Here is a 71,685-nt window from a genome sequence, read left to right on the forward strand (position 1 = left end):
CTGCCCCGATTCTGGATGGCAGATTGCAGGAGCCACTTGGTTGTGTCAAACCAGCCCGACTTGGCACTGGTGCCACCTTGGGTCTGGGAACCATCCTGCGTATCGTGGATTCTAAGCAGCCACCCGGCCACTCCCAGCCATAGACCCCCAGACACAAACCTCGGCCCGTTTCCCTGGCAAACAAAAGTAAGCTGCCCCGCTTTTGGATGGCAGATTGCAGGAGCCACGTTGCACCATCAAACCAGCCCCACTTGGCACTGGTGCCACCTTGGGTCTGGGAACAAGTTGGGCTGGTTTGATAGTACCAAGTGGCTCCTGCAATCTGCCATCCAGAAGCGGGGCAGCTAACTTTTGTTTGCCAGGGAAACGGGCCGAGGTTTGTGTCTGGGGGCCTATGGCTGGGAGTGACCGGCTGACTACTGAAAAGCTACGATAGGCAGGATGGTTACCAGACTCATGGTGCCACCAGTGCCAAGTCGGGCTGGTTTGATAATACTAAATAGCTCCTGCAATCTGCCATCCAGACGCGGGGCAGCGGATTTTTGTTTGCTGGAGAAAAGTTCCGTGGTTTTTTTTTTGGGGGTATATGACTGGACGTGGCCGGCTGGCTCCTTAAAAAGCTCTATACACAGGATTGTTCCCTGACCCAAGGTGGCATCAGTGCCAAGTCGGGCTGTTTTCGTAGTACCAAGTGCGTCCTGCAATTTGCCATCCAGAAGCGGGGCAGCCTACTTTTGTTTGCCAGGGAAACGTGCCGAGGTATTTGTCTGGGGGCCTATGGCTGGGAGTGAGCGGCTGGCTCCTGAAAAGCTACGATAGGCAGGATGGTGACCAGACCCATGGTGGCACCAGTGCCAAGTTGGGCTGGTTTGATAGTACCAAGTGGCTCCTGCAATCTGCCATCAAGAAGTTGGCAGGCGAGTTTTGTTTTCCAGGGAAAAGCGCCGTTGTTTTTGTTTAGAGGCCTGTGGCTGGGAGTGGCCGCCTGTCCTCGTAGAATCTACGTTACGCAGCATGGTTCCCAGAGCCAAGGTGGCACCAGGGCCAAGTCGGGCTGGTTTGTAAGTACCAAGTGCATCCTGCAATCTGCCATCCAAAAGCGGGGCAGCTTACTTTTGTTTGCCAGGGAAACGGGCCGAGGTTTGTGTCCGGGGGCCTATGGCAGGGAGTGACCGGCTGGCTCCTGAAAAGCTACGATAGGCAGGATGTTTACCAGACCCATGGTGGCACCAGTGCCAAGTTGGGCTGATTTGATAGTACCAAGTGGCTCCTGCAATCTGCCATCCAGAATCGGGGTAACTTACTTTTGTTTTCCAGGGAAACGGGCCGAGGTTTGTGTCTGGGTGTCTACGGCTGGGAGTGACCGGCTGGCTCCTGAAAAGCTACGATAGGCAGGATGGTTCCCAGACCAGAGGTGGCACCAGTGCCAAGTTGGGCTGGTTTGATAGTACCAAGTGGCTCCTGCAATCTGCCATCAAAAAGTTGGCAGGCGAGTTTTGTTTTCCAGGGAAAAGCGCCGTTGTTTGTGTTTGGGGGCCTGTGGCAGGGAGTGGCCGGCTGGCTCCTTAGAATCCACGATATGCAGGATTGTTCCCAGACCCAAGGTGGCACCAGTGCCACGTCGGGCTGGTTTGATGGTGCCAAGTGGTTCCTGCAATCTGCCATCCAGACGCGGGGCAGCGGATTTTTGTTTCCAAGAGTAATGGTCCGTGGTTTGTTTTTGGGGGTATATGGCTGGGCGTGGCCGGCTGGCTCCTTAAAAAGCTCGATATGCAGGATGGTTCCCTGACACAAGCTGGCACCAGTGCCACGTCGGGCGGTTTTCGTAGTACAAAGTGCGTCCTAAAATTTGCCATCCAGAAGAGGGGCAGTTGAGTTTTGTTTGCCAGAGAAAAGGGCCGTGGTTTGTTTTTGGGGCATATGGCTGAGAGTGGCCGGCTGGCCCCTGAAAATCCACGATAGGCAGGATGGTTCCCAGACCAGAGGTGTCACCAGTGCCAAGTCGGGCTGGTTTGATAGTACTAAGTAGCTCCTGCAATCTGCCATGCAGAAGCGGGGCAGCTTACTTTTGTTTGCCAGGGAAACGGGCCGAGGTTTGTGTCTGGGGGCCTATGGCTGGGAGTGACCGGCTGGCTCCTGAAAAGCTACGATAGGCAGGATGGTGACCAGACCCATGGTGGCACCAGCTCCAAGTTGGGCTGGTTTGATAGTACCAAGTGGCTCCTGCAATCTGCCATCAAAAAGTTGGCAGGCGAGTTTTGTTTTCCAGGGAAAAGCGCCGTTGTTTGTGTTTGGGTGCCTGTGGCTGGGAGTGGCCAGCTGGCTCCTTAGAACCCACGATACGCAGGATGGTGACCAGACCTGAGTTGGCACCAGTGCCAAGTTGGGCTGGTTTGATGGTACCAAGTGGCTCCTGCAATCTGCCATCCAGAAGCGGGGCAGCTTACTTTTGTTTGCCAGGGAAACGGGCCGAAATATTTGTCTGGGGGCCTCTGGCTGGGGGTGGCTGGCTGGCTCCTGAAAAGCTACGATAGGCAGGATGGTGACCAGACCCATGGTGGCACCAGTGCCAAGTTGGGCTGGTTTGATAATACCAAGTGGCTCCTGCAATCTGCCATCAAAAGTTTGGCAGGCGAGTTTTGTTTTCCAGGGAAAAGCACCGTTGTGTGTGTTTTGGGGCCTGTGGCTGGGAGTGGCCAGCTGGCTCCTTAGAATCCACGATACGCAGGATGGTTCCCAGACCCAAGGTGGCATCAGTGCCAAGTCGGGCTGGTTTGTTAGTACCAAGTGGTTCCTGCAATCTGCCATCCAGAAGCGGGGCAGCTGAATTTTGTTTGCCAGAGAAAAAGGCTGTTTTTTGTGTTTCGGGCCTGTGGCTGGCAGTGGCCGGCTGGCTCCTGAAAATCCATGATACGCAGCATGGTTCCCAGACCCAAGGTGGCATCAGTGCCAAGTAGGGCTGGTTTCATAGTACCCAGTGGCTCCTGCAATCTCCCATCCAGAAGCGGGGCAGCTGAGTTTTGTTTGCCTGTGAAACGGGCCGTTGTTTTTAATTGGGGTCTGTGGCCGAGAGTGTTCGGCTGGCTCCTGACAACCCACAATACGCAGGATGGTTCCCAGACCCAAGGTGGCACCAGTGCCAAGTTGGGCTGGTTTGATAGTACCAAGTGGCTCCTGCAATCTGCCATCCAGAAGCGGTGCAGTTGAGTTTTGTTTGCCAGAGAAAAGGGCCGTGGGTTGTGTTTGGGGGCATATGGCTGGGAGTGGCCGGCTGTCTCATTAAAATTTCGATACGCAGGATGGTTCCCAGACCCAAGAGGGCACCAGTGCCAAGTCGGGCTGTTTTTATAGTACCAAGTGTGTCCTGCAATTTGCCATCCAGAAGAGGGGCAGTTGAGTTTTGTTTGCCAGAGAATAGCGCCGTTGTTTGTGTTTGGGGGCTTGTGGCTCGTAGTGGCCGACTGGCGCCTTAGAATCTGTGTTACGCAGCATGGTTCCCAGACCCAAGGTGGCACCAGTGCCAAGTTGGGCTGGTTTGATAGTACCAAGTGGCTCCTGCAATCTGCCATCCAGAAGCGGGGTAGCTTACTTTTGTTTGCCAGGGAAACGGGCCGAGGTTTGTGACTGGGGACCTATGGCTGGGAGTGACCGGCTGGCTCCTGGAAAGCTACGATAGGCAGGATGGTTACCAGACCCATGGTGGCACCAGTGCCAAGTTGGGCTGGTTTGATAGTACCAAGTGGCTCCTGCAATCTGCCATCAAAAAGTTGGCAGGCGAGTTTTGTTTTCCAGGGAAAAGCGACATTGTTTGTATTTGGGGGCCTGTGGCTGGGAGTGACCGGCTGGCTCCTTTGAACCCACGATACGCAGGATGGTTCCCAGACCCAAGGTGGCACCAGTGCCAAGTTTTGCTGGTTTGATACTACCAAGTGCGTCCTGCAATCTGCCATCCAGAAGCGGGGCAGCTTAATTTTGTTTGCCAGGGAAACGGGCCGTGGGTTTTGTTTGGGGGCATATAGCTGAGAGTGGCCGGCTGGCTCCTGAAAATCCACGCTAGGCAGCATGGTTCCCAGATGCAATGTGGCACCAGTGCCAAGTCGGGCTGGTTTGATGGTGCAAAGTGGCTCCTGCAATCTGCCATCCAGAAGCGAGGCAGCTGATTTTTGTTTGCCAGAGGAAAATTCCGTGGATTGTTTTTGGGGGCATATTGCTGGGAGTGGCCGGCTGGCTCCTTAAAATGCTCGATACGCATGATGGTTCCCAGGCCCAAGGTGTCACCACTACCAAGTCGGCCTGCGGTTTTAGTATCAAGTTCATCCTGCAATTTGCCATCCAGAAGAGGGGCAGTTGAGTTTTGTTTGCCAGAGAAACGGGCCGAGGTTTCTGTTTGGGGACATATGGCTGAGAGTGGCCGGCTGGCCCCTGAATATCCACGATACAGAGCATGGTTCCCAGATCCAAGGTGGCACCAGTGCCAAGTCGGGCTGGTTTGATAGTACCAAGTGTCTCCTGCAATCTGCCATCCAGAAGCAGGGCAGCTTACTTTTGTTTGCCAGAGAAATAGGCCTAGGTTTTTGTTTGGGGGCCTGTGGCTAGGAGTGGCCGGCTGGCTCCTTAGAATCCACGATACGCAGGATGGTTCCCAGACCCAAGGTGGCACCAGTGCCAAGTCGGGCTGGTTTGATTACACCAAGTGCCTCCTGCAATCTCCCATCCAGAAGCGGGGCAGCTGAGTTTTGTTTGCCTGTGAAACGGGCCGTTGTTTTTAATTGGGGTCTGTGGCCGAGAGTGTTCGGCTGGCTCCTGACAACCCACAATACGCAGGATGGTTCCCAGACCCAAGGTGGCACCAGTGCCAAGTCGGGCTGGTTTGATAGTACCAAGTGGCTCCTGCAATCTGCCATCCAGAAGCGGTGCAGTTGAGTTTTGTTTGCCAGAGAAAAGGGCCGTGGGTTGTGTTTGGGGGCATATGGCTGGGAGTGGCCGGCTGTCTCATTAAAAAGATCGATACGCAGGATGGTTCCCAGACCCAAGGGGGCACCAGTGCCTAGTCGGGCTGTTTTTATAGTACCAAGTGCGTCCTGCAATTTGCCATCCAGAAGAGGGGCAGTTGAGTTTTGTTTGCCAGAGAATAGCGCCGTTGTTTGTGTTTGGGGGCTTGTGGCTCGTAGTGGCCGACTGGCGCCTTAGAATCTGTGTTACGCAGCATGGTTCCCAGACCCAAGGTGGCACCAGTGCCAAGTTGGGCTGGTTTGATAGTACCAAGTGGCTCCTGCAATCTGCCATCCAGAAGCGGGGTAGCTTACTTTTGTTTGCCAGGGAAACGGGCCGAGGTTTGTGACTGGGGACCTATGGCTGGGAGTGACCGGCTGGCTCCTGGAAAGCTACAATAGGCAGGATGGTTACCAGACCCATGGTGGCACCAGTGCCAAGTTGGGCTGGTTTGATAGTACCAAGTGGCTCCTGCAATCTGCCATCAAAAAGTTGGCAGGCGAGTTTTGTTTTCCAGGGAAAAGCGACATTGTTTGTATTTGGGGGCCTGTGGCTGGGAGTGACCGGCTGGCTCCTTTGAACCCACGATACGCAGGATGGTTCCCAGACCCAAGGTGGCACCAGTGCCAAGTTTTGCTGGTTTGATACTACCAAGTGCGTCCTGCAATCTGCCATCCAGAAGCGGGGCAGCTTAATTTTGTTTGCCAGGGAAACGGGCCGTGGGTTTTGTTTGGGGGCATATAGCTGAGAGTGGCCGGCTGGCTCCTGAAAATCCACGCTAGGCAGCATGGTTCCCAGATGCAATGTGGCACCAGTGCCAAGTCGGGCTGGTTTGATGGTGCAAAGTGGCTCCTGCAATCTGCCATCCAGAAGCGAGGCAGCTGATTTTTGTTTGCCAGAGGAAAATTCCGTGGATTGTTTTTGGGGGCATATTGCTGGGAGTGGCCGGCTGGCTCCTTAAAATGCTCGATACGCATGATGGTTCCCAGGCCCAAGGTGTCACCACTACCAAGTCGGCCTGCGGTTTTAGTATCAAGTTCATCCTGCAATTTGCCATCCAGAAGAGGGGCAGTTGAGTTTTGTTTGCCAGAGAAACGGGCCGAGGTTTCTGTTTGGGGACATATGGCTGAGAGTGGCCGGCTGGCCCCTGAATATCCACGATACAGAGCATGGTTCCCAGATCCAAGGTGGCACCAGTGCCAAGTTGGGCTGGTTTGATAGTACCAAGTGTCTCCTGCAATCTGCCATCCAGAAGCAGGGCAGCTTACTTTTGTTTGCCAGAGAAATAGGCCTAGGTTTTTGTTTGGGGGCCTGTGGCTAGGAGTGGCCGGCTGGCTCCTTAGAATCCACGATACGCAGGATGGTTCCCAGACCCAAGGTGGCACCAGTGCCAAGTTGGGCTGGTTTGATAGTACCAAGTGGCTCCTGCAAACTCCATCAAAAAGTTGGCAGGCGTGTTTTGTTTTCCAGGGAACAGCGCCGTTGATTTTGTTTGGGGGCCTGTGGCTGGGAGTGGCCGGCTGGCTCCTTAGAATCCACGATACGCAGGATGGTTCCCAGACCCAAGGTGGCACCAGTGCCAAGTCGGGCTGGTTTGATTACACCAAGTGGCTCCTGCAATCTGCCATCCAGAAGTGAGGCAGCTAAGTTTTGTTTGCGAGAAAAAAGGGCCGTGGTTTTTGTTGGGGGCCTGTGGCTGGGAGTAGCCGGCTGGCTCCTTAAAATCCACGATAGGCAGGATGGTTCCCAGACCCAAGGTGGCACCAGTGCCAAGTCGGGCTGGTTTGATAGTACCAAGTGGCTCCTGCAATCTGCCATCCAGAAGCGGGGCAGCTGAGTTTTGTTTGCCAGAGAAAAAGGCTGTGGTTTGTGTTTGGGGGCCTGTGGCTGGCAGTGGCCGGCTGGCTCCTGAAAATCCACGATACGCAGCATGGTTCCCAGACCCAAGGTGGCACCAGTGCCAAGTGGGGCTCGTTTGACAGTGTCAAGTGCCTCCTGCAATCTCCCATCCAGAAGCGGGGCAGCTGAGTTTTTTTTGCCAGGGAAACGGACCTTTGTTTTTGATTGGGCTCTGTGGCCGAGAGTGGTTGGCTGTCTCCTGACAATCCACAATACGCAGGATGGTTCCCAGACCCAAGGTGGCACCAGTGCCAAGTCGGGCTGGTTTGATAGTACCAAGTGTCTCCTGCAATCTGCCATCCAGAAGCGGGGCAGCTGAGTTTTGTTTGCCAGAGAAAAGGGCCGTGGGTTGTGTTTGGGGGCATATGGCTGGGAGTGGCCACCTGGCTCCTTAAAATGCACGATACGCCGCATGGTAACCAGACGCAAGGTGGCACCAGTGCCAAGTCAGGCTGTTTTTGTAGTACCCAGTGGCTCCTGCAATTTGCCATCCAGAAGCGGGGCAGTTGAATTTTGTTTGCTAGAGAAAAGGGCTGTGGTTTGTGTTTGGGGGCCTATGGCTGAGAGTGGCCGGCTGGCCCCTGAAAATCAACGATAGGCAGGATGGTGCCCAGATCCAAGGTGGCACCAGTGCCAAGTAAGGCTGGTTGTATGGTTCAAAGTAACTCCTGCAATCTGCCATCCAGAAGCGGGACAGCTGAGTTTTTTTTGCCAGAGAAAAGGTCCATGGTTTCTTTTTGGGGCATACGGCTGGGAATTGCCGGCTGGCTCCTTAAAATGCTCGATACGCAGGATGGTTCCCAGAGCCAAGGTGGCACCACTGCCAAGTCGGGCTCTTTTTGTAGTACCAAGTGCGTCCTGCAATTTGCCATCCAGAAGAGGGGCAGTTGAGTTTTGTTTGCCAGAGAAAAGGGCCGTTGTTTGTGTTTGGGGGCCTGTGGCTGGGAGTGTTCGGCTGGTTCCTGAATATGTACGATACGCAGGATTGTTCCCAGATCCAAGGTGGCAGCAGTGCCATGTTGTGCTGGTGTGATAGTACCAAGTGGCTCCTGCAATCTGCCATCCAGAAGTGGGGCAGCTGATTTTTGTTTGCCAGAGAAAAGGTCCGTGGTTTGTTTTTGGGGGCATATGGCTGAGAGTGGCCGGCTGGCCCCTGAATATCCACGATACAGAGCATGGTTCCCAGATCCAAGGTGGCACCAGTGCCAAGTTGGGCTGGTTTGATAGTACCAAGTGTCTCCTGCAATCTGCCATCCAGAAGCAGGGCAGCTTACTTTTGTTTGCCAGAGAAATAGGCCTAGGTTTTTGTTTGGGGGCCTGTGGCTAGGAGTGGCCGGCTGGCTCCTTAGAATCCACGATACGCAGGATGGTTCCCAGACCCAAGGTGGCACCAGTGCCAAGTCGGGCTGGTTTGATAGTACCAAGTGGCTCCTGCAAACTCCATCAAAAAGTTGGCAGGCGTGTTTTGTTTTCCAGGGAACAGCGCCGTTGATTTTGTTTGGGGGCCTGTGGCTGGGAGTGGCCGGCTGGCTCCTTAGAATCCACGATACGCAGGATGGTTCCCAGACCCAAGGTGGCACCAGTGCCAAGTCGGGCTGGTTTGATTACACCAAGTGGCTCCTGCAATCTGCCATCCAGAAGTGAGGCAGCTAAGTTTTGTTTGCGAGAAAAAAGGGCCGTGGTTTTTGTTGGGGGCCTGTGGCTGGGAGTAGCCGGCTGGCTCCTTAAAATCCACGATAGGCAGGATGGTTCCCAGACCCAAGGTGGCACCAGTGCCAAGTCGGGCTGGTTTGATAGTACCAAGTGGCTCCTGCAATCTGCCATCCAGAAGCGGGGCAGCTGAGTTTTGTTTGCCAGAGAAAAAGGCTGTGGTTTGTGTTTGGGGGCCTGTGGCTGGCAGTGGCCGGCTGGCTCCTGAAAATCCACGATACGCAGCATGGTTCCCAGACCCAAGGTGGCACCAGTGCCAAGTGGGGCTCGTTTGACAGTGTCAAGTGCCTCCTGCAATCTCCCATCCAGAAGCGGGGCAGCTGAGTTTTTTTTGCCAGGGAAACGGACCTTTGTTTTTGATTGGGCTCTGTGGCCGAGAGTGGTTGGCTGTCTCCTGACAATCCACAATACGCAGGATGGTTCCCAGACCCAAGGTGGCACCAGTGCCAAGTCGGGCTGGTTTGATAGTACCAAGTGTCTCCTGCAATCTGCCATCCAGAAGCGGGGCAGCTGAGTTTTGTTTGCCAGAGAAAAGGGCCGTGGGTTGTGTTTGGGGGCATATGGCTGGGAGTGGCCACCTGGCTCCTTAAAATGCACGATACGCCGCATGGTAACCAGACGCAAGGTGGCACCAGTGCCAAGTCAGGCTGTTTTTGTAGTACCCAGTGGCTCCTGCAATTTGCCATCCAGAAGCGGGGCAGTTGAATTTTTTTTGCTAGAGAAAAGGGCTGTGGTTTGTGTTTGGGGGCCTATGGCTGAGAGTGGCCGGCTGGCCCCTGAAAATCAACGATAGGCAGGATGGTTCCCAGATCCAAGGTGGCACCAGTGCCAAGTAAGGCTGGTTGTATGGTTCAAAGTAACTCCTGCAATCTGCCATCCAGAAGCGGGACAGCTGAGTTTTTTTTGCCAGAGAAAAGGTCCATGGTTTCTTTTTGGGGCATACGGCTGGGAATTGCCGGCTGGCTCCTTAAAATGCTCGATACGCAGGATGGTTCCCAGAGCCAAGGTGGCACCACTGCCAAGTCGGGCTCTTTTTGTAGTACCAAGTGCGTCCTGCAATTTGCCATCCAGAAGAGGGGCAGTTGAGTTTTGTTTGCCAGAGAAAAGGGCCGTTGTTTGTGTTTGGGGGCCTGTGGCTGGGAGTGTTCGGCTGGTTCCTGAATATGTACGATACGCAGGATTGTTCCCAGATCCAAGGTGGCAGCAGTGCCATGTTGTGCTGGTGTGATAGTCCCAAGTGGCTCCTGCAATCTGCCATCCAGAAGTGGGGCAGCTGATTTTTGTTTGCCAGAGAAAAGGTCCGTGGTTTGTTTTTGGGGGCATATGGCTGAGAGTGGCCGGCTGGCCCCTGAAAATCCACGATACACAGGATGGTTCCCAGATCCAAAGTGGCACCTGTGCCAAGTCGGGCTGATTTGATAGTACTAAGTAGCTCCTGCAATCTGCCATGCAGAAGCGGGGCAGCTTACTTTTGTTTGCCAGGGAAACGGGCCGAGGTTTGTGTTTGGGGGCCTATGGCTGAGAGTGACCGGCTGGCTCCTGAAAAGCTACAATAGGCAGGATGGTGACCAGACCCATGGTGGCACCAGTGCCAAGTTGGGCTGGTTTGATAGTACCAAGTGGTTCCTGCAATCTGCCATCCAGAAGAGGGGCAGTTGAGTTTTGTTTGCCAGAGAAAAGGGCCTTGGTTTGTGTTTGGGGGCATATGGCTGGGTGTGGCCAGCTGGCTCCCTAAAATGCACGATATGCAACATGGCTCCCAGACCCAAGGTGGCACAAGTGCCAAGTTGGGCTGGTTTGATAGTACCAAGTGGCTCCTGCAATCTTCCATGATCACGTGGAGAAATACTTTCTGGTTTCAGCCTCATGCTCTTTCTTCTCTCCCTCAACTTCTCTATCACCTCTCATCTGGTTCACATGCGCTGTCTTCAAGGTCCACAGGCTACTTTTCACAGAATCTTCTGGCCTGATGAAGTAAGGATGATGAATAGAACAGAGCTGGGATCTATTTTCCAGTTTGGATAAAATGCATTCTGCACACAAATCCAAGGAGAACGGGCTGCCCCGATGCCCAGAAAATCTTTCACTCCTGCTAGTGTTCTACGTCAACCGCAACTTAGTCTGAAAGAAAAGCTTTTTCTCTGAGAGCATCTGAGAGGTTTGCATGAAGCACTGATATCTGACATATGCAATTTTGAATAGGAGAGGAAAAAGAAAATGGCAAGGAGTTTTTAATTTTAGTGGTTTCAATTTTAATTTCCGTGCACTTTTTCAAAACTTGTCAGCTCAAATGCCCATCAACATCTTTTAGTCATCTGTAAGTCAGTATTCATATAAAATGTGCTTCAAATCCAAAGAATTTCAAATTTGCACTCCAAGCTTCTATGCCTAGATTTATGATTTCCTACACATATTAGATGAAAGGAAGGCCTTTTTTACTGTGGGAGTGCTGGAACACTGGAACAGGTTGCCCAGAGAAGTTGTGGGTGTCCCATCCCTGAAAGTATTCAAGGTCACCTTGGACGGGGCTTGGAGCAGCAACAAAGGAGAAGCTTGATGGTAGAGAAACAAAGTTGGACTATAGAAGAAACTCGGATTGAAGTATAGGATCAAGTTTTCTCTCAGCTCTTGGGGTAAATTCAAAGTTGTACAAAATGACATTTATCTGTGCTATTCACTACTGTAACAGAAAGTTTCATGAAAACTGTACAGAAGATAGTAAATTTTAAAAGAGATAAGAATTACAGCATAAAATCCATGGGATAGGTTACAACATGAGACACTCTCTAAGAGAAAATCTCTGTGTTTCAGCACTTCATCGGGGTAAGATTTCATGAAGTGCCAAAGAAGGCGGCAAAATATCATTCGGGACATTATTTACTGGAATTCAGCCTGGCCATTAGTAGGAACTGCCTTTGAACATATCATGTAGATATACCACACACACTTTCCCTTCACTGAAAAATTACTGTTTACAACAAATAAGCAATTGACAATCAAAATTGATTGAAAGCATCTTAAACATGTCAAGTATTTCATTGTAGATGATCTGTGATCCAAATGCTTCTTCCACCTTCGAGAGGGACAGAAGAATTCTTCCATATCATGATGGTTTAAAATTGTATCAACCAATGTTTTCTGCTGAAAAGATATCATCTATTTTTTTCTATTTTTGGAAGAAAATATTCCTAGACATACAACAGGTGAGAACTAAGTAATTTTAAAGAAACAAATGAAATGAAAATATTCTGTAAATAGAATGAAATGAAAAGCTGTGTTTTAAATAGGAGCTAAATATTAAACAGAATTTTTGTACCAGGCATTTGAATTACTGCACCAGCTCTTTTGCCCATCAAGAGAGGCATTTAGCATTTCAGTCTTTTCCAAGGTGTTCATGATCTGCTATGCTGATCTCTGTGTGTGCCTAGGTGTGTGTGGAGGGGGGGGCATATGAAGGGGAGTGTGTATGTTTGCTTTACAATTGTTGTGGCAGATTCATGCCTCAGCTCCACATTTTGTTTTAAAAAGGTCACACCGAGTGGATATGAAGTTTACTATCAACAAGAGATCGATTCCCAAATCATCCATTTGACTCTCCCTTATAAATCATGTGCTTTGTTGCATATTTTATCAAATATACTTTCAAGCCAGATGGAGGAAGGAGGATGTGGGAATCCCTCCACCATCTTGCAACTTTTATGTAAGTAGGTTTTCAAGAAAATCATCATTTCTCTTTTAAATATGTCTGGAACAGGCATGATGGTAGTGTCAACCTGTTGGAGTTTTTGTTGCTGGAAGAAGTTGTACAAAAGGATTGGTTTTTACATTGACCAGTTACTGAATCAAGCGCAGGAATACATTGGAAATTTAGCTGGGGGTTCCTTTTCCCAGCAGACTACTTCTAGAACGAGCTTGTACACTGAAGCTGACTCTTTTGCTCTCTTTTTGTTTCTTTCCTATTTTCTTGGCTTCTTTGCCACTATCTAGACAATTTTGGAACTTTGTTCCCAACTAAAATGGTTTCAATAGTCTGATTGTGATCATACATTTTTACAAGGAATTTTTAAAATCTTTCCTCGAGTCCAGAAAGTCAAGGACTTAGATCTTTTTCTTCCCTTATCAATATTGCCATGAAATTGATAAATAAAGACCAACTCTTTATTTTTGTTTTTAACCCACGTAGATAATTCCCATCCATTAATCCATTTTGTGGACCAATAGCTGCCATTCTGATGGAAGCTGTCACTTCTTAACAATAGGCATTCTGTGACTATGTTGACAGCACTTTGGGTGAAGATCCTAACTGGTCTTAGATATACATAGGGAGAAATTTGCTCAGCCAGTGTCAGTCTTAAGCATGCGTATCAGAAGATCTTTCTAGAGCTGGGAATTTTCCCATGAAAGGGATTCAGTTAGGGAAGAGACACTTGTGCCAGAGTTTTACATTCTTCTTGAACACTGCTTAAGGAACTTAGATGCCATGTCCATTTGGATCTCTGTCTGCACAGAACTTTGTCATGCCAGTGCTTTGAAATGCATCTTGAAGAGAATTCACTAGCACAGAATGAAAGAGAGTGGAAGGGGTTGGTGGGGCTAACCAGGCCCAACCCCCCTGCCTAAACCAGGATACCTAGAGCCTCTTGCCCAGGATTCTATCTGGGTGTACTTTTAATGTCTTCAAAGATCCAGGCTCCACAATCTTTCTGGGCAGTCTGTGCCGTGGTTCAGTCACCCTGACAGTAAAGAAACATTTACTGATGTTCAAAGGCAATCTCCTGTATTTCAGTGTGTGCCCACTGCCTCTTGTCTTTTCCCTCAGCATCACTGAAAAGACACTGATTCCCTCCCCTTTGCACTATTGCTTCCATATGTATGTGTGATGCCATGTAGAGGTATGTCAAAAACCTCCCTGAAGCCCAGGCAGATAATATTCCCTTCATCTACCAGTCAAGTTGATTCATCAGAGGAGTTTAAAGTGATGTTCAGCATGAAATTCCCCTGAAAAATCATGCTAACTACATTATTTGGTCATCTGTCATGTGCCTGGCAAGGATTTCCAGGAAGAGCTGCTTCATCAACTTCCTGGGGATAAAAAAGAGGCTGGCTGGTTTGTACTATGGCGAGTCCTCTTAATTGCCTTTTTTGAAGATGGGTGTCATTTGCTAACATCCACTCTTTAGCCTCTCTTGTCGTCTACATCTTAGCAAAACGCTTTTCCACTATGTCTGGCTAGGAAAAACTGTGCCAGCACAGAAAACATCTCCCATCGTGTTCTAGAAGTTGCACGGATGTCTGCCAAGTGTTTGGCAGGAAGAAAAGAAAAGTTGTCCAAAACAGCTTCCAATCGAATGTTCCTGTGATTGGAAAAGTCAGGAGAGTGCAAAGGTACTGTTTTCTATCAGTTGGCAAGGTGCGCACACAATCCCAGTGTTGTACAGCTTGCTTCTTCACCTTCCCGAAGCTGCCGCTCTCGCCGGCTGCCGGAGCCCAAGAAGCGGCTTCTTCGCGCAAAGACGATTGTGCCGCTCACAGGGCTCTCCTTAGCGCGGCTTCTGCCGAAAGACGCCCGGCAGCGGCTCTTACCTCCGGAGAGCATCCTACCTTCGTCTTTAGCTCCTCTTCTCATCTACACCTCGGCAACAAGCTTCTCCACTATGTCTGGCTAGGAAAAACTGTGCCAGCACAGAAAACATCTCCCATCGTGTTCTAGAAGTTGCACGGATGTCTGCCAAGTGTTTGGCAGGAAGAAAAGAAAAGTTGTCCAAAACAGCTTCCAATCGAATGTTCCTGTGATTGGAAAAGTCAGGAGAGTGCAAAGGTACTGTTTTCTATCAGTTGGCAAGGTGCGCACACAATCCCAGTGTTGTACAGCTTGCTTCTTCACCTTCCCGAAGCTGCCGCTCTCGCCGGCTGCCGGAGCCCAAGAAGCGGCTTCTTCGCGCAAAGACGATTGTGCCGCTCACAGTGCTCTCCTTAGCGCAGCTTCTGCCGAAAGACGCCCGGCAGCGGCTCTTACCTCCGGAGAGCATCCTACCTTCGTCTTTCGCGTCTTTTGTAGTCTACATCTTAGCAAAACGCTTTTCCACTATGTCTGGCTAGGAAAAACTGTGCCAGCACAGAAAACATCTCCCATCGTGTTCTAGAAGTTGCACGGATGTCTGCCAAGTGTTTGGCAGGAAGAAAAGAAAAGTTGTCCAAAACAGCTTCCAATCGAATGTTCCTGTGATTGGAAAAGTCAGGAGAGTGCAAAGGTACTGTTTTCTATCAGTTGGCAAGGTGCGCACACAATCCCAGTGTTGTACAGCTTGCTTCTTCACCTTCCCGAAGCTGCCGCTCTCGCCGGCTGCCGGAGCCCAAGAAGCGGCTTCTTCGCGCAAAGACGATTGTGCCGCTCACAGTGCTCTCCTTAGCGCGGCTTCTGCCGAAAGACGCCCGGCAGCGGCTCTTACCTCCGGAGAGCATCCTACCTTCGTCTTTCGCGTCTTTTGTAGTCTACATCTTAGCAAAACGCTTTTCCACTATGTCTGGCTAGGAAAAACTGTGCCAGCACAGAAAACATCTCCCATCGTGTTCTAGAAGTTGCACGGATGTCTGCCAAGTGTTTGGCAGGAAGAAAAGAAAAGTTGTCCAAAACAGCTTCCAATCGAATGTTCCTGTGATTGGAAAAGTCAGGAGAGTGCAAAGGTACTGTTTTCTATCAGTTGGCAAGGTGCGCACACAATCCCAGTGTTGTACAGCTTGCTTCTTCACCTTCCCGAAGCTGCCGCTCTCGCCGGCTGCCGGAGCCCAAGAAGCGGCTTCTTCGCGCAAAGACGATTGTGCCGCTCACAGGGCTCTCCTTAGCGCGGCTTCTGCCGAAAGACGCCCGGCAGCGGCTCTTACCTCCGGAGAGCATCCTACCTTCGTCTTTCGCGTCTTTTGTAGTCTACATCTTAGCAAAACGCTTTTCCACTATGTCTGGCTAGGAAAAACTGTGCCAGCACAGAAAACATCTCCCATCGTGTTCTAGAAGTTGCACGGATGTCTGCCAAGTGTTTGGCAGGAAGAAAAGAAAAGTTGTCCAAAACAGCTTCCAATCGAATGTTCCTGTGATTGGAAAAGTCAGGAGAGTGCAAAGGTACTGTTTTCTATCAGTTGGCAAGGTGCGCACACAATCCCAGTGTTGTACAGCTTGCTTCTTCACCTTCCCGAAGCTGCCGCTCTCGCCGGCTGCCGGAGCCCAAGAAGCGGCTTCTTCGCGCAAAGACGATTGTGCCGCTCACAGTGCTCTCCTTAGCGCGGCTTCTGCCGAAAGACGCCCGGCAGCGGCTCTTACCTCCGGAGAGCATCCTACCTTCGTCTTTCGCGTCTTTTGTAGTCTACATCTTAGCAAAACGCTTTTCCACTATGTCTGGCTAGGAAAAACTGTGCCAGCACAGAAAACATCTCCCATCGTGTTCTAGAAGTTGCACGGATGTCTGCCAAGTGTTTGGCAGGAAGAAAAGAAAAGTTGTCCAAAACAGCTTCCAATCGAATGTTCCTGTGATTGGAAAAGTCAGGAGAGTGCAAAGGTACTGTTTTCTATCAGTTGGCAAGGTGCGCACACAATCCCAGTGTTGTACAGCTTGCTTCTTCACCTTCCCGAAGCTGCCGCTCTCGCCGGCTGCCGGAGCCCAAGAAGCGGCTTCTTCGCGCAAAGACGATTGTGCCGCTCACAGTGCTCTCCTTAGCGCGGCTTCTGCCGAAAGACGCCCGGCAGCGGCTCTTACCTCCGGAGAGCATCCTACCTTCGTCTTTCGCGTCTTTTGTAGTCTACATCTTAGCAAAACGCTTTTCCACTATGTCTGGCTAGGAAAAACTGTGCCAGCACAGAAAACATCTCCCATCGTGTTCTAGAAGTTGCACGGATGTCTGCCAAGTGTTTGGCAGGAAGAAAAGAAAAGTTGTCCAAAACAGCTTCCAATCGAATGTTCCTGTGATTGGAAAAGTCAGGAGAGTGCAAAGGTACTGTTTTCTATCAGTTGGCAAGGTGCGCACACAATCCCAGTGTTGTACAGCTTGCTTCTTCACCTTCCCGAAGCTGCCGCTCTCGCCGGCTGCCGGAGCCCAAGAAGCGGCTTCTTCGCGCAAAGACGATTGTGCCGCTCACAGTGCTCTCCTTAGCGCGGCTTCTGCCGAAAGACGCCCGGCAGCGGCTCTTACCTCCGGAGAGCATCCTACCTTCGTCTTTCGCGTCTTTTGTAGTCTACATCTTAGCAAAACGCTTTTCCACTATGTCTGGCTAGGAAAAACTGTGCCAGCACAGAAAACATCTCCCATCGTGTTCTAGAAGTTGCACGGATGTCTGCCAAGTGTTTGGCAGGAAGAAAAGAAAAGTTGTCCAAAACAGCTTCCAATCGAATGTTCCTGTGATTGGAAAAGTCAGGAGAGTGCAAAGGTACTGTTTTCTATCAGTTGGCAAGGTGCGCACACAATCCCAGTGTTGTACAGCTTGCTTCTTCACCTTCCCGAAGCTGCCACTCTCAGGAGGTAAGAGCCGCTGCCGGGCGTCTTTCGGCAGAAGCCGCGCTAAGGAGAGCACTGTGAGCGGCACAATCGTCTTTGCGCGAAGAAGCCGCTTCTTGGGCTCCGGCAGCCGGCGAGAGCGGCAGCTTCGGGAAGGTGAAGAAGCAAGCTGTACAACACTGGGATTGTGTGCGCACCTTGCCAATTGATAGAAAACAGTACCTTTGCACTCTCCTGACTTTTCCAATCACAGGAACATTCGATTGGAAGCTGTTTTGGACAACTTTTCTTTTCTTCCTGCCAAACACTTGGCAGACATCCGTGCAACTTCTAGAACACGATGGGAGATGTTTTCTGTGCTGGCACAGTTTTTCCTAGCCAGACATAGTGGAAAAGCGTTTTGCCGAGGTGTAGATGAGAAGAGGAGCTAAAGACGAAGGTAGGATGCTCTCCGGAGGTAAGAGCCGCTGCCGGGCGTCTTTCGGCAGAAGCCGCGCTAAGGAGAGCACTGTGAGCGGCACAATCGTCTTTGCGCGAAGAAGCCGCTTCTTGGGCTCCGGCAGCCGGCGAGAGCGGCAGCTTCGGGAAGGTGAAGAAGCAAGCTGTACAACACTGGGATTGTGTGCGCACCTTGCCAATTGATAGAAAACAGTACCTTTGCACTCTCCTGACTTTTCCAATCACAGGAACATTCGATTGGAAGCTGTTTTGGACAACTTTTCTTTTCTTCCTGCCAAACACTTGGCAGACATCCGTGCAACTTCTAGAACACGATGGGAGATGTTTTCTGTGCTGGCACAGTTTTTCCTAGCCAGACATAGTGGAAAAGCGTTTTGCTAAGATGTAGACTACAAAAGACGAGAAAGACGAAGGTAGGATGCTCTCCGGAGGTAAGAGCCGCTGCCGGGCGTCTTTCGGCAGAAGCCGCGCTAAGGAGAGCACTGTGAGCGGCACAATCGTCTTTGCGCGAAGAAGCCGCTTCTTGGGCTCCGGCAGCCGGCGAGAGCGGCAGCTTCGGGAAGGTGAAGAAGCAAGCTGTACAACACTGGGATTGTGTGCGCACCTTGCCAATTGATAGAAAACAGTACCTTTGCACTCTCCTGACTTTTCCAATCACAGGAACATTCGATTGGAAGCTGTTTTGGACAACTTTTCTTTTCTTCCTGCCAAACACTTGGCAGACATCCGTGCAACTTCTAGAACACGATGGGAGATGTTTTCTGTGCTGGCACAGTTTTTCCTAGCCAGACATAGTGGAAAAGCGTTTTGCTAAGATGTAGACTACAAAAGACGAGAAAGACGAAGGTAGGATGCTCTCCGGAGGTAAGAGCCGCTGCCGGGCGTCTTTCGGCAGAAGCCGCGCTAAGGAGAGCACTGTGAGCGGCACAATCGTCTTTGCGCGAAGAAGCCGCTTCTTGGGCTCCGGCAGCCGGCGAGAGCGGCAGCTTCGGGAAGGTGAAGAAGCAAGCTGTACAACACTGGGATTGTGTGCGCACCTTGCCAACTGATAGAAAACAGTATCTTTGCACTCTCCTGACTTTTCCAATCACAGGAACATTCGATTGGAAGCTGTTTTGGACAACTTTTCTTTTCTTCCTGCCAAACACTTGGCAGACATCCGTGCAACTTCTAGAACACGATGGGAGATGTTTTCTGTGCTGGCACAGTTTTTCCTAGCCAGACATAGTGGAAAAGCGTTTTGCTAAGATGTAGACTACAAAAGACGCGAAAGACGAAGGTAGGATGCTCTCCGGAGGTAAGAGCCGCTGCCGGGCGTCTTTCGGCAGAAGCCGCGCTAAGGAGAGCACTGTGAGCGGCACAATCGTCTTTGCGCGAAGAAGCCGCTTCTTGGGCTCCGGCAGCCGGCGAGAGCGGCAGCTTCGGGAAGGTGAAGAAGCAAGCTGTACAACACTGGGATTGTGTGCGCACCTTGCCAACTGATAGAAAACAGTACCTTTGCACTCTCCTGACTTTTCCAATCACAGGAACATTCGATTGGAAGCTGTTTTGGACAACTTTTCTTTTCTTCCTGCCAAACACTTGGCAGACATCCGTGCAACTTCTAGAACACGATGGGAGATGTTTTCTGTGCTGGCACAGTTTTTCCTAGCCAGACATAGTGGAAAAGCGTTTTGCTAAGATGTAGACTACAAAAGACGCGAAAGACGAAGGTAGGATGCTCTCCGGAGGTAAGAGCCGCTGCCGGGCGTCTTTCGGCAGAAGCCGCGCTAAGGAGAGCACTGTGAGCGGCACAATCGTCTTTGCGCGAAGAAGCCGCTTCTTGGGCTCCGGCAGCCGGCGAGAGCGGCAGCTTCGGGAAGGTGAAGAAGCAAGCTGTACAACACTGGGATTGTGTGCGCACCTTGCCAACTGATAGAAAACAGTACCTTTGCACTCTCCTGACGTTTCCAATCACAGGAACATTCGATTGGAAGCTGTTTTGGACAACTTTTCTTTTCTTCCTGCCAAACACTTGGCAGACATCCTTGCAACTTCTAGAACACGATGGGAGATGTTTTCTGTGCTGGCACAGTTTTTCCTAGCCAGACATAGTGGAAAAGCTTTTTGCCGAGGTGTAGATGAGAAGAGGAGCTAAAGACGAAGGTAAGATGCTCTCCGGAGGTAAGAGCCGCTGCCGGGCGTCTTTCGGCAGAAGCCGCGCTAAGGAGAGCCCTGTGAGCGGCACAATCGTCTTTGCGCGAAGAAGCCGCTTCTTGGGCTCCGGCAGCCGGCGAGAGCGGCAGCTTCGGGAAGGTGAAGAAGCAAGCTGTACAACACTGGGATTGTGTGCGCACCTTGCCAACTGATAGAAAACAGTACCTTTGCACTCTCCTGACTTTTCCAATCACAGGAACATTCGATTGGAAGCTGTTTTGGACAACTTTTCTTTTCTTCCTGCCAAACACTTGGCAGACATCCGTGCAACTTCTAGAACACGATGGGAGATGTTTTCTGTGCTGGCACAGTTTTTCCTAGCCAGACATAGTGGAAAAGCGTTTTGCTAAGATGTAGACGACAAGAGAGGCTAAAGAGTGGATGTTAGCAAATGACACCCATCTTCAAAAAAGGCAATTAAGAGGACTCGCCATAGTACAAACCAGCCAGCCTCTTTTTTATCCCCAGGAAGTTGATGAAGCAGCTCTTCCTGGAAATCCTTGCCAGGCACATGACAGATGACCAAATAATGTAGTTAGCATGATTTTTCAGGGGAATTTCATGCTGAACATCACTTTAAACTCCTCTGATGAATCAACTTGACTGGTAGATGAAGGGAATATTATCTGCCTGGGCTTCAGGGAGGTTTTTGACATACCTCTACATGGCATCACACATACATATGGAAGCAATAGTGCAAAGGGGAGGGAATCAGTGTCTTTTCAGTGATGCTGAGGGAAAAGACAAGAGGCAGTGGGCACACACTGAAATACAGGAGATTGCCTTTGAACATCAGTAAATGTTTCTTTACTGTCAGGGTGACTGAACCACGGCACAGACTGCCCAGAAAGATTGTGGAGCCTGGATCTTTGAAGACATTAAAAGTACACCCAGATAGAATCCTGGGCAAGAGGCTCTAGGTATCCTGGTTTAGGCAGGGGGGTTGGGCCTGGTTAGCCCCACCAACCCCTTCCACTCTCTTTCATTCTGTGCTAGTGAATTCTCTTCAAGATGCATTTCAAAGCACTGGCATGACAAAGTTCTGTGCAGACAGAGATCCAAATGGACATGGCATCTAAGTTCCTTAAGCAGTGTTCAAGAAGAATGTAAAACTCTGGCACAAGTGTCTCTTCCCTAACTGAATCCCTTTCATGGGAAAATTCCCAGCTCTAGAAAGATCTTCTGATACGCATGCTTAAGACTGACACTGGCTGAGCAAATTTCTCCCTATGTATATCTAAGACCAGTTAGGATCTTCACCCAAAGTGCTGTCAACATAGTCACAGAATGCCTATTGTTAAGAAGTGACAGCTTCCATCAGAATGGCAGCTATTGGTCCACAAAATGGATTAATGGATGGGAATTATCTACGTGGGTTAAAAACAAAAATAAAGAGTTGGTCTTTATTTATCAATTTCATGGCAATATTGATAAGGGAAGAAAAAGATCTAAGTCCTTGACTTTCTGGACTCGAGGAAAGATTTTAAAAATTCCTTGTAAAAATGTATGATCACAATCAGACTATTGAAACCATTTTAGTTGGGAACAAAGTTCCAAAATTGTCTAGATAGTGGCAAAGAAGCCAAGAAAATAGGAAAGAAACAAAAAGAGAGCAAAAGAGTCAGCTTCAGTGTACAAGCTCGTTCTAGAAGTAGTCTGCTGGGAAAAGGAACCCCCAGCTAAATTTCCAATGTATTCCTGCGCTTGATTCAGTAACTGGTCAATGTAAAAACCAATCCTTTTGTACAACTTCTTCCAGCAACAAAAACTCCAACAGGTTGACACTACCATCATGCCTGTTCCAGACATATTTAAAAGAGAAATGATGATTTTCTTGAAAACCTACTTACATAAAAGTTGCAAGATGGTGGAGGGATTCCCACATCCTCCTTCCTCCATCTGGCTTGAAAGTATATTTGATAAAATATGCAACAAAGCACATGATTTATAAGGGAGAGTCAAATGGATGATTTGGGAATCGATCTCTTGTTGATAGTAAACTTCATATCCACTCGGTGTGACCTTTTTAAAACAAAATGTGGAGCTGAGGCATGAATCTGCCACAACAATTGTAAAGCAAACATACACACTCCCCTTCATATGCCCCCCCCTCCACACACACCTAGGCACACACAGAGATCAGCATAGCAGATCATGAACACCTTGGAAAAGACTGAAATGCTAAATGCCTCTCTTGATGGGCAAAAGAGCTGGTGCAGTAATTCAAATGCCTGGTACAAAAATTCTGTTTAATATTTAGCTCCTATTTAAAACACAGCTTTTCATTTCATTCTATTTACAGAATATTTTCATTTCATTTGTTTCTTTAAAATTACTTAGTTCTCACCTGTTGTATGTCTAGGAATATTTTCTTCCAAAAATAGAAAAAAATAGATGATATCTTTTCAGCAGAAAACATTGGTTGATACAATTTTAAACCATCATGATATGGAAGAATTCTTCTGTCCCTCTCGAAGGTGGAAGAAGCATTTGGATCACAGATCATCTACAATGAAATACTTGACATGTTTAAGATGCTTTCAATCAATTTTGATCGTCAATTGCTTATTTGTTGTAAACAGTAATTTTTCAGTGAAGGGAAAGTGTGTGTGGTATATCTACATGATATGTTCAAAGGCAGTTCCTACTAATGGCCAGGCTGAATTCCAGTAAATAATGTCCCGAATGATATTTTGCCGCCTTCTTTGGCACTTCATGAAATCTTACCCCGATGAAGTGCTGAAACACAGAGATTTTCTCTTAGAGAGTGTCTCATGTTGTAACCTATCCCATGGATTTTATGCTGTAATTCTTATCTCTTTTAAAATTTACTATCTTCTGTACAGTTTTCATGAAACTTTCTGTTACAGTAGTGAATAGCACAGATAAATGTCATTTTGTACAACTTTGAATTTACCCCAAGAGCTGAGAGAAAACTTGATCCTATACTTCAATCCGAGTTTCTTCTATAGTCCAACTTTGTTTCTCTACCATCAAGCTTCTCCTTTGTTGCTGCTCCAAGCCCCGTCCAGGGTGACCTTGAATACTTTCAGGGATGGGACACCCACAACTTCTCTGGGCAACCTGTTCCAGTGTTCCAGCACTCCCACAGTAAAAAAGGCCTTCCTTTCATCTAATATGTGTAGGAAATCATAAATCTAGGCATAGAAGCTTGGAGTGCAAATTTGAAATTCTTTGGATTTGAAGCACATTTTATATGAATACTGACTTACAGATGACTAAAAGATGTTGATGGGCATTTGAGCTGACAAGTTTTGAAAAAGTGCACGGAAATTAAAATTGAAACCACTAAAATTAAAAACTCCTTGCCATTTTCTTTTTCCTCTCCTATTCAAAATTGCATATGTCAGATATCAGTGCTTCATGCAAACCTCTCAGATGCTCTCAGAGAAAAAGCTTTTCTTTCAGACTAAGTTGCGGTTGACGTAGAACACTAGCAGGAGTGAAAGATTTTCTGGGCATCGGGGCAGCCCGTTCTCCTTGGATTTGTGTGCAGAATGCATTTTATCCAAACTGGAAAATAGATCCCAGCTCTGTTCTATTCATCATCCTTACTTCATCAGGCCAGAAGATTCTGTGAAAAGTAGCCTGTGGACCTTGAAGACAGCGCATGTGAACCAGATGAGAGGTGATAGAGAAGTTGAGGGAGAGAAGAAAGAGCATGAGGCTGAAACCAGAAAGTATTTCTCCACGTGATCATGGAAGATTGCAGGAGCCACTTGGTACTATCAAACCAGCCCAACTTGGCACTTGTGCCACCTTGGGTCTGGGAGCCATGTTGCATATCGTGCATTTTAAGGAGCCAGCTGGCCACACCCAGCCATATGCCCCCAAACACAAACCAAGGCCCTTTTCTCTGGCAAACAAAACTCAGCTGCCCTGCTTCTGGATGGCAGATTGCAGGAACCACTTGGTACTATCAAACCAGCCCAACTTGGCACTGGTGCCACCATGGGTCTGGTCACCATCCTGCCTATTGTAGCTTTTCAGGAGCCAGCCGGTCACTCTCAGCCATAGGCCCCCAAACACAAACCTCGGCCCGTTTCCCTGGCAAACAAAAGTAAGCTGCCCCGCTTCTGCATGGCAGATTGCAGGAGCTACTTAGTACTATCAAATCAGCCCGACTTGGCACAGGTGCCACTTTGGATCTGGGAACCATCCTGTGTATCGTGGATTTTCAGGGGCCAGCCGGCCACTCTCAGCCATATGCCCCCAAAAACAAACCACGGACCTTTTCTCTGGCAAACAAAAATCAGCTGCCCCACTTCTGGATGGCAGATTGCAGGAGCCACTTGGGACTATCACACCAGCACAACATGGCACTGCTGCCACCTTGGATCTGGGAACAATCCTGCGTATCGTACATATTCAGGAACCAGCCGAACACTCCCAGCCACAGGCCCCCAAACACAAACAACGGCCCTTTTCTCTGGCAAACAAAACTCAACTGCCCCTCTTCTGGATGGCAAATTGCAGGACGCACTTGGTACTACAAAAAGAGCCCGACTTGGCAGTGGTGCCACCTTGGCTCTGGGAACCATCCTGCGTATCGAGCATTTTAAGGAGCCAGCCGGCAATTCCCAGCCGTATGCCCCAAAAAGAAACCATGGACCTTTTCTCTGGCAAAAAAAACTCAGCTGTCCCGCTTCTGGATGGCAGATTGCAGGAGTTACTTTGAACCATACAACCAGCCTTACTTGGCACTGGTGCCACCTTGGATCTGGGAACCATCCTGCCTATCGTTGATTTTCAGGGGCCAGCCGGCCACTCTCAGCCATAGGCCCCCAAACACAAACCACAGCCCTTTTCTCTAGCAAACAAAATTCAACTGCCCCGCTTCTGGATGGCAAATTGCAGGAGCCACTGGGTACTACAAAAACAGCCTGACTTGGCACTGGTGCCACCTTGCGTCTGGTTACCATGCGGCGTATCGTGCATTTTAAGGAGCCAGGTGGCCACTCCCAGCCATATGCCCCCAAACACAACCCACGGCCCTTTTCTCTGGCAAACAAAACTCAGCTGCCCCGCTTCTGGATGGCAGATTGCAGGAGACACTTGGTACTATCAAACCAGCCCGACTTGGCACTGGTGCCACCTTGGGTCTGGGAACCATCCTGCGTATTGTGGATTGTCAGGAGACAGCCAACCACTCTCGGCCACAGAGCCCAATCAAAAACAAAGGTCCGTTTCCCTGGCAAAAAAAACTCAGCTGCCCCGCTTCTGGATGGGAGATTGCAGGAGGCACTTGACACTGTCAAACGAGCCCCACTTGGCACTGGTGCCACCTTGGGTCTGGGAACCATGCTGCGTATCGTGGATTTTCAGGAGCCAGCCGGCCACTGCCAGCCACAGGCCCCCAAACACAAACCACAGCCTTTTTCTCTGGCAAACAAAACTCAGCTGCCCCGCTTCTGGATGGCAGATTGCAGGAGCCACTTGGTACTATCAAACCAGCCCGACTTGGCACTGGTGCCACCTTGGGTCTGGGAACCATCCTGCCTATCGTGGATTTTAAGGAGCCAGCCGGCTACTCCCAGCCACAGGCCCCCAACAAAAACCACGGCCCTTTTTTCTCGCAAACAAAACTTAGCTGCCTCACTTCTGGATGGCAGATTGCAGGAGCCACTTGGTGTAATCAAACCAGCCCGACTTGGCACTGGTGCCACCTTGGGTCTGGGAACCATCCTGCGTATCGTGGATTCTAAGGAGCCAGCCGGCCACTCCCAGCCACAGGCCCCCAAACAAAATCAACGGCGCTGTTCCCTGGAAAACAAAACACGCCTGCCAACTTTTTGATGGAGTTTGCAGGAGCCACTTGGTACTATCAAACCAGCCCGACTTGGCACTGGTGCCACCTTGGGTCTGGGAACCATCCTGCGTATCGTGGATTCTAAGGAGCCAGCCGGCCACTCCTAGCCACAGGCCCCCAAACAAAAACCTAGGCCTATTTCTCTGGCAAACAAAAGTAAGCTGCCCTGCTTCTGGATGGCAGATTGCAGGAGACACTTGGTACTATCAAACCAGCCCAACTTGGCACTGGTGCCACCTTGGATCTGGGAACCATGCTCTGTATCGTGGATATTCAGGGGCCAGCCGGCCACTCTCAGCCATATGTCCCCAAACAGAAACCTCGGCCCGTTTCTCTGGCAAACAAAACTCAACTGCCCCTCTTCTGGATGGCAAATTGCAGGATGAACTTGATACTAAAACCGCAGGCCGACTTGGTAGTGGTGACACCTTGGGCCTGGGAACCATCATGCGTATCGAGCATTTTAAGGAGCCAGCCGGCCACTCCCAGCAATATGCCCCCAAAAACAATCCACGGAATTTTCCTCTGGCAAACAAAAATCAGCTGCCTCGCTTCTGGATGGCAGATTGCAGGAGCCACTTTGCACCATCAAACCAGCCCGACTTGGCACTGGTGCCACATTGCATCTGGGAACCATGCTGCCTAGCGTGGATTTTCAGGAGCCAGCCGGCCACTCTCAGCTATATGCCCCCAAACAAAACCCACGGCCCGTTTCCCTGGCAAACAAAATTAAGCTGCCCCGCTTCTGGATGGCAGATTGCAGGACGCACTTGGTAGTATCAAACCAGCAAAACTTGGCACTGGTGCCACCTTGGGTCTGGGAACCATCCTGCGTATCGTGGGTTCAAAGGAGCCAGCCGGTCACTCCCAGCCACAGGCCCCCAAATACAAACAATGTCGCTTTTCCCTGGAAAACAAAACTCGCCTGCCAACTTTTTGATGGCAGATTGCAGGAGCCACTTGGTACTATCAAACCAGCCCAACTTGGCACTGGTGCCACCATGGGTCTGGTAACCATCCTGCCTATTGTAGCTTTCCAGGAGCCAGCCGGACACTCCCAGCCATAGGTCCCCAGTCACAAACCTCGGCCCGTTTCCCTGGCAAACAAAAGTAAGCTACCCCGCTTCTGGATGGCAGATTGCAGGAGCCACTTGGTACTATCAAACCAGCCCAACTTGGCACTGGTGCCACCTTGGGTCTGGGAACCATGCTGCGTAACACAGATTCTAAGGCGCCAGTCGGCCACTACGAGCCACAAGCCCCCAAACACAAACAACGGCGCTATTCTCTGGCAAACAAAACTCAACTGCCCCTCTTCTGGATGGCAAATTGCAGGACGCACTTGGTACTATAAAAACAGCCCGACTTGGCACTGGTGCCCCCTTGGGTCTGGGAACCATCCTGCGTATCGATCTTTTTAATGAGACAGCCGGCCACTCCCAGCCATATGCCCCCAAACACAACCCACGGCCCTTTTCTCTGGCAAACAAAACTCAACTGCACCGCTTCTGGATGGCAGATTGCAGGAGCCACTTGGTACTATCAAACCAGCCCGACTTGGCACTGGTGCCACCTTGGGTCTGGGAACCATCCTGCGTATTGTGGGTTATCAGGAGCCAGCCGAACACTCTCGGCCACAGACCCCAATTAAAAACAACGGCCCGTTTCACAGGCAAACAAAACTCAGCTGCCCCGCTTCTGGATGGGAGATTGCAGGAGCCACTGGGTACTATGAAACCAGCCCTACTTGGCACTGATGCCACCTTGGGTCTGGGAACCATGCTGCGTATCATGGATTTTCAGGAGCCAGCCGGCCACTGCCAGCCACAGGCCCCGAAACACAAAAAACAGCCTTTTTCTCTGGCAAACAAAATTCAGCTGCCCCGCTTCTGGATGGCAGATTGCAGGAACCACTTGGTACTAACAAACCAGCCCGACTTGGCACTGATGCCACCTTGGGTCTGGGAACCATCCTGCGTATCGTGGATTCTAAGGAGCTAGCTGGCCACTCCCAGCCACAGGCCCCAAAACACACACAACGGTGCTTTTCCCTGGAAAACAAAACTCGCCTGCCAAACTTTTGATGGCAGATTGCAGGAGCCACTTGGTATTATCAAACCAGCCCAACTTGGCACTGGTGCCACCATGGGTCTGGTCACCATCCTGCCTATCGTAGCTTTTCAGGAGCCAGCCAGCCACCCCCAGCCAGAGGCCCCCAGACAAATATTTCGGCCCGTTTCCCTGGCAAACAAAAGTAAGCTGCCCTGCTTCTGGATGGCAGATTGCAGGAGCCACTTGGTACCATCAAACCAGCCCAACTTGGCACTGGTGCCAACTCAGGTCTGGGAACCATGCTGCGTATCGTGGGTTCTAAGGAGCCAGCTGGCCACTCCCAGCCACAGGCACCCAAACACAAACAACGGCGCTTTTCCCTGGAAAACAAAACTCGCCTGCCAACTTTTTGATGGCAGATTGCAGGAGCCACTTGGTACTATCAAACCAGCCCAACTTGGCACTGGTGCCACCATGGGTCTGGTCACCATCCTGCCTATCGTAGCTTTTCAGGAGCCAGCCGGTCACTCCCAGCCATAGGCCCCCAGACACAAACCTCGGCCCGTTTCCCTGGCAAACAAAAGTAAGCTGCCCCGCTTCTGCATGGCAGATTGCAGGAGCTACTTAGTACTATCAAACCAGCCCGACTTGGCACTGGTGACACCTCTGGTCTGGGAACCATCCTGCCTATCGTGGATTTTCAGGGGCCAGCCGGCCACTCTCAGCCATATGCCCCAAAAACAAACCACGGCCCTTTTCTCTGGCAAACAAAACTCAACTGCCCCTCTTCTGGATGGCAAATTTTAGGACGCACTTTGTACTACGAAAACCGCCCGACGTGGCACTGGTGCCACCTTGTGTCAGGGAACCATCCTGCATATCGAGCTTTTTAAGGAGCCAGCCGGCCACGCCCAGCCATACACCCCCAAAAACAAACCACGGACCATATCTCTTGGAAACAAAAATCCGCTGCCCCGCGTCTGGATGGCAGATTGCAGGAGCCACTTTGCACCATCAAACTAGCCCGACTTGGCACTGGTGCCAACTCAGGTCTGGGAACAATCCTGCATATCGTGGATTCTAAGGAGCCAGCCGGCCACTCCCTGCCACAGGCCTCCAAACAAAAACAACGGCGCTTTTCCCTGGAAAACAAAATTCGCCTGCCAGCATTTTGATGGCAGATTGCAGGAGCCACTTGGTACTATCAAACCAGCCCAACTTGGCACTGGTGCCACCATGGGTCTGGTCACCATCCTGCCTATCGTAGCTTTTCAGGACCTAGACGGTCACTCCCAGCCATAGGCCCCGTGACACAAAGCTCAGCCCGTTTCCCTGACAAAAAAAAGTAAGCTGCCCCGCTTCTGGATGGCAGATTGCAGGACGCACTTGGTACTATCAAACCAGCCCGACTTGGCACTGGTGCTACCTCAGGTCTGGGAACCATCCTGCGTATCGTGGAGTCTAAGGAGCCAGCCGGCCACTCCCAGCCTCAGGCCCCCAAACACAAACATCGGCGCTTTTCCCTGGAAAACAAAACTCGCCTGCCAACTTTTTGATGGCAGATTGCCGGAGCCACTTGGTACTATCAAACCAGCCCAACTTGGCACTGGTGCCACCTTGGGTCTGGGAACCATCCGGCGTATCGTGTGTTTAAAGGAGCCAGCCGGCCACTCCAGCCACAGGCCCGCAGACACAAACAACGGCGCTTTTCCCTGGAAAACAAAGCTTGCCTGCTGACTTTTGATGGCAGATTGCAGGAGCCACTTTGTACTTTGAAATCAGCCGAACATGGCTCTGGTGCCACCATGGGTCTGGTCACCATCCTGCCTATCGTAGCTTTTCAGGAGCCAGCCGGTCACTCCCAGCCATAGGCCCCCAGACACAAACCTCGGCCCGTTTCCCTGGCAAACAAAAGTAAGCTACCCCGCTTCTGGATGGCAGATTGCAGGACGCACTTGGTACTATCAAACCAGCCCAACTTATCACTGGTGCCACCTCAGGTCAGGGAACCATCCTGCGTATTGTGGATTCTAAGGAGCCAGCCGGCCACTCCCAGCCACAGGCCCCCAAACACAAACAACGGCGCTTTTCCCTGGAAAACAAAACTCGCCTGCCAACTTTTTGATGGCAGATTGCAGGAGCCACTTGGTACTATCAAACCAGCCCAACTTGGCACTGGTGCCACCATGGGTCTGGTTACCTTCCTGCCTATCGTAGCTTTTCAGGAGCCAGCCGGTCACTCCCTGCCATAGGCCCCCAAACACAAACCTCGGCCCGTTTCCCTGGCAAACAAAAGTAAGCTGCCCCGCTTCTGGATGGCAGATTGCAGGACGCACTTGGTACTATCAAACCAGCCCGACTTGGCACTGGTGCTACCTCAGGTCTGGGAACCATCCTGCGTATCGTGGAGTCTAAGGAGCCAGCCGGCCACTCCCAGCCTCAGGCCCCCAAACACAAACATCGGCGCTTTTCCCTGGAAAACAAAACTCGCCTGCCAACTTTTTGATGGCAGATTGCCGGAGCCACTTGGTACTATCAAACCAGCCCAACTTGGCACTGGTGCCACCATGGGTCTGGTCACCATCCTGCCTATCGTAGCTTTTCAGGAGCCAGCCGGTCACTCCCAGCCATAGACCCCAGACACAAACCTCGGCCCGTTTCCCTGGCAAAAAAAAGTAAGCTGCCCCGCTTCTGGATGGCAGATTGCAGGAGCCACTTTGCACCATCAAACTAGCCCGACTTGGCACTGGTGCCACCTCAGGTCTGGGAACCATCCTGCGTATCGTGGATTCTAAGGAGCCAGCCGGACACTCCCAGCCACAGGCCCTCAAACACAAACAGCGGCGCTTTTCCCTGGAAAACAAAACTCGCCTGCCAAATTTTGATGGCAGATTGCCGGAGCAACTTGGTACTATCAAACCAGCCCAACTTGGCACTGGTGCCACCATGGGTCTGGTCACCATCCTGCCTATCGTAGCTTTTCAGGAGCCAGCCGGTCACTCCAAGCCATAGGCCCCCAGACAAAACCTCGGCCATTTTCCCTGGCAAACAAAAGTAAGCCACCCCGCTTCTGCATGGATGATTGCAGGAGCCACTTTGCAGCATCCAACTAGCCCGACTTGGCACTGGTGCCACGTCAGGTCTGGGAACCATCCTGCGTATCGTGGATTCCAATTATAAAGCCGGCCACTCCCAGCCACAGGCCCCCAAACACAAACAACGGCGCTTTCCCCTGGAAATCAAAACTCGCCTGCCAAATTTTTGATGGCAGATTGCAGGAGCCACTTGGTACTATCAAACCAGCCCAACTTGGCACTGGTGCCACCATGGGTCTGGTCACCATCCTGCCTATCGTAGCTTTTCAGGACCTAGACGGTCACTCGCAGCCATAGGCCCCCAGACACAAAGCTCGGCCCGTTTCCCTGGCAAACGAGTAAGCTGCCCCGCTTCTGGATGGCAGATTGCAGGAACCACTTGGTACTATCAAACCAGCCCAACTTGGCACTGGTGCCACCTCAGGTCTGGGAACCATCCTGCCTATCGTGGATTCTAAGGAGCCATCCGGCCACTCCCACCCACAGGCACCCAAACACAAACAACGGCGCTTTTCCCTGGAAAACAAAACTCGCCTGCCAACTTTTTGATGGCGGATTGCAGGAGCCACTTGGTACTATCAAACCAGTCCAACTTGGCACTGGTGCCACCATGGATATGGTCACCATCCTGCCTATCGTAGCTTTTCAGGACCTAGCAGGTCACTCCCAGCCATAGGCCCCCAGACACAAAGCTCTGCCCGTTTCCCTGGCAAACAAAAGTAAGCTGTCCCGCTTCTGGATGGCAGATTGCAGGATCCAATAGGTATTATCAAACCTGCCCGACTTGGCACTGGTGCCACCTCTGGTCTGGGAACCATGCTGCGTATCGTGGATTCTAAGGAGCCAGCCGGCCACTCCCAGCCACAGGCCCCCAAACACAAACAACGGCGCTTTTCCCTGGAAAACAAAACTCGCCTGCCAACTTTTTGATGGCAGATTGCAGGAGCCACTTGGTACTATCAAACCAGCCCAACTTGGCACTGGTGCCACCTTGGGTCTGGTCACCATCCTGCCTATCGTAGCTTTTCAGGAGCCAGCCGGTCACTCCCAGCCATAGGCCCCCAGACACAAACCTCGGCCCGTTTCCCTGGCAAACAAAAGTAAGCTGCCCCGCTTCTGGACGGCAGATTGCAGGAATAACTTGGTACTATGAAACCAGCCCAACTTGGCACTGGTGCCACCTCTGGTCTGGGAACCATCCTGCGTATCGTGGATTCTAAGGAGCCAGCCGGTCACTCCCAGCCACAGGCCCCCAAACACAAACAACGGCGCTTTTCCCTGGAAAACAAAACTGGCCTGCCAATATTTTGATGGCAGATTGCAGGAGCCACTTGGTACTATCAAATCAGCCCAACATGCCACTGGTGCCACCATGGGTCTGGTCACCATCCTGCCTATCGTAGCTTTTCAGGAGCCAGCCGGTCCCTCCCTGCCATAGGCCCCCAGAGAAAAACCTCGGCCCGTTTCCCTGGCAAACAAAAGTAAGCTTGCCCCGCTTCTGGATGGCAGATTGCAGGAGCCACTTTGCACCATCAAACTAGCCCGACTTGGTACTGGTGCCACCTCTGGTCTGGGAACCATCCTGCGTATCGTGGAGACTAAGGAACCAGACGGCCACTCCAGCCACAGGCCCCCAGACACAAACAACGGCGCTTTTCCCTGGAAAACAAAACTCGCCTGCCAAGTTTTTGATGGCAGATTGCAGGAGCCACTTGGTACTATCAAACCAGCCCAACTTGGCACTGGTGCCACCATGGGTCTGGTCACCATCCTGCCTATCGTAGCTTTTCAGGAGCCAGCCGGTCACTCGCAGCCATAGGCCCCCAGACACAAAGCTCGGCCCGTTTCCCTGGCAAACAAAAGTAAGCTACCCCGCTTCTGGATGGCAGATTGCAGGAGCCACTTTGCACCATCAAACTAGCCCGACTTGGCACTGGTGCCACCTCAGGTCTGGGAATGAGCCTGGGTATGGTGGATTCTAAGGAGCCAGCCGGCCACTCCCAGCCACAGGCCCCCAAACACAAACAACGGCGCTTTCCCCTGGAAAACAAAACTCGCCTGCCAACTTTTTGATGGCAGATTGCAGGAGTCACTTGGTACTATCCAACCAGCCCAACTTGGCACTGGTGCCACCATGGGTCTGGTCACCTTCCTGCCTATCGTAGCTTTTCAGGAGCCAGCCGGTCACTCCCAGCCATAGGCCCCCAGACACAAAGCTCGGCCCGTTTCCCTGGCAAACAAAAGTAAGCTGCCCCGCTTCTGGATGGCAGATTGCAGGAGCCACTTTACACCATCAAACTAGCCCGACTTGGCACTGGTGCCACCTCAGGTCTGGGAACCATGCTGCGTATCGTGGATTCTAATTAGCCAGCCGGTCAGTCCCTGCCATAGGCCCCCAAACACAAACAAGGGCGCTATTCACTGGAAAACAAAACTCGCCTGCCAAATTTTGATGGCAGATTGCCGGAGCCACTTGGTACTATCAAACCAGCCCAACTTGACAGTGGTGCCACCATGGGTCTGGTCACCATCCTGCCTATCGTAGCTTTTCAGGAGCCAGCCGGTCACTCCCAGCCATAGGCCCTTAGACACAAACCTCGGCCCGTTTCCCTGGCAAACAAAAGTTAGCTGCCCCGCTTCTGGATGGCAGATTGCAGGACGCACTTGGTACTATCAAACCAGCCCGACTTGGCACTGGTGCCACGACAAGTCTGGGAACCATCCTGCGTATCGTGGATTCTAAGGAGCCAGCCGGCCACTCCCGGCCACAGGCACCCAAACACAAACAACGGCGCTTTTCCCTGGAAAACAAAACTCGCCGGCCAACTTTTTGATGGCGGATTGCAGGAGCCACTTGGTACTATCAAACCAGCCCAACTTGGCACTGGTGCCACCATGGATGTGGTCACCATCCTGCCTATCGTAGCTTTTCAGTACCTAGCAGGTCACTCCCAGCCATAGGCGCCCAGACACAAAGCTCGGCCCGTTTCCCTGGCAAACAAAATTAAGCTGCCCCGCTTCTGGATGGCAGATTGCATGAACCACTTGGTAGTATAAAACCAGCCCGACTTGGCACTGGTGCCACCTCTGGTCTGGGAACCATCCTGTGTATCGTGGATTCTAAGGAGCCAGCCGGTCACTCCCAGCCACAGGCCCCCAAACACAAACAACAGCGCTTTTCCCTGGAAAACAAAACTCGCCTGCCAACATTTTGATGGCAGATTGCAGGAGCCACTTGGTACTATCAAATCAGCCCAACTTGGCACTGGTGCCACCTTGGGTCTGGTCACCATCCTGCCTATCGTAGCTGTTCAGGCGCCACCCGGTCACTCCCAGCCATAGGTCCCCAGAGAAAAACCTCGGCCCGTTTCCCTGGCAAAGAAAAGTAAGCTACCCCGCTTCTGGATGGCAGATTGCAGGAGCCACTTTGCACCATCAAACTGGCCCGACTTGTCACTGCTGCCACCTCAAGTCTGGGAACCATCCTGCGTATCGTGGATTCCAATTAGCAAGCCGGCCACTCCCAGCCACAGGCCCCCAAACACAAACAACGGCGCTTTTCCCTGGAAAACAAAACTCGCCTGCCAAATTTTTGATGGCAGATTGCAGGAGCCACTTGGTACTATCAAACCAGCCCAACTTGGCACTGGTGCCACCATGGGTCTGGTCACCATCCTGCCTATCGTAGCTTTTCAGGACCTAGACGGTCACTCCCAGCCATAGGCCCCGTGACACAAAGCTCAGCCCGTTTCCCTGACAAAAAATAGTAAGCTGTCCCGCTTCTGGATGGCAGATTGCAGGACGCACTTGGTAGTATCAAACCAGCCCGACTTGGCACTGGCGCCACCTCACGTCTGGGAACCATCCTGCGTATCGTGGATTCTAAGCAGCCAGCCGGCCACTCCCAGCCACAGGCCCCCAAACACAAACAACGGCGCTTTTCCCTGGAAAACAAAACTCGCCTGCCAAGTTTTTGATGGCAGATTGCAGGAGCCACTTGGTACTATCAAACCAGCCCAACTTGGCACTGGTGCCACCATGGGTCTGGTCACCATCCTGCCTATCGTAGCTTTTCAGGAGCCAGCCGGTCACTCGCAGCCATAGGCCCCCAGACACAAAGCTCGGCCCGTTTCCCTGGCAAACAAAAGTAAGCTACCCCGCTTCTGGATGGCAGATTGCAGGAGCCACTTTGCACCATCAAACTAGCCCGACTTGGCACTGGTGCCACCTCAGGTCTGGGAATGAGCCTGGGTATGGTGGATTCTAAGGAGCCAGCCGGCCACTCCCAGCCACAGGCCCCCAAACACAAACAACGGCGCTTTCCCCTGGAAAACAAAACTCGCCTGCCAACTTTTTGATGGCAGATTGCAGGAGCCACTTGGTACTATCCAACCAGCCCAACTTGGCACTGGTGCCACCATGGGTCTGGTCACCTTCCTGCCTATCGTAGCTTTTCAGGAGCCAGCCGGTCACTCCCAGCCATAGGCCCCCAGACACAAAGCTCGGCCCGTTTCCCTGGCAAACAAAAGTAAGCTGCCCCGCTTCTGGATGGCAGATTGCAGGAGCCACTTTACACCATCAAACTAGCCCGACTTGGCACTGGTGCCACCTCAGGTCTGGGAACCATGCTGCGTATCGTGGATTCTAATTAGCCAGCCGGTCAGTCCCTGCCATAGGCCCCCAAACACAAACAAGGGCGCTATTCACTGGAAAACAAAACTCGCCTGCCAAATTTTGATGGCAGATTGCCGGAGCCACTTGGTACTATCAAACCAGCCCAACTTGACAGTGGTGCCACCATGGGTCTGGTCACCATCCTGCCTATCGTAGCTTTTCAGGAGCCAGCCGGTCACTCCCAGCCATAGGCCCCCAGACAAAAACCTCGACCCGTTTCCCTGGCAAACAAAAGTAAGTTATCCCGCATGTGGATGGCAGATTGCAGGAGCCAGTTTTCTCCATCAAACCAGCAAAACTTGGCACTGGTACCACCACTGGTCTGGGAACCATCCTCCGTATCGTGGATTCTAAGGAGCCAGCCGGCCACTCCCAGCCACAGGCCCCCAAACAGAAACAACGGCGCTTTTCCCTGGATAACAAACTCGCCTGCCAACTTTTTGATGGCAGATTGCAGGAGCCACTTGGTACTATCAAACCAGCCCAACTTGGCACTGGTGCCACCATGGGTCTGGTCACCATCCTGCCTATCGTAGCTTTTCAGGAGCCAACCGGTCACTCGCAGCCATAGGCCCTTAGACACAAACCTCGGCCCGTTTCCCTGGCAAACAAAAGTTAGCTGCCCCGCTTCTGGATGGCAGATTGCAGGACGCACTTGGTACTATCAAACCAGCCCGACTTGGCACTGGTGCCACGACAAGTCTGGGAACCATCCTGCGTATCGTGGATTCTAAGGAGCCAGCCGGCCACTCCCTGCCACAGGCACCCAAACACAAACAACGGCGCTTTCCCCTGGAAAACAAAACTCGCCTGCCAACTTTTTGATGGCGGATTGCAGGAGCCACTTGGTACTATCAAACCAGCCCAACTTGGCACTGGTGCCACCATGGATGTGGTCACCATCCTGCCTATCGTAGCTTTTCAGTACCTAGCAGGTCACTCCCAGCCATAGGCGCCCAGACACAAAGCTCGGCCCGTTTCCCTGGCAAACAAAATTAAGCTGCCCCGCTTCTGGATGGCAGATTGCATGAACCACTTGGTACTATCAAACCAGCCCAACTTGGCACTGGTGCCACCATGGGTCTGGTCACCATCCTGCCTATCGTAGCTTTTCAGGACCTAGACGGTCACTCCCAGCCATAGGCCCCGTGACACAAAGCTCAGCCCGTTTCCCTGACAAAAAAAAGTAAGCTGTCCCGCTTCTGGATGGCAGATTGCAGGACGCACTTGGTAGTATCAAACCAGCCCGACTTGGCACTGGCGCCACCTCACGTCTGGGAACCATCCTGCGTATCGTGGATTCTAAGCAGCCAGCCGGCCACTCCCAGCCACAGGCCCCCAAACACAAACAACGGCGCTTTTCCCTGGAAAACAAAACTCGCCTGCCAACTTTTTGATGGCAGATTGCAGGAGCCACTTGGTACTATCAAACCAGCCCAACTTGGCACTGGTGCCACCATGGGTCTGGTCACCATCCTGCCTATCATAGCTTTTCAGGAGCCAGCCGGTCACTCCCAGCCATAGGCCCCCAGACACAAACCTCGGCCCGTTTCCCTGGCAAACAAAAGCAAGCTGCCCCGCTTCTGGATGGCAGATTGCAGGAGCCACTTCGCACCATCAAACTAGCCCGACTTGGCACTGGTGCCACCTCAGGTCTGGGAACCATGCTGCGTATCGTGGATTCTAATTAGCCATCCGGCCACTCCCACCCACAGGCCCCCAAACACAAACAACGGCGCTTTTCCCTGGATAACAAAATTCGCCTGCCAATTTTTTGATGGCAGATTGCAGGAGCCACTTGGTACTATCAAATCAGCCCAACTTGGCACTGGTGCCACCATGGGTCTGGTCACCATACTGCCTATCGTAGCTTTTCAGGAGCCAGACGGTCACTCCCAGCCATAGGCCCCCAGACACAAACCTCGGCCCGTTTCCCTGGCAAACAAAAGTAAGCTGCCCCGCTTCTGGATGGCAGATTGCAGGAGCCACTTGGTACTATCAAACCAGCCCAACTTGGCACTGGTGCCACCTCTGGTCTGGGAACCATGCTGAGTATCGTGGATTCTAAGGAGCCATCCGGCCACTCCCAGCCACAGGCCCCCAAACACAAACAACGGCGCTTTTCCCTGGAAAACAAAACTCGCCTGCCAAGTTTTTGATGGCAGATTGCAGGAGCCACTTGGTACTATCAAACCAGCCCAACTTGGCACTGGTGCCACCTTGGGTCTGGTCACCATCCTGCCTATCGTAGCTTTTCAGGAGCCAGCCGGCCACTCCCACCCACAGGCCCCCAAACACAAACAACGGCGCTTTTCCCTGGAAAACAAAAGTAAGCTGCCCCGCTTCTGGATGGCAGATTGCAGGAGCCACTTTGCACCATCCAACTAGCCCGACTTGGCACTGGTGCCACCTCAGGTCTGGGAACCATGCTGCGTATCGTGGATTCTAATTAGCCATCCGGCCACTCCCAGCCACAGGCCCCCAAACACAAACAACGGCGCTTTTCCCTGGAAAACAAAACTCGCCTGCCAAATTTTGATGGCAGATTGCCGGAGCCACTTGGTACTATCAAACCAGCCCACCTTGACACTGGTGCCGCCATGGGTCTGGTCACCATCCTGCCTATCGTAGCTTTTCAGGAGCCAGCCGGTCACTCCCAGCCATAGGCCCCCAGACACAAAGCTCGGCCCGTTTCCCTGGCAAACAAAAGTAAGCTGCCCCGCTTCTGGATGGCAGATTGCAGGAGCCACTTTTCACCATCAAACCAGCCCAACTTGGCACTGGTGCCACCTCTGGTCTGGGAACCATCCTGCGTATCATGGATTCTAAGGAGCCAGCCGGCCACTCCCAGCCACAGGCCCCCAAACACAAACAACGGCGCTTTTCCCTGGATAACAAACTCGCCTGCCAAGTTTTTGATGGCAGATTGCAGGAGCCACTTGGTACTATCAAACCAGCCCAACTTGGCACTGGTGCCACCATGGGTCTGGTCACCATCCTGCCTATCGTAGCTTTTCAGGAGCCAGCCGGTCACTCCCAGCCATAGGCCCCGAGACACAAACCTCGGCCCGTTTCCCTGGCAAACAAAAGTAAGCTACCCCGCTTCTGGATGGCAGATTGCAGGACGCACTTGGTACTATCAAACCAGCCCAACTTGGCACTGGTGCCACCTCAGGTCTGGGAACCATCCTGCGTATCGTGGATTCTAAGGAGCCAGCCGGCCACTCCCAGCCATAGGCCCCCAAAAAAAAACAACGGCACTTTTCCCTGGAAAACAAAACTTGCCTGCCAAATTTTTGATGGCAGATTGCAGGAGCCACTTGGTACTATCAAACCAGCCCAACTTGGCACTGGTGCCACCATGGGTCTGGTCACCATCCTGCCTATCGTAGCTTTTCAGGAGCCAGCCGGTCACTCCCAGCCGTAGGCCCACAGACACAAAGCTCGGCCCGTTTCCCTGACAAACAAAAGTAAGCTGTCCCGCTTCTGGATGGCAGATTGCAGGACGCACTTGGTACTATCAAACCAGCCCGACTTGGCACTGGTGCCACCTCTGGTCTGGGAACCATCCTGCGTATGGTAGATTCTAAGCAGCCAGCCGGCCACTCCCAGCCACAGGCCCCCAAACACAAACAACGGCGCTTTTCCCTTGAAAACAAAACTCGTCTGCCAACTTTTTGATGGCAGATTGCCGGAGCCACTTGGTACTATCAAACCAGCCCAACTTGGCACTGGTGCCACCATGGGTCTCGTCACCATCCTGCCTATCGTAGCTTTTCAGGAGCCAGCCGGCCACTCCCTGCCACAGGCCCCCAAACACAAACAACGGCGCTTTTCCCTGGAAAACAAAATTCGCCTGCCAACTTTTTGATGGCAGATTGCAGGAGCCACTTGGTACAATCAAATCAGCCCAACTTGGCACTGGTGCCACCATGGGTCTGGTCACCATCCTGCCTATCGTAGCTTTTCAGGAGCCAGCCGGTCACTCCCAGCCATAGGCCCCCAGACACAAACCTCGGCCCGTTTCCCTGGCCAACAAATGTAAGCTGCCCCGCTTCTGGATGGCAGATTGCAGGAACCACTTGGTACTATCAAACCAGCCCAACTTGGCACTGGTGCCACCTTTGGTCTGGGAACCATGCTGAGTATCGTGGATTCTAAGGAGCCAGCCGGCCACTCCCAGCCACAGGCCCCCAAACACAAACAACGGCGCTTTTCCCTGGAAAACAAAACTCGCCTGCCAAGTTTTTGATGGCAGATTGCAGGAGCCACTTGGTACTATCAAACCAGCCCAACTTGGCACTGGTGCCGTCATGGGTCTGGTCACCATCCTGCCTATCGTAGCTTTTCACGAGCCAGCCGGTCACTTCCAGGCTTAGGACCCCAGACACAAACCTCGGACCGTTTCCCTGGCAAACAAAAGTAAGCTGCCCCGCTTCTGGATGGCAGATTGCAGGAACCACTTGGTACTATCAAACCAGCCCAACTTGGCACTGGTGCCACCATGGGTCTGGGAACCATCCTGTGTATCGTGGATTCTAATTAGCCATCCGTCCACTCCAGGCGATAGGGCCCCAGGCACAAACAACGGCGCTTTTCCCTGGATAACAAACTCGCCTGCCAACTTTTTGATGGCAGATTGCAGGAGCCACTTGGTACTATCAAACCAGCCCAACTTGGCACTGGTGCCACCATGGGTCTGGTCGCCATCCTGCCTATCGTAGCTTTTCAGGAGCCAGCCGGTCACTCCCAGCCATATGCCCCGAGACCCAAACTCGGCCCGTTTCCCTGGCAAACAAAAGTAAGCTACCCCACTTCTGGATGGCAGATTGCAGGACGCACTTGGTACTATCAAACCAGCCCAACTTGGCACTGGTGCCACGTCAAGTCTAGGAACCATCCTGCGTATCGTGGATTCTAAGGAGCCAGCCGGCCACTCCCAGCCATAGGCCCCCAAACAAAAACAACGGCGCTTTTCCCTGGTAAAGAAAACTTGCCTGCCAACTTTTTGATGGCAGATTGCAGGAGCCACTTGGTACTATCAAACCAGCCCAACTTGGCACTGGTGCCACCATGGGTCTGGTCACCATCCTGCCTATCGTAGCTTTTCAGGAGCCAGCCGGTCACTCCCAGCCATAGGCCCCCAGACACAAAGCTCGGCCCGTTTCCCTGGCAAACAAAAGTAAGCTGCCCCGATTCTGGATGGCAGATTGCAGGAGCCACTTGGTTGTGTCAAACCAGCCCGACTTGGAACTGGTGCCACCTTGGGTCTGGGAACCATCCTGCGTAACGTGGATTCTAAGCAGCCACCCGGCCACTCTGAGCCACAGGCCCCCAAACACAAACAACGGCGCTTTTCCCTGGAAAACAAAACTCGCCTGCCAACTTTTTGATGGCAGATTGCAGGAGCCACTTGGTACTATCAAACCAGCCCGACTTGGCACTGGTGCCACCTCTGGTCTGGGAACCATCCTGCGTATCGTGGATTCTAAGGAGCCAGCCAACCACTCCCAGCCACAGGCCGCCAAACACAAACAACGGCGCTTTTCCCTGGAAAACAAAACTCGCCTGCCAACTTTTTGATGGCAGATTGCAGGAGCCACTTGCTACTATCAAACCAGCCCAACTTGGCACTGGTGCCGCCATGGGTCTGGTCACCATCCTGCCTATCGTAGCTTTTCACGAGCCAGCCGGTCACTCCCAGCCATAGGCCCCCAGACAAAAACCTCGGCCCGTTTCCCTGGCAAACAAAAGTAAGCTGCCCCGCTTCTGGATGGCAGATTGTAGGACGCACTTGTTACTATCTAACCCGCCCGACTTGGCACTGGTGCCACCACTGGTCTGGGAACCATCCTGCGTATCGTGGATTCTAAAGAGCCAGCCGGCCACTCCCAGCCACAGGCACCCAAACACAAACAACGGCGCTTTTCCCTGGAAAACAAAACTCGCCTGCCAACTTTTTGATGGCAGATTGCAGGAGCCACTTGGTACTATCAAACCAGCCCAACTTGGCACTGCTGCCACCATGGGTCTGGTCACCATCCTGCCTATCGTAGCTTTTCAGGAGCCAGCCGGTCACTCCCAGCCATAGGCCCCCAGACAAAAACCTCGGCCCGTTTCCCTGGCAAACAAAAGTAAGCTGCCCCGCTTCTGGATGGCAGATTGCAGGATCCACTTGGTACTATCAAACCAGCCCGACTTGGCACTGGTGCCACCTCTGGTCTGGGAACCATCCTGCGTATCGTGGATTTTATGGAGCCAGCCGGTCAGTCCCAGCCATAGGCCCCCAAACACAAACAACGATCCGTTTCCCTGGCAAACAAAAGTAAGCTGCCCCGCTTCTGGATGGCAGATTGCAGGAACCACTTGGTAGTATCAAACCAGCCCAACTTGGCACTGGTGGCACCTCTTGTCTGGGAACCATGCTGCGTATCGTGGTTTCTAAGGAGCCAGCCGGCCACTCCCAACCATAGACCCCCAGACACAAACCTCGGCCCGTTTCCCTGGAAAACAAAAGTAAGCTACCCCGATTCTGGATGGCAGATTGCAGGAGCCACTTGGTACTATCAAATCAGCCCAACTTGGCACTGGTGCCACCATGGGTCTGGTAAACATCCTGCCTATCGTAGCTTTTCAGGAGCCAGCCGGCCACTCTCAGCCATATGCCCCCAAAAACAAACCACGGCCCTTTTCTCTGGCAAACAAAACTCAACTGCCCCTCTTCTGGATGGCAAATTTTAGGACGCACTTTGTACTACGAAAACCGCCCGACGTGGCACTGGTGCCACCTTGTGTCAGGGAACCATCCTGCATATCGAGCTTTTTAAGGAGCCAGCCGGCCACACCCAGCCATAAACCCCCAAAAACAAACCACGGACCATTTCTCTTGGAAACAAAAATCCGCTGCCCCGCGTCTGTATGGCAGATTGCAGGAGCCACTTTGCACCATCAAACCAGCCCGACTTGGCACTGGTGCCACCTTGGGTCTGGGAACAATCCTGCATATCGTGGATTCTAAGGAGCCAGCCGGCCACTCCCAGCCACAGGCCCCCAAACACAAACAACGGCGCTTTTCCCTGGAAAAAAAAATTCGCCTGCCAAATTTTGATGGCAGATTGCAGGAGCCACTTGGTACTATCAAATCATCCCAACTTGGCACTGGTGCCACTCTGGGTCTGGGAACCATCCTGCCTATTGTAGCATTTCAGGAGCCAGCCGGTCACTCCCAGCCATAGGCCCCCAGACACAAACCTCGGACCGTTTCCCTGGCAAACAAAATTAAGCTGCCCTGATTCTGGATGGCAGATTGCAGGAGCCACTTGGTTGTGTCAAACCAGCCCGACTTGGCACTGGTGCCACCTTGGGTCTGGGAACCATCCTGCGTATCGTGGATTCTAAGCAGCCACCCGGCCACTCTGAGCCACAGGCCCCCAAACAAAAACTACGGCGCTTTTCCCTGGAAAACAAAACTCGCCTGCCAACTTTTTGATGGCAGATTGCAGGAGCCACTTGGTACTATCAAACCAGCCCAACATTGGCACTGGTGCCACCACTGGTCTGGGAACCATCCTGCCTATCGTAGCTTTTCACGAGCCAGCCGGTCACTCCCAGCCATAGACCCCCAGACACAAACCTCGGCCCGTTTCCCTGGCAAACAAAAGTAAGCTGCCCCGCTTTTGGATGGCAGATTGCAGGAGCCACGTTGCACCATCAAACCAGCCCCACTTGGCACTGGTGCCACCTTGGGTCTGGGAACAAGTTGGGCTGGTTTGATAGTACCAAGTGGCTCCTGCAATCTGCCATCCAGAAGCGGGACAGCTTACTTTTGTTTCCCAGGGAAACGGGCCGAGGTATTTGTCTGGGGGCCTATGGCTGGGAGTGACCGGCTGACTACTGAAAAGCTACGATAGGCAGGATGGTTACCAGACTCATGGTGCCACCAGTGCCAAGTCGGGCTGGTTTGATAATACTAAATAGCTCCTGCAATCTGCCATCCAGACGCGGGGCAGCGGATTTTTGTTTGCTGGAGGAAAGTTCCGTGGTTTTTTTTTTGGGGGTATATGACTGGACGTGGCCGGCTGGCTCCATAAAAAGCTCTATACACAGGATTGTTCCCTGACCCAAGGTGGCATCAGTGCCAAGTCGGGCTGTTTTCGTAGTACCAAGTGCGTCCTGCAATTTGCCATCCAGAAGCGGGGCAGCCTACTTTTGTTTGCCAGGGAAACGTGCCGAGGTATTTGTCTGGGGGCCTATGGCTGGGAGTGAGCGGCTGGCTCCTGAAAAGCTACGATAGGCAGGATGGTGACCAGACCCATGGTGGCACCAGTGCCAAGTTGGGCTGGTTTGATAGTACCAAGTGGCTCCTGCAATCTGCCATCAAGAAGTTGGCAGGCGAGTTTTGTTTTCCAGGGAAAAGCGCCGTTGTTTTTGTTTAGAGGCCTGTGGCTGGGAGTGGCCGCCTGTCCTCGTAGAATCTACGTTACGCAGCATGGTTCCCAGACCAGAGGTGGCACCAGGGCCAAGTCGGGCTGGTTTGTAAGTACCAACTGCATCCTGCAATCTGCCATCCAAAAGCGGGGCAGCTTACTTTTGTTTGCCAGGGAAACGGGCCGAGGTTTGTGTCCGGGGGCCTATGGCAGGGAGTGACCGGCTGGCTCCTGAAAAGCTACGATAGGCAGGATGTTTACCAGACCCATGGTGGCACCAGTGCCAAGTTGGGCTGATTTGATAGTACCAAGTGGCTCCTGCAATCTGCCATCCAGAATCGGGGTAACTTACTTTTGTTTTCCAGGGAAACGGGCCGAGGTTTGTGTCTGGGGGTCTATGGCTGGGAGTGACCGGCTGGCTCCTGAAAAGCTACGATAGGCAGGATGGTTCCCAGACCAGAGGTGGCACCAGTGCCAAGTTGGGCTGGTTTGATAGTACCAAGTGGCTCCTGCAATCTGCCATCAAAAAGTTGGCAGGCGAGTTTTGTTTTCCAGGGAAAAGCGCCGTTGTTTGTGTTTGGGGGCCTGTGGCTCAGAGTGGCCGGGTGGCTGCTTAGAATCCACGTTACGCAGGATGGTTCCCAGACCCAAGGTGGCACCAGTTCCAAGTCGGGCTGGTTTGACACAACCAAGTGGCTCCTGCAATCTGCCATCCAGAATCGGGGCAGCTTAATTTTGTTTGCCAGGGAAACGGTCCGAGGTTTGTGTCTGGGGGCCTATGGCTGGGAGTGACCGGCTGGCTCCTGAAATGCTACAATAGGCAGGATGGTTCCCAGACCCATAGTGGCACCAGTGCCAAGTTGGGATGATTTGATAGTACCAAGTGGCTCCTGCAATCTGCCATCAAAATGCTGGCAGGCGAATTTTGTTTTCCAGGGAAAAGCGCCGTTGTTTTTGTTTGGGGGCCTATGGCAGGGAGTGGCCGGCTGGCTCCTTAGAATCCACGATATGCAGGATTGTTCCCAGACCCAAGGTGGCACCAGTGCCAAGTCGGGCTGGTTTGATGGTGCAAAGTGGCTCCTGCAATCTGCCATCCAGACGCGGGGCAGCGGATTTTTGTTTCCAAGAGAAATGGTCCGTGGTTTGTTTTTGGGGGTATATGGCTGGGCGTGGCCGGCTGGCTCCTTAAAAAGCTCGATATGCAGGATGGTTCCCTGACACAAGGTGGCACCAGTGCCACGTCGGGCGGTTTTCGTAGTACAAAGTGCGTCCTAAAATTTGCCATCCAGAAGAGGGGCAGTTGAGTTTTGTTTGCCAGAGAAAAGGGCCGTGGTTTGTTTTTGGGGCATATGGCTGAGAGTGGCCGGCTGGCCCCTGAAAATCCACGATAGGCAGGATGGTTCCCAGACCAGAGGTGTCACCAGTGCCAAGTCGGGCTGGTTTGATAGTACTAAGTAGCTCCTGCAATCTGCCATCCAGAAGCGGGGCAGCTTACTTTTGTTTGCCAGGGAAACGGGCCGAGGTTTGTGTCTGGGGGCCTATGGCTGGGAGTGACCGGCTGGCTCCTGAAAAGCTACGATAGGCAGGATGGTGACCAGACCCATGGTGGCACCAGTGCCAAGTTGGGCTGGTTTGATAGTACCAAGTGGCTCCTGCAATCTGCCATCAAATAGTTGGCAGGCGAGTTTTGTTTTCCAGGGAAAAGCGCCGTTGTTTGTGTTTGGGGGCCTGTGGCTGGGAGTGGCCAGCTGGCTCCTTAGAACCCACGATAGGCAGGATGGTTCCCAGACCTGAGTTGGCACCAGTGCCAAGTTGGGCTGGTTTGATGGTACCAAGTGGCTCCTGCAATCTGCCATCCAGAAGCGGGGCAGCTTACTTTTGTTTGCCAGGGAAACGGGCCGAAATATTTGTCTGGGGGCCTCTGGCTGGGGGTGGCTGGCTGGCTCCTGAAAAGCTACGATAGGCAGGATGGTGACCAGACCCATGGTGGCACCAGTGCCAAGTTGGGCTGGTTTGATAATACCAAGTGGCTCCTGCAATCTGCCATCAAAAGTTTGGCAGGCGAGTTTTGTTTTCCAGGGAAAAGCACCGTTGTGTGTGTTTTGGGGCCTGTGGCTGGGAGTGGCCAGCTGGCTCCTTAGAATCCACGATACGCAGGATGGTTCCCAGACCCAAGGTGGCATCAGTGCCAAGTCGGGCTGGTTTGTTAGTACCAAGTGGTTCCTGCAATCTGCCATCCAGAAGCGGGGCAGCTGAATTTTGTTTGCCAGACAAAAAGGCTGTTGTTTGTGTTTCGGGGCCTGTGGCTGGCAGTGGCCGGCTGGCTCCTGAAAATCCATGATACGCAGCATGGTTCCCAGATGCAATGTGGCACCAGTGCCAAGTAGGGCTGGTTTCATAGTACCCAGTGGCTCCTGCAATCTCCCATCCAGAAGCGGGGCAGCTGAGTTTTGTTTGCCTGTGAAACGGGCCGTTGTTTTTAATTGGGGTCTGTGGCCGAGAGTGTTCGGCTGGCTCCTGACAACCCACAATACGCAGGATGGTTCCCAGACCCAAGGTGGCACCAGTGCCAAGTCGGGCTGGTTTGATAGTACCAAGTGGCTCCTGCAATCTGCCATCCAGAAGCGGTGCAGTTGAGTTTTGTTTGCCAGAGAAAAGGGCCGTGGGTTGTGTTTGGGGGCATATGGCTGGGAGTGGCCGGCTGTCTCATTAAAAAGATCGATACGCAGGATGGTTCCCAGACCCAAGGGGGCACCAGTGCCAAGTCGGGCTGTTTTTATAGTACCAAGTGCGTCCTGCAATTTGCCATCCAGAAGAGGGGCAGTTGAGTTTTGTTTGCCAGAGAATAGCGCCGTTGTTTGTGTTTGGGGGCTTGTGGCTCGTAGTGGCCGACTGGCGCCTTAGAATCTGTGTTACGCAGCATGGTTCCCAGACCCAAGGTGGCACCAGTGCCAAGTTGGGCTGGTTTGATAGTACCAAGTGGCTCCTGCAATCTGCCATCCAGAAGCGGGGTAGCTTACTTTTGTTTGCCAGGGAAACGGGCCGAGGTTTGTGACTGGGGACCTATGGCTGGGAGTGAGCGGCTGGCTCCTGAAAAGCTACGATAGGCAGGATGGTTACCAGACCCATGGTGGCACCAGTGCCAAGTTGGGCTGGTTTGATAGTACCAAGTGGCTCCTGCAATCTGCCATCAAAAAGTTGGCAGGCGAGTTTTGTTTTCCAGGGAAAAGCGACATTGTTTGTATTTGGGGGCCTGTGGCTGGGAGTGACCGGCTGGCTCCTTTGAACCCACGATACGCAGGATGGTGCCCAGACCCAAGGTGGCACCAGTGCCAAGTTTTGCTGGTTTGATACTACCAAGTGCGTCCTGCAATCTGCCATCCAGAAGCGGGGCAGCTTAATTTTGTTTGCCAGGGAAACGGGCCGTGGGTTTTGTTTGGGGGCATATAGCTGAGAGTGGCCGGCTGGCTCCTGAAAATCCACGCTAGGCAGCATGGTTCCCAGATGCAATGTGGCACCAGTGCCAAGTCGGGCTGGTTTGATGGTGCAAAGTGGCTCCTGCAATCTGCCATCCAGAAGCGAGGCAGCTGATTTTTGTTTGCCAGAGGAAAATTCCGTGGATTGTTTTTGGGGGCATATTGCTGGGAGTGGCCGGCTGGCTCCTTAAAATGCTCGATACGCATGATGGTTCCCAGGCCCAAGGTGTCACCACTACCAAGTCGGCCTGCGGTTTTAGTATCAAGTTCATCCTGCAATTTGCCATCCAGAAGAGGGGCAGTTGAGTTTTGTTTGCCAGAGAAACGGGCCGAGGTTTCTGTTTGGGGACATATGGCTGAGAGCGGCCGGCTGGCCCCTGAATATCCACGATACAGAGCATGGTTCCCAGATCCAAGGTGGCACCAGTGCCAAGTTGGGCTGGTTTGATAGTACCAAGTGTCTCCTGCAATCTGCCATCCAGAAGCAGGGCAGCTTACTTTTGTTTGCCAGAGAAATAGGCCTAGGTTTTTGTTTGGGGGCCTGTGGCTAGGAGTGGCCGGCTGGCTCCTTAGAATCCACGATACGCAGGATGGTTCCCAGACCCAAGGTGGCACCAGTGCCAAGTCGGGCTGGTTTGATAGTACCAAGTGGCTCCTGCAAACTCCATCAAAAAGTTGGCAGGCGTGTTTTGTTTTCCAGGGAACAGCGCCGTTGATTTTGTTTGGGGGCCTGTGGCTAGGAGTGGCCGGCTGGCTCCTTAGAATCCACGATACGCAGGATGGTTCCCAGACCCAAGGTGGCACCAGTGCCAAGTCGGGCTGGTTTGATTACACCAAGTGGCTCCTGCAATCTGCCATCCAGAAGTGAGGCAGCTAAGTTTTGTTTGCGAGAAAAAAGGGCCGTGGTTTTTGTTGGGGGCCTGTGGCTGGGAGTAGCCGGCTGGCTCCTTAAAATCCACGATAGGCAGGATGGTTCCCAGACCCAAGTTGGCACCAGTGCCAAGTCGGGCTGGTTTGATAGTACCAAGTGGCTCCTGCAATCTGCCATCCAGAAGCGGGGCAGCTGAGTTTTGTTTGCCAGAGAAAAAGGCTGTGGTTTGTGTTTGGGGGCCTATGGCTGGCAGTGGCCGGCTGGCTCCTGAAAATCCACGATACGCAGCATGGTTCCCAGACCCAAGGTGGCACCAGTGCCAAGTGGGGCTCGTTTGACAGTGTCAAGTGCCTCCTGCAATCTCCCATCCAGAAGCGGGGCAGCTGAGTTTTTTTTGCCAGGGAAACGGACCTTTGTTTTTGATTGGGCTCTGTGGCCGAGAGTGGTTGGCTGTCTCCTGACAATCCACAATACGCAGGATGGTTCCCAGACCCAAGGTGGCACCAGTGCCAAGTCGGGCTGGTTTGATAGTACCAAGTGTCTCCTGCAATCTGCCATCCAGAAGCGGGGCAGCTGAGTTTTGTTTGCCAGAGAAAAGGGCCGTGGGTTGTGTTTGGGGGCATATGGCTGGGAGTGGCCACCTGGCTCCTTAAAATGCACGATACGCCGCATGGTAACCAGGCGCAAGGTGGCACCAGTGCCAAGTCAGGCTGTTTTTGTAGTACCCAGTGGCTCCTGCAATTTGCCATCCAGAAGCGGGGCAGTTGAATTTTGTTTGCTAGAGAAAAGGGCTGTGGTTTGTGTTTGGGGGCCTATGGCTGAGAGTGGCCGGCTGGCCCCTGAAAATCAACGATAGGCAGGATGGTTCCCAGATCCAAGGTGGCACCAGTGCCAAGTAAGGCTGGTTGTATGGTTCAAAGTAACTCCTGCAATCTGCCATCCAGAAGCGGGACAGCTGAGTTTTTTTTGCCAGAGAAAAGGTCCATGGTTTCTTTTTGGGGCATACGGCTGGGAATTGCCGGCTGGCTCCTTAAAATGCTCGATACGCAGGATGGTTCCCAGAGCCAAGGTGGCACCACTGCCAAGTCGGGCTCTTTTTGTAGTACCAAGTGCGTCCTGCAATTTGCCATCCAGAAGAGGGGCAGTTGAGTTTTGTTTGCCAGAGAAAAGGGCCGTTGTTTGTGTTTGGGGGCCTGTGGCTGGGAGTGTTCGGCTGGTTCCTGAATATGTACGATACGCAGGATTGTTCCCAGATCCAAGGTGGCAGCAGTGCCATGTTGTGCTGGTGTGATAGTCCCAAGTGGCTCCTGCAATCTGCCATCCAGAAGTGGGGCAGCTGATTTTTGTTTGCCAGAGAAAAGGTCCGTGGTTTGTTTTTGGGGGCATATGGCTGAGAGTGGCCGGCTGGCCCCTGAAAATCCACGATACACAGGATGGTTCCCAGATCCAAGGTGGCACCTGTGCCAAGTCGGGCTGATTTGATAGTACTAAGTAGCTCCTGCAATCTGCCATGCAGAAGCGGGGCAGCTTACTTTTGTTTGCCAGGGAAACGGGCCGAGGTTTGTGTTTGGGGGCCTATGGCTGAGAGTGACCGGCTGGCTCCTGAAAAGCTACAATAGGCAGGATGGTGACCAGACCCATGGTGGCACCAGTGCCAAGTTGGGCTGGTTTGATAGTACCAAGTGGTTCCTGCAATCTGCCATCCAGAAGCAGGGCAGCTGAGTTTTGTTTGCCAGAGAAAAGGGCCGTTGTTTGTGTTTGGGGGCCTGTGGCTGGGAGTGTTCGGCTGGTTCCTGAATATGTACGATACGCAGGATTGTTCCCAGATCCAAGGTGGCAGCAGTGCCATGTTGTGCTGGTGTGATAGTCCCAAGTGGCTCCTGCAATCTGCCATCCAGAAGTGGGGCAGCTGATTTTTGTTTGCCAGAGAAAAGGTCCGTGGTTTGTTTTTGGGGGCATATGGCTGAGAGTGGCCGGCTGGCCCCTGAAAATCCACGATACACAGGATGGTTCCCAGATCCAAGGTGGCACCTGTGCCAAGTCGGGCTGATTTGATAGTACTAAGTAGCTCCTGCAGTCTGCCATGCAGAAGCGGGGCAGCTTACTTTTGTTTGCCAGGGAAACGGGCCGAGGTTTGTGTTTGGGGGCCTATGGCTGAGAGTGACCGGCTGGCTCCTGAAAAGCTACAATAGGCAGGATGGTGACCAGACCCATGGTGGCACCAGTGCCAAGTTGGGCTGGTTTGATAGTACCAAGTGGTTCCTGCAATCTGCCATCCAGAAGCAGGGCAGCTGAGTTTTGTTTGCCAGAGAAAAGGGCCTTGGTTTGTGTTTGGGGGCATATGGCTGGGTGTGGCCAGCTGGCTCCTTAAAATGCACGATATGCAACATGGCTCCCAGACCCAAGGTGGCACAAGTGCCAAGTTGGGCTGGTTTGATAGTACCAAGTGGCTCCTGCAATCTTCCATGATCACGTGGAGAAATACTTTCTGGTTTCAGCCTCATGCTCTTTCTTCTCTCCCTCAACTTCTCTATCACCTCTCATCTGGTTCACATGCGCTGTCTTCAAGGTCCACAGGCTACTTTTCACAGAATCTTCTGGCCTGATGAAGTAAGGATGATGAATAGAACAGAGCTGGGATCTATTTTCCAGTTTGGATAAAATGCATTCTGCACACAAATCCAAGGAGAACGGGCTGCCCCGATGCCCAGAAAATCTTTCACTCCTGCTAGTGTTCTACGTCAACCGCAACTTAGTCTGAAAGAAAAGCTTTTTCTCTGAGAGCATCTGAGAGGTTTGCATGAAGCACTGATATCTGACATATGCAATTTTGAATAGGAGAGGAAAAAGAAAATGGCAAGGAGTTTTTAATTTTAGTGGTTTCAATTTTAATTTCCGTGCACTTTTTCAAAACTTGTCAGCTCAAATGCCCATCAACATCTTTTAGTCATCTGTAAGTCAGTATTCATATAAAATGTGCTTCAAATCCAAAGAATTTCAAATTTGCACTCCAAGCTTCTATGCCTAGATTTATGATTTCCTACACATATTAGATGAAAGGAAGGCCTTTTTTACTGTGGGAGTGCTGGAACACTGGAACAGGTTGCCCAGAGAAGTTGTGGGTGTCCCATCCCTGAAAGTATTCAAGGTCACCTTGGACGGGGCTTGGAGCAGCAACAAAGGAGAAGCTTGATGGTAGAGAAACAAAGTTGGACTATAGAAGAAACTCGGATTGAAGTATAGGATCAAGTTTTCTCTCAGCTCTTGGGGTAAATTCAAAGTTGTACAAAATGACATTTATCTGTGCTATTCACTACTGTAACAGAAAGTTTCATGAAAACTGTACAGAAGATAGTAAATTTTAAAAGAGATAAGAATTACAGCATAAAATCCATGGGATAGGTTACAACATGAGACACTCTCTAAGAGAAAATCTCTGTGTTTCAGCACTTCATCGGGGTAAGATTTCATGAAGTGCCAAAGAAGGCGGCAAAATATCATTCGGGACATTATTTACTGGAATTCAGCCTGGCCATTAGTAGGAACTGCCTTTGAACATATCATGTAGATATACCACACACACTTTCCCTTCACTGAAAAATTACTGTTTACAACAAATAAGCAATTGACAATCAAAATTGATTGAAAGCATCTTAAACATGTCAAGTATTTCATTGTAGATGATCTGTGATCCAAATGCTTCTTCCACCTTCGAGAGGGACAGAAGAATTCTTCCATATCATGATGGTTTAAAATTGTATCAACCAATGTTTTCTGCTGAAAAGATATCATCTATTTTTTTCTATTTTTGGAAGAAAATATTCCTAGACATACAACAGGTGAGAACTAAGTAATTTTAAAGAAACAAATGAAATGAAAATATTCTGTAAATAGAATGAAATGAAAAGCTGTGTTTTAAATAGGAGCTAAATATTAAACAGAATTTTTGTACCAGGCATTTGAATTACTGCACCAGCTCTTTTGCCCATCAAGAGAGGCATTTAGCATTTCAGTCTTTTCCAAGGTGTTCATGATCTGCTATGCTGATCTCTGTGTGTGCCTAGGTGTGTGTGGAGGGGGGGGCATATGAAGGGGAGTGTGTATGTTTGCTTTACAATTGTTGTGGCAGATTCATGCCTCAGCTCCACATTTTGTTTTAAAAAGGTCACACCGAGTGGATATGAAGTTTACTATCAACAAGAGATCGATTCCCAAATCATCCATTTGACTCTCCCTTATAAATCATGTGCTTTGTTGCATATTTTATCAAATATACTTTCAAGCCAGATGGAGGAAGGAGGATGTGGGAATCCCTCCACCATCTTGCAACTTTTATGTAAGTAGGTTTTCAAGAAAATCATCATTTCTCTTTTAAATATGTCTGGAACAGGCATGATGGTAGTGTCAACCTGTTGGAGTTTTTGTTGCTGGAAGAAGTTGTACAAAAGGATTGGTTTTTACATTGACCAGTTACTGAATCAAGCGCAGGAATACATTGGAAATTTAGCTGGGGGTTCCTTTTCCCAGCAGACTACTTCTAGAACGAGCTTGTACACTGAAGCTGACTCTTTTGCTCTCTTTTTGTTTCTTTCCTATTTTCTTGGCTTCTTTGCCACTATCTAGACAATTTTGGAACTTTGTTCCCAACTAAAATGGTTTCAATAGTCTGATTGTGATCATACATTTTTACAAGGAATTTTTAAAATCTTTCCTCGAGTCCAGAAAGTCAAGGACTTAGATCTTTTTCTTCCCTTATCAATATTGCCATGAAATTGATAAATAAAGACCAACTCTTTATTTTTGTTTTTAACCCACGTAGATAATTCCCATCCATTAATCCATTTTGTGGACCAATAGCTGCCATTCTGATGGAAGCTGTCACTTCTTAACAATAGGCATTCTGTGACTATGTTGACAGCACTTTGGGTGAAGATCCTAACTGGTCTTAGATATACATAGGGAGAAATTTGCTCAGCCAGTGTCAGTCTTAAGCATGCGTATCAGAAGATCTTTCTAGAGCTGGGAATTTTCCCATGAAAGGGATTCAGTTAGGGAAGAGACACTTGTGCCAGAGTTTTACATTCTTCTTGAACACTGCTTAAGGAACTTAGATGCCATGTCCATTTGGATCTCTGTCTGCACAGAACTTTGTCATGCCAGTGCTTTGAAATGCATCTTGAAGAGAATTCACTAGCACAGAATGAAAGAGAGTGGAAGGGGTTGGTGGGGCTAACCAGGCCCAACCCCCCTGCCTAAACCAGGATACCTAGAGCCTCTTGCCCAGGATTCTATCTGGGTGTACTTTTAATGTCTTCAAAGATCCAGGCTCCACAATCTTTCTGGGCAGTCTGTGCCGTGGTTCAGTCACCCTGACAGTAAAGAAACATTTACTGATGTTCAAAGGCAATCTCCTGTATTTCAGTGTGTGCCCACTGCCTCTTGTCTTTTCCCTCAGCATCACTGAAAAGACACTGATTCCCTCCCCTTTGCACTATTGCTTCCATATGTATGTGTGATGCCATGTAGAGGTATGTCAAAAACCTCCCTGAAGCCCAGGCAGATAATATTCCCTTCATCTACCAGTCAAGTTGATTCATCAGAGGAGTTTAAAGTGATGTTCAGCATGAAATTCCCCTGAAAAATCATGCTAACTACATTATTTGGTCATCTGTCATGTGCCTGGCAAGGATTTCCAGGAAGAGCTGCTTCATCAACTTCCTGGGGATAAAAAAGAGGCTGGCTGGTTTGTACTATGGCGAGTCCTCTTAATTGCCTTTTTTGAAGATGGGTGTCATTTGCTAACATCCACTCTTTAGCCTCTCTTGTCGTCTACATCTTAGCAAAACGCTTTTCCACTATGTCTGGCTAGGAAAAACTGTGCCAGCACAGAAAACATCTCCCATCGTGTTCTAGAAGTTGCACGGATGTCTGCCAAGTGTTTGGCAGGAAGAAAAGAAAAGTTGTCCAAAACAGCTTCCAATCGAATGTTCCTGTGATTGGAAAAGTCAGGAGAGTGCAAAGGTACTGTTTTCTATCAGTTGGCAAGGTGCGCACACAATCCCAGTGTTGTACAGCTTGCTTCTTCACCTTCCCGAAGCTGCCGCTCTCGCCGGCTGCCGGAGCCCAAGAAGCGGCTTCTTCGCGCAAAGACGATTGTGCCGCTCACAGTGCTCTCCTTAGCGCGGCTTCTGCCGAAAGACGCCCGGCAGCGGCTCTTACCTCCGGAGAGCATCCTACCTTCGTCTTTCGCGTCTTTTGTAGTCTACATCTTAGCAAAACGCTTTTCCACTATGTCTGGCTAGGAAAAACTGTGCCAGCACAGAAAACATCTCCCATCGTGTTCTAGAAGTTGCACGGATGTCTGCCAAGTGTTTGGCAGGAAGAAAAGAAAAGTTGTCCAAAACAGCTTCCAATCGAATGTTCCTGTGATTGGAAAAGTCAGGAGAGTGCAAAGGTACTGTTTTCTATCAGTTGGCAAGGTGCGCACACAATCCCAGTGTTGTACAGCTTGCTTCTTCACCTTCCCGAAGCTGCCGCTCTCGCCGGCTGCCGGAGCCCAAGAAGTGGCTTCTTCGCGCAAAGACGATTGTGCCGCTCACAGTGCTCTCCTTAGCGCGGCTTCTGCCGAAAGACGCCCGGCAGCGGCTCTTACCTCCTGAGAGTGGCAGCTTCGGGAAGGTGAAGAAGCAAGCTGTACAACACTGGGATTGTGTGCGCACCTTGCCAACTGATAGAAAACAGTACCTTTGCACTCTCCTGACTTTTCCAATCACAGGAACATTCGATTGGAAGCTGTTTTGGACAACTTTTCTTTTCTTCCTGCCAAACACTTGGCAGACATCCGTGCAACTTCTAGAAAACGATGGGAGATGTTTTCTGTGCTGGCACGGGTTTTCCTAGCCAGACATAGTGGAAAAGCGTTTTGCTAAGATGTAGACTACAAAAGACGCGAAAGACGAAGGTAGGATGCTCTCCGGAGGTAAGAGCCGCTGCCGGGCGTCTTTCGGCAGAAGCCGCGCTAAGGAGAGCACTGTGAGCGGCACAATCGTCTTTGCGCGAAGAAGCCGCTTCTTGGGCTCCGGCAGCCGGCGAGAGCGGCAGCTTCGGGAAGGTGAAGAAGCAAGCTGTACAACACTGGGATTGTGTGCGCACCTTGCCAACTGATAGAAAACAGTACCTTTGCACTCTCCTGACTTTTCCAATCACAGGAACATTCGATTGGAAGCTGTTTTGGACAACTTTTCTTTTCTTCCTGCCAAACACTTGGCAGACATCCGTGCAACTTCTAGAACACGATGGGAGATGTTTTCTGTGCTGGCACAGTTTTTACTAGCCAGACATAGTGGAAAAGCGTTTTGCTAAGATGTAGACTACAAAAGACGCGAAAGACGAAGGTAGGATGCTCTCCGGAGGTAAGAGCCGCTGCCGGGCGTCTTTCGGCAGAAGCCGCGCTAAGGAGAGCACTGTGAGCGGCACAATCGTCTTTGCGCGAAGAAGCCGCTTCTTGGGCTCCGGCAGCCGGCGAGAGCGGCAGCTTCGGGAAGGTGAAGAAGCAAGCTGTACAACACTGGGATTGTGTGCGCACCTTGCCAACTGATAGAAAACAGTACCTTTGCACTCTCCTGACTTTTCCAATCACAGGAACATTCGATTGGAAGCTGTTTTGGACAACTTTTCTTTTCTTCCTGCCAAACACTTGGCAGACATCCGTGCAACTTCTAGAACACGATGGGAGATGTTTTCTGTGCTGGCACAGTTTTTCCTAGCCAGACATAGTGGAAAAGCGTTTTGCTAAGATGTAGACTACAAAAGACGCGAAAGACGAAGGTAGGATGCTCTCCGGAGGTAAGAGCCGCTGCCGGGCGTCTTTCGGCAGAAGCCGCGCTAAGGAGAGCACTGTGAGCGGCACAATCGTCTTTGCGCGAAGAAGCCGCTTCTTGGGCTCCGGCAGCCGGCGAGAGCGGCAGCTTCGGGAAGGTGAAGAAGCAAGCTGTACAACACTGGGATTGTGTGCGCACCTTGCCAACTGATAGAAAACAGTACCTTTGCACTCTCCTGACTTTTCCAATCACAGGAACATTCGATTGGAAGCTGTTTTGGACAACTTTTCTTTTCTTCCTGCCAAACACTTGGCAGACATCCGTGCAACTTCTAGAACACGATGGGAGATGTTTTCTGTGCTGGCACAGTTTTTCCTAGCCAGACATAGTGGAAAAGCGTTTTGCCGAGGTGTAGATGAGAAGAGGAGCTAAAGACGAAGGTAGGATGCTCTCCGGAGGTAAGAGCCGCTGCCGGGCGTCTTTCGGCAGAAGCCGCGCTAAGGAGAGCCCTGTGAGCGGCACAATCGTCTTTGCGCGAAGAAGCCGCTTCTTGGGCTCCGGCAGCCGGCGAGAGCGGCAGCTTCGGGAAGGTGAAGAAGCAAGCTGTACAACACTGGGATTGTGTGCGCACCTTGCCAACTGATAGAAAACAGTACCTTTGCACTCTCCTGACTTTTCCAATCACAGGAACATTCGATTGGAAGCTGTTTTGGACAACTTTTCTTTTCTTCCTGCCAAACACTTGGCAGACATCCGTGCAACTTCTAGAACACGATGGGAGATGTTTTCTGTGCTGGCACAGTTTTTCCTAGCCAGACATAGTGGAAAAGCGTTTTGCTAAGATGTAGACGACAAGAGAGGCTAAAGAGTGGATGTTAGCAAATGACACCCATCTTCAAAAAAGGCAATTAAGAGGACTCGCCATAGTACAAACCAGCCAGCCTCTTTTTTATCCCCAGGAAGTTGATGAAGCAGCTCTTCCTGGAAATCCTTGCCAGGCACATGACAGATGACCAAATAATGTAGTTAGCATGATTTTTCAGGGGAATTTCATGCTGAACATCACTTTAAACTCCTCTGATGAATCAACTTGACTGGTAGATGAAGGGAATATTATCTGCCTGGGCTTCAGGGAGGTTTTTGACATACCTCTACATGGCATCACACATACATATGGAAGCAATAGTGCAAAGGGGAGGGAATCAGTGTCTTTTCAGTGATGCTGAGGGAAAAGACAAGAGGCAGTGGGCACACACTGAAATACAGGAGATTGCCTTTGAACATCAGTAAATGTTTCTTTACTGTCAGGGTGACTGAACCACGGCACAGACTGCCCAGAAAGATTGTGGAGCCTGGATCTTTGAAGACATTAAAAGTACACCCAGATAGAATCCTGGGCAAGAGGCTCTAGGTATCCTGGTTTAGGCAGGGGGGTTGGGCCTGGTTAGCCCCACCAACCCCTTCCACTCTCTTTCATTCTGTGCTAGTGAATTCTCTTCAAGATGCATTTCAAAGCACTGGCATGACAAAGTTCTGTGCAGACAGAGATCCAAATGGACATGGCATCTAAGTTCCTTAAGCAGTGTTCAAGAAGAATGTAAAACTCTGGCACAAGTGTCTCTTCCCTAACTGAATCCCTTTCATGGGAAAATTCCCAGCTCTAGAAAGATCTTCTGATACGCATGCTTAAGACTGACACTGGCTGAGCAAATTTCTCCCTATGTATATCTAAGACCAGTTAGGATCTTCACCCAAAGTGCTGTCAACATAGTCACAGAATGCCTATTGTTAAGAAGTGACAGCTTCCATCAGAATGGCAGCTATTGGTCCACAAAATGGATTAATGGATGGGAATTATCTACGTGGGTTAAAAACAAAAATAAAGAGTTGGTCTTTATTTATCAATTTCATGGCAATATTGATAAGGGAAGAAAAAGATCTAAGTCCTTGACTTTCTGGACTCGAGGAAAGATTTTAAAAATTCCTTGTAAAAATGTATGATCACAATCAGACTATTGAAACCATTTTAGTTGGGAACAAAGTTCCAAAATTGTCTAGATAGTGGCAAAGAAGCCAAGAAAATAGGAAAGAAACAAAAAGAGAGCAAAAGAGTCAGCTTCAGTGTACAAGCTCGTTCTAGAAGTAGTCTGCTGGGAAAAGGAACCCCCAGCTAAATTTCCAATGTATTCCTGCGCTTGATTCAGTAACTGGTCAATGTAAAAACCAATCCTTTTGTACAACTTCTTCCAGCAACAAAAACTCCAACAGGTTGACACTACCATCATGCCTGTTCCAGACATATTTAAAAGAGAAATGATGATTTTCTTGAAAACCTACTTACATAAAAGTTGCAAGATGGTGGAGGGATTCCCACATCCTCCTTCCTCCATCTGGCTTGAAAGTATATTTGATAAAATATGCAACAAAGCACATGATTTATAAGGGAGAGTCAAATGGATGATTTGGGAATCGATCTCTTGTTGATAGTAAACTTCATATCCACTCGGTGTGACCTTTTTAAAACAAAATGTGGAGCTGAGGCATGAATCTGCCACAACAATTGTAAAGCAAACATACACACTCCCCTTCATATGCCCCCCCCTCCACACACACCTAGGCACACACAGAGATCAGCATAGCAGATCATGAACACCTTGGAAAAGACTGAAATGCTAAATGCCTCTCTTGATGGGCAAAAGAGCTGGTGCAGTAATTCAAATGCCTGGTACAAAAATTCTGTTTAATATTTAGCTCCTATTTAAAACACAGCTTTTCATTTCATTCTATTTACAGAATATTTTCATTTCATTTGTTTCTTTAAAATTACTTAGTTCTCACCTGTTGTATGTCTAGGAATATTTTCTTCCAAAAATAGAAAAAAATAGATGATATCTTTTCAGCAGAAAACATTGGTTGATACAATTTTAAACCATCATGATATGGAAGAATTCTTCTGTCCCTCTCGAAGGTGGAAGAAGCATTTGGATCACAGATCATCTACAATGAAATACTTGACATGTTTAAGATGCTTTCAATCAATTTTGATCGTCAATTGCTTATTTGTTGTAAACAGTAATTTTTCAGTGAAGGGAAAGTGTGTGTGGTATATCTACATGATATGTTCAAAGGCAGTTCCTACTAATGGCCAGGCTGAATTCCAGTAAATAATGTCCCGAATGATATTTTGCCGCCTTCTTTGGCACTTCATGAAATCTTACCCCGATGAAGTGCTGAAACACAGAGATTTTCTCTTAGAGAGTGTCTCATGTTGTAACCTATCCCATGGATTTTATGCTGTAATTCTTATCTCTTTTAAAATTTACTATCTTCTGTACAGTTTTCATGAAACTTTCTGTTACAGTAGTGAATAGCACAGATAAATGTCATTTTGTACAACTTTGAATTTACCCCAAGAGCTGAGAGAAAACTTGATCCTATACTTCAATCCGAGTTTCTTCTATAGTCCAACTTTGTTTCTCTACCATCAAGCTTCTCCTTTGTTGCTGCTCCAAGCCCCGTCCAAGGTGACCTTGAATACTTTCAGGGATGGGACACCCACAACTTCTCTGGGCAACCTGTTCCAGTGTTCCAGCACTCCCACAGTAAAAAAGGCCTTCCTTTCATCTAATATGTGTAGGAAATCATAAATCTAGGCATAGAAGCTTGGAGTGCAAATTTGAAATTCTTTGGATTTGAAGCACATTTTATATGAATACTGACTTACAGATGACTAAAAGATGTTGATGGGCATTTGAGCTGACAAGTTTTGAAAAAGTGCACGGAAATTAAAATTGAAACCACTAAAATTAAAAACTCCTTGCCATTTTCTTTTTCCTCTCCTATTCAAAATTGCATATGTCAGATATCAGTGCTTCATGCAAACCTCTCAGATGCTCTCAGAGAAAAAGCTTTTCTTTCAGACTAAGTTGCGGTTGACGTAGAACACTAGCAGGAGTGAAAGATTTTCTGGGCATCGGGGCAGCCCGTTCTCCTTGGATTTGTGTGCAGAATGCATTTTATCCAAACTGGAAAATAGATCCCAGCTCTGTTCTATTCATCATCCTTACTTCATCAGGCCAGAAGATTCTGTGAAAAGTAGCCTGTGGACCTTGAAGACAGCGCATGTGAACCAGATGAGAGGTGATAGAGAAGTTGAGGGAGAGAAGAAAGAGCATGAGGCTGAAACCAGAAAGTATTTCTCCACGTGATCATGGAAGATTGCAGGAGCCACTTGGTACTATCAAACCAGCCCAACTTGGCACTTGTGCCACCTTGGGTCTGGGAGCCATGTTGCATATTGTGCATTTTAAGGAGCCAGCTGGCCACACCCAGCCATATGCCCCCAAACACAAACCAAGGCCCTTTTCTCTGGCAAACAAAACTCAGCTGCCCTGCTTCTGGATGGCAGATTGCAGGAACCACTTGGTACTATCAAACCAGCCCAACTTGGCACTGGTGCCACCATGGGTCTGGTCACCATCCTGCCTATTGTAGCTTTTCAGGAGCCAGCCGGTCACTCTCAGCCATAGGCCCCCAAACACAAACCTCGGCCCGTTTCCCTGGCAAACAAAAGTAAGCTGCCCCGCTTCTGCATGGCAGATTGCAGGAGCTACTTAGTACTATCAAATCAGCCCGACTTGGCACAGGTGCCACCTTGGATCTGGGAACCATCCTGTGTATCGTGGATTTTCAGGGGCCAGCCGGCCACTCTCAGCCATATGCCCCCAAAAACAAACCACGGACCTTTTCTCTGGCAAACAAAAATCAGCTGCCCCACTTCTGGATGGCAGATTGCAGGAGCCACTTGGGACTATCACACCAGCACAACATGGCACTGCTGCCACCTTGGATCTGGGAACAATCCTGCGTATCGTACATATTCAGGAACCAGCCGAACACTCCCAGCCACAGGCCCCCAAACACAAACAACGGCCCTTTTCTCTGGCAAACAAAACTCAACTGCCCCTCTTCTGGATGGCAAATTGCAGGACGCACTTGGTACTACAAAAAGAGCCCGACTTGGCAGTGGTGCCACCTTGGCTCTGGGAACCATCCTGCGTATCGAGCATTTTAAGGAGCCAGCCGGCAATTCCCAGCCGTATGCCCCAAAAAGAAACCATGGACCTTTTCTCTGGCAAAAAAAACTCAGCTGTCCCGCTTCTGGATGGCAGATTGCAGGAGTTACTTTGAACCATACAACCAGCCTTACTTGGCACTGGTGCCACCTTGGATCTGGGAACCATCCTGCCTATCGTTGATTTTCAGGGGCCAGCCGGCCACTCTCAGCCATAGGCCCCCAAACACAAACCACAGCCCTTTTCTCTAGCAAACAAAATTCAACTGCCCCGCTTCTGGATGGCAAATTGCAGGAGCCACTGGGTACTACAAAAACAGCCTGACTTGGCACTGGTGCCACCTTGCGTCTGGTTACCATGCGGCGTATCGTGCATTTTAAGGAGCCAGGTGGCCACTCCCAGCCATATGCCCCCAAACACAACCCACGGCCCTTTTCTCTGGCAAACAAAACTCAGCTGCCCCGCTTCTGGATGGCAGATTGCAGGAGACACTTGGTACTATCAAACCAGCCCGACTTGGCACTGGTGCCACCTTGGGTCTGGGAACCATCCTGCGTATTGTGGATTGTCAGGAGACAGCCAACCACTCTCGGCCACAGAGCCCAATCAAAAACAAAGGTCCGTTTCCCTGGCAAAAAAAACTCAGCTGCCCCGCTTCTGGATGGGAGATTGCAGGAGGCACTTGACACTGTCAAACGAGCCCCACTTGGCACTGGTGCCACCTTGGGTCTGGGAACCATGCTGCGTATCGTGGATTTTCAGGAGCCAGCCGGCCACTGCCAGCCATAGGCCCCCAAACACAAACCACAGCCTTTTTCTCTGGCAAACAAAACTCAGCTGCCCCGCTTCTGGATGGCAGATTGCAGGAGCCACTTGGTACTATCAAACCAGCCCGACTTGGCACTGGTGCCAACTTGGGTCTGGGAACCATCCTGCCTATCGTGGATTTTAAGGAGCCAGCCGGCTACTCCCAGCCACAGGCCCCCAACAAAAACCACGGCCCTTTTTTCTCGCAAACAAAACTTAGCTGCCTCACTTCTGGATGGCAGATTGCAGGAGCCACTTGGTGTAATCAAACCAGCCCGACTTGGCACTGGTGCCACCTTGGGTCTGGGAACCATCCTGCGTATCGTGGATTCTAAGGAGCCAGCCGGCCACTCCTAGCCACAGGCCCCCAAACAAAATCAACGGCGCTGTTCCCTGGAAAACAAAACACGCCTGCCAACTTTTTGATGGAGTTTGCAGGAGCCACTTGGTACTATCAAACCAGCCCGACTTGGCACTGGTGCCACCTTGGGTCTGGGAACCATCCTGCGTATCGTGGATTCTAAGGAGCCAGCCGGCCACTCCTAGCCACAGGCCCCCAAACAAAAACCTAGGCCTATTTCTCTGGCAAACAAAAGTAAGCTGCCCTGCTTCTGGATGGCAGATTGCAGGAGACACTTGGTACTATCAAACCAGCCCAACTTGGCACTGGTGCCACCTTGGATCTGGGAACCATGCTCTGTATCGTGGATATTCAGGGGCCAGCCGGCCGCTCTCAGCCATATGTCCCCAAACAGAAACCTCGGCCCGTTTCTCTGGCAAACAAAACTCAACTGCCCCTCTTCTGGATGGCAAATTGCAGGATGAACTTGATACTAAAACCGCAGGCCGACTTGGTAGTGGTGACACCTTGGGCCTGGGAACCATCATGCGTATCGAGCATTTTAAGGAGCCAGCCGGCCACTCCCAGCAATATGCCCCCAAAAACAATCCACGGAATTTTCCTCTGGCAAACAAAAATCAGCTGCCTCGCTTCTGGATGGCAGATTGCAGGAGCCACTTTGCACCATCAAACCAGCCCGACTTGGCACTGGTGCCACATTGCATCTGGGAACCATGCTGCCTAGCGTGGATTTTCAGGAGCCAGCCGGCCACTCTCAGCTATATGCCCCCAAACAAAACCCACGGCCCGTTTCCCTGGCAAACAAAATTAAGCTGCCCCGCTTCTGGATGGCAGATTGCAGGACGCACTTGGTAGTATCAAACCAGCAAAACTTGGCACTGGTGCCACCTTGGGTCTGGGCACCATCCTGCGTATCGTGGGTTCAAAGGAGCCAGCCGGTCACTCCCAGCCACAGGCCCCCAAATACAAACAATGTCGCTTTTCCCTGGAAAACAAAACTCGCCTGCCAACTTTTTGATGGCAGATTGCAGGAGCCACTTGGTACTATCAAACCAGCCCAACTTGGCACTGGTGCCACCATGGGTCTGGTAACCATCCTGCCTATCGTAGCTTTTCAGGAGCCAGCCGCTCACTCCCAGCCATAGGTCCCCAGTCACAAACCTCGGCCCGTTTCCCTGGCAAACAAAAGTAAGCTACCCCGCTTCTGGATGGCAGATTGCAGGAGCCACTTGGTACTATCAAACCAGCCCAACTTGGCACTGGTGCCACCTTGGGTCTGGGAACCATGCTGCGTAACACAGATTCTAAGGCGCCAGTCGGCCACTACGAGCCACAAGCCCCCAAACACAAACAACGGCGCTATTCTCTGGCAAACAAAACTCAACTGCCCCTCTTCTGGATGGCAAATTGCAGGACGCACTTGGTACTATAAAAACAGCCCGACTTGGCACTGGTGCCCCCTTGGGTCTGGGAACCATCCTGCGTATCGATCTTTTTAATGAGACAGCCGGCCACTCCCAGCCATATGCCCCCAAACACAACCCACGGCCCTTTTCTCTGGCAAACAAAACTCAACTGCACCGCTTCTGGATGGCAGATTGCAGGAGCCACTTGGTACTATCAAACCAGCCCAACTTGGCACTGGTGCCACCTTGGGTCTGGGAACCATCCTGCGTATTGTGGGTTGTCAGGAGCCAGCCGAACACTCTCGGCCACAGACCCCAATTAAAAACAACGGCCCGTTTCACAGGCAAACAAAACTCAGCTGCCCCGCTTCTGGATGGGAGATTGCAGGAGCCACTGGGTACTATGAAACCAGCCCTACTTGGCACTGGTGCCACATTGCATCTGGGAACCATGCTGCGTATCATGGATTTTCAGGAGCCAGCCAGCCACTGCCAGCCACAGGCCCCGAAACACAAACAACAGCCTTTTTGTCTGGCAAACAAAATTCAGCTGCCCCGCTTCTGGATGGCAGATTGCAGGAACCACTTGGTACTAACAAACCAGCCCGACTTGGCACTGATGCCACCTTGGGTCTGGGAACCATCCTGCGTATCGTGGATTCTAAGGAGCCAGCTGGCCACTCCCAGCCACAGGCCCCAAAACACACACAACGGTGCTTTTCCCTGGAAAACAAAACTCGCCTGCCAAACTTTTGATGGCAGATTGCAGGAGCCACTTGGTATTATCAAACCAGCCCAACTTGGCACTGGTGCCACCATGGGTCTGGTCACCATCCTGCCTATCGTAGCTTTTCAGGAGCCAGCCAGCCACCCCCAGCCAGAGGCCCCCAGACAAATATTTCGGCCCGTTTCCCTGGCAAACAAAAGTAAGCTGCCCCGCTCTGGATGGCAGATTGCAGGAGCCACTTGGTACCATCAAACCAGCCCAACTTGGCACTGGTGCCAACTCAGGTCTGGGAACCATCCTGCCTATCGTGGGTTCTAAGGAGCCAGCTGGCCACTCCCAGCCACAGGCCCCCAAACACAAACAACGGCGCTTTTCCCTGGAAAACAAAACTCGCCTGCCAACTATTTGATGGCAGATTGCAGGAGCCACTTGGTACTATCAAACCAGCCCAACTTGGCACTGGTGCCACCATGGGTCTGGTCACCATCCTGCCTATCGTAGCTTTTCAGGAGCCAGCCGGTCACTCCCAGCCATAGGCCCCCAGACACAAACCTCGGCCCGTTTCCCTGGCAAACAAAAGTAAGCTGCCCCGCTTCTGGATGGCAGATTGCAGGAGCTACTTAGTACTATCAAACCAGCCCGACTTGGCACTGGTGACACCTCTGGTCTGGGAACCATCCTGCCTATCGTGGATTTTCAGGGGCCAGCCGGCCACTCTCAGCCATATGCCCCAAAAACAAACCACGGCCCTTTTCTCTGGCAAACAAAACTCAACTGCCCCTCTTCTGGATGGCAAATTTTAGGACGCACTTTGTACTACGAAAACCGCCCGACGTGGCACTGGTGCCACCTTGTGTCAGGGAACCATCCTGCATATCGAGCTTTTTAAGGAGCCAGCCGGCCACGCCCAGCCATATACCCCCAAAAACAAACCACGGACCATTTCTCTTGGAAACAAAAATCCGCTGCCCCGCGTCTGGATGGCAGATTGCAGGAGCCACTTTGCACCATCAAACCAGCCCGACTTGGCACTGGTGCCACCTTGGGTCTGGGAACAATCCTGCATATCGTGGATTCTAAGGAGCCAGCCGGCCACTCCCTGCCATAGGCCCCCAAACAAAAACAACGGCGCTTTTCCCTGGAAAACAAAATTCGCCTGCCAGCATTTTGATGGCAGATTGCAGGAGCCACTTGGTACTATCAAATCATCCCAACTTGGCACTGGTGCCACTATGGGTCTGGGAACCATCCTGCCTATTGTAGCATTTCAGGAGCCAGCCGGTCACTCCCAGCCATAGGCCCCCAGACACAAACCTCGGACCGTTTCCCTGGCAAACAAAATTAAGCTGCCCCGATTCTGGATGGCAGATTGCAGGAGCCACTTGGTTGTGTCAAACCAGCCCGACTTGGAACTGGTGCCACCTTGGGTCTGGGAACCATCCTGCGTAACGTGGATTCTAAGCAGCCACCCGGCCACTCTGAGCCACAGGCCCCCAAACACAAACAACGGCGCTTTTCCCTGGAAAACAAAACTCGCCTGCCAACTTTTTGATGGCAGATTGCAGGAGCCACTTGGTACTATCAAACCAGCCCAACTTGGCACTGGTGCCACCTCTGGTCTGGGAACCATCCTGCCTATCGTAGCTTTTCAGGAGCCAGCCGGTCACTCCCAGCCATAGACACCCAGACACAAACCTCGGCCCGTTTCCCTGGAAAACAAAAGTAAGTTACCCCGATTCTGGATGGCAGATTGCAGGAGCCACTTGGTACTATCAAATCAGCCCAACTTGGCACTGGTGCCACCATGGGTCTGGTAAACATCCTGCCTATCGTAGCTTTTCAGGAGCCAGCCGGTCACTCCCTGCCATAGGCCCCCGGACACAAACCTCGGCCCGTTTCCCTGGCAAACAAAAGTAAGCTGCCCCGCTTTTGGATGGCAGATTGCAGGATGCAGTTGGTACTTACAAACCAGCCCGACTTGGCCCTGGTGCCACCTCTGGTCTGGGAACCATGCTGCGTAACGTAGATTCTACGAGGACAGGCGGCCACTCCCAGCCACAGGCCTCTAAACAAAAACAACGGCGCTTTTCCCTGGAAAACAAAACTCGCCTGCCAACTTCTTGATGGCAGATTGCAGGAGCCACTTGGTACTATCAAACCAGCCCAACTTGGCACTGGTGCCACCATGGGTCTGGTCACCATCCTGCCTATCGTAGCTTTTCAGGAGCCAGCCGCTCACTCCCAGCCATAGGCCCCCAGACAAATACCTCGGCACGTTTCCCTGGCAAACAAAAGTAGGCTGCCCCGCTTCTGGATGGCAAATTGCAGGACGCACTTGGTACTACGAAAACAGCCCGACTTGGCACTGATGCCACCTTGGGTCAGGGAACAATCCTGTGTATAGAGCTTTTTATGGAGCCAGCCGGCCACGTCCAGTCATATACCCCCAAAAAAAAAACCACGGAACTTTCCTCCAGCAAACAAAAATCCGCTGCCCCGCGTCTGGATGGCAGATTGCAGGAGCTATTTAGTATTATCAAACCAGCCCGACTTGGCACTGGTGGCACCATGAGTCTGGTAACCATCCTGCCTATCGTAGCTTTTCAGTAGTCAGCCGGTCACTCCCAGCCATAGGCCCCCAGACAAATACCTCGGCCCGTTTCCCTGGGAAACAAAAGTAAGCTGTCCCGCTTCTGGATGGCAGATTGCAGGAGCCACTTGGTACTATCAAACCAGCCCAACTTGTTCCCAGACCCAAGGTGGCACCAGTGCCAAGTGGGGCTGGTTTGATGGTGCAACGTGGCTCCTGCAATCTGCCATCCAAAAGCGGGGCAGCTTACTTTTGTTTGCCAGGGAAACGGGCCGAGGTTTGTGTCTGGGGGTCTATGGCTGGGAGTGACCGGCTGGCTCGTGAAAAGCTACGATAGGCAGGATGGTTCCCAGACCAGTGGTGGCACCAGTGCCAATGTTGGGCTGGTTTGATAGTACCAAGTGGCTCCTGCAATCTGCCATCAAAAAGTTGGCAGGCGAGTTTTGTTTTCCAGGGAAAAGCGCCGTAGTTTTTGTTTGGGGGCCTGTGGCTCAGAGTGGCCGGGTGGCTGCTTAGAATCCACGATACGCAGGATGGTTCCCAGACCCAAGGTGGCACCAGTGCCAAGTCGGGCTGGTTTGACACAACCAAGTGGCTCCTGCAATCTGCCATCCAGAATCAGGGCAGCTTAATTTTGTTTGCCAGGGAAACGGTCCGAGGTTTGTGTCTGGGGGCCTATGGCTGGGAGTGACCGGCTGGCTCCTGAAATGCTACAATAGGCAGGATGGTTCCCAGACCCAGAGTGGCACCAGTGCCAAGTTGGGATGATTTGATAGTACCAAGTGGCTCCTGCAATCTGCCATCAAAATTTGGCAGGCGAATTTTGTTTTCCAGGGAAAAGCGCCGTTGTTTGTGTTTGGGGGCCTGTGGCTGGGAGTGGCCGGCTGGCTCCTTAGAATCCACGATATGCAGGATTGTTCCCAGACCCAAGGTGGCACCAGTGCCAAGTCGGGCTGGTTTGATGGTGCAAAGTGGCTCCTGCAATCTGCCATACAGACGCGGGGCAGCGGATTTTTGTTTCCAAGAGAAATGGTCCGTGGTTTGTTTTTGGGGGTTTATGGCTGGGTGTGGCCGGCTGGCTCCTTAAAAAGCTCGATATGCAGGATGGTTCCCTGACACAAGGTGGCACCAGTGCCACGTCGGGCGGTTTTCGTAGTACAAAGTGCGTCCTAAAATTTGCCATCCAGAAGAGGGGCAGTTGAGTTTTGTTTGCCAGAGAAAAGGGCCGTGGTTTGTTTTTGGGGGCATATGGCTGAGAGTGGCCGGCTGGCTCCTGAAAAGCTACGATAGGCAGGATGTTTACCAGACCCATGGTGGCACCAGTGCCAAGTTGGGCTGATTTGATAGTACCAAGTGGCTCCTGCAATCTGCCATCCAGAATCGGGGCAGCTTACTTTTGTTTGCCAGGGAAACGGGCCGAGGTTTGTGTCTGGGGGTCTATGGTTGGGAGTGGCCGGCTGGCTCCTTAGAAACCACGATACGCAGCATGGTTCCCAGACAAGAGGTGCCACCAGTGCCAAGTTGGGCTGGTTTGATACTACCAAGTGGTTCCTGCAATCTGCCATCCAGAAGCGGGGCAGCTTACTTTTGTTTGCCAGGGAAACGGATCGTTGTTTGTGTTTGGGGGCCTATGGCTGGGACTGACCGGCTGGCTCCATAAAATCCACGATACGCAGGATGGTTCCCAGACCAGAGGTGGCACCAGTGCCAAGTCGGGCTCGTTTGATAGTACCAAGTGGATCCTGCAATCTGCCATCCAGAAGCGGGGCAGCTTACTTTTGTTTGCCAGGGAAACGGGCCGAGGTTTTTGTCTGGGGGCCTATGGCTGGGAGTGACCGGCTGGCTCCTGAAAAGCTACGATAGGCAGGATGGTGACCAGACCCATGGTGGCAGCAGTGCCAAGTTGGGCTGGTTTGATAGTACCAAGTGGCTCCTGCAATCTGCCATCAAAAGGTTGGCAGGCGAGTTTTGTTTTCCAGGGAAAAGCGCCGTTGTTTGTGTTTGGGTGCCTGTGGCTGGGAGTGGCCGGCTGGCTCTTTAGAATCCACGATACGCAGGATGGTTCCCAGACCAGTGGTGGCACCAGTGCCAAGTCGGGCGGGTTAGATAGTAACAAGTGCGTCCTACAATCTGCCATCCAGAAGCGGGGCAGCTTACTTTTGTTTGCCAGGGAAACGGGCCGAGGTTTTTGTCTGGGGGCCTATGGCTGGGAGTGACCGGCTGGCTCGTGAAAAGCTACGATAGGCAGGATGGTGACCAGACCCATGGCGGCACCAGTGCCAAGTTGGGCTGGTTTGATAGTAGCAAGTGGCTCCTGCAATCTGCCATCAAAAAGTTGGCAGGCGAGTTTTGTTTTCCAGGGAAAAGCGCCGTTGTTTGTGTTTGGCGGCCTGTGGCTGGGAGTGGTTGGCTGGCTCCTTAGAATCCACGATACGCAGGATGGTTCCCAGACCAGAGGTGGCACCAGTGCCAAGTCGGGCTGGTTTGATAGTACCAAGTGGCTCCTGCAATCTGCCATCAAAAAGTTGGCAGGCGAGTTTTGTTTTCCAGGGAAAAGCGCCGTTGTTTGTGTTTGGGGGCCTGTGGCTCAGAGTGGCCGGGTGGCTGCTTAGAATCCACGTTACGCAGGATGGTTCCCAGACCCAAGGTGGCACCAGTTCCAAGTCGGGCTGGTTTGACACAACCAAGTGGCTCCTGCAATCTGCCATCCAGAATCGGGGCAGCTTACTTTTGTTTGCCAGGGAAACGGGCCGAGCTTTGTGTCTGGGGGCCTATGGCTGGGAGTGACCGGCTGGCTCCTGAAAAGCTACGATAGGCAGGATGGTGACCAGACCCATGGTGGCACCAGTGCCAAGTTGGGCTGGTTTGATAGTACCAAGTGGCTCCTGCAATCTGCCATCAAAAAGTTGGCAGGCAAGTTTTCTTTACCAGGGAAAAGCGCCGTTGTTTTTGTTTGGGGGCCTATGGCTGGGAGTGGCCGGCTGGCTCCTTAGAATCCACGATACGCAGGATGGTTCCTAGACTTGACGTGGCACCAGTGCCAAGTTGGGCTGGTTTGATAGTACCAAGTGCGTCCTGCAATCTGCCATCCAGAAGTGGGGTAGCTTACTTTTGTTTGCCAGGGAAACGGGCCGAGGTTTGTGTCTCGGGGCATATGGCTGGGAGTGACCGGCTGGCTCCTGAAAAGCTACGATAGGCAGGATGGCGACCAGACCCATGGTGGCACCAGTGCCAAGTTGGGCTGGTTTGATAGTACCAAGTGGCTCCTGCAATCTGCCATCAAAAAGTTGGCAGGCGAGTTTGTTATCCAGGGAAAAGCGCCGTTGTTTGTGCCTGGGGCCCTATCGCCTGGAGTGGACGGATGGCTAATTAGAATCCACGATACACAGGATGGTTCCCAGACCCATGGTGGCACCAGTGCCAAGTTGGGCTGGTTTGATAGTACCAAGTGGTTCCTGCAATCTGCCATCCAGAAGCGGGGCAGCTTACTTTTGTTTGCCAGGGAAACGGTCCGAGGTTTGTGTCTGGGGTCCTAAGCCTGGAAGTGACCGGCTGGCTCGTGAAAAGCTACGATAGGCAGGATGGTGACCAGACCCATGACGGCACCAGTGCCAAGTTGGGCTGGTTTGATAGTACCAAGTGGCTCCTGCAATCTGCCATCAAAAACTTGGCAGGCGAGTTTTGTTTTCCAGGGAAAAGCGCCGTTGTTTGTGTTTGGGGGCCTGTGGCTGGGAGTGGCCGGCTGGCTCCATAGAATCCACGATACTCAGCATGGTTCCCAGACCAAAGGTGGCACCAGTGCCAAGTTGGGCTGGTTTGATAGTACCAAGTGGTTCCTGCAATCTGCCATCCAGAAGCGGGGCAGCTTACATTTGTTGGCCAGCGAAACGGGCCGAGGTTTGTGTCTGGGGGCCTATGGCTGGGAGTGACCGGCTGGCTCCTGAAAAGCTACGATAGGCAGGATGGTGACCAGACCCATGGTGGCACCAGTGCCAAGTTGGGCTGATTTGATTGTACCAAGTGGCTCCTGCAATCTGCCATCAAAAAGTTGGCAGGCGAATTTTGTTTTCCAGGGAAAAGCGCCGTTGTTTGTGTTTGGGGGCCTGTGGCAGGGAGTGGCCGGCTGGCTCCTGAAAAGCTACGATAGGCAGGATGGTGACGAGACCCATGGTGGCACCAGTGCCAAGTTGGGCTGGTTTGATAGTACCAAGTGGCTCCGGCAATCTGCCATCAAAAAGTTGGCAGACGAGTTTTGTTTTCAAGGGAAAAGCGCCGTTGTTTGTGTTTGGGGGCCTGTGGCTGGGAGTGGCCGGCTGGCTGCTTAGAATCTACCATACGCAGGATGGTTCCCAGACCAGAGGTGGCACCAGTGCCAAGTCGGGCTGGTTTGATAGTACCAAGTGCGTCCTGCAATCTGCCATCCAGAAGCGGGACAGCTTACTTTTGTTTGTCAGGGAAACGGGCCGAGCTTTGTGTCTGTGGGCCTACGGCTGGGAGTGACCGGCTGGCTCCTGAAAAGCTACGATAGGCAGGATGGTGACCAGACCCATGGTGGCACCAGTGCCAAGTTGGGCTGGTTTGATAGTACCAAGTGGCTCCTGCAATCTGCCATCAAAAATTTGGCAGGCAAGTTTTGTTTTCCAGGGAAAAGTGCCGTTGTTTTTTTTTGGGGGCCTATGGCTGGGAGTGGCCGGCTGGCTCCTTAGAATCCACGATACGCAGGATGGTTCCCAGA

This window comes from Melospiza melodia, chromosome 1, assembly GCF_035770615.1.
Source record: "Melospiza melodia melodia isolate bMelMel2 chromosome 1, bMelMel2.pri, whole genome shotgun sequence".
NCBI lineage: Eukaryota > Metazoa > Chordata > Aves > Passeriformes > Passerellidae > Melospiza > Melospiza melodia.